The sequence below is a fragment of the Jaculus jaculus genome, chromosome 2 (assembly GCF_020740685.1).
Source record: "Jaculus jaculus isolate mJacJac1 chromosome 2, mJacJac1.mat.Y.cur, whole genome shotgun sequence".
NCBI lineage: Eukaryota > Metazoa > Chordata > Mammalia > Rodentia > Dipodidae > Jaculus > Jaculus jaculus.
The window spans coordinates 64,130,500-64,202,588 of record NC_059103.1 but is presented as its reverse complement, the minus strand read 5'-3'; positions in this window follow the sequence as shown (position 1 = coordinate 64,202,588).

Sequence of the window (72,089 nt, the reverse complement as noted above, 5' to 3'; positions counted from 1 at the left end):
TATCTGAAAAAGAGAAGCAGATTCTCCAATAGAGAGTAAGTTAGCACCAGGACAAATGAGATAATCCTTACTTTTTTTGTAGAGAATTTAATAGGTGTAGGCCTCTTATAACCCATGATTGAAGGTACCTTGATAATGGAGAGTGGGCTTATGTTTGGATATGGTTCTGACTTGTTTCCCAGATCCAGCTATGGGTCCCATACCACTGAGGGGATCAGTTAGCCAAATCCAGATCAGTTGGTTCACCACCATGGCTGTGTGCCACTATTTTACTTGTGTGAGCATCACAACAGGTCATTTGGAGCTAAGTAGGTTAGATCATGTGTTGCTTGGACAGATATTGGACATATTCACCCAGTTGCCCATGTAGCACTTTCTGGCACTTAGACACACTGACTGTCTGGGGACTGACTCTCTCCTAGCTTCCAGCCATACATTCCTTTTTACATGTTGACCACATAAGGTGTCTTCAGCAGTACAGTCTTACCACTAACCTTTAGTGGGTCATGAAGTACTCTGACAGAAATCTGTCTTTCGTTTAGGAAACCTTGTAGATCTCTCTGATCAAAAGCTCATTGGGGATGATAGACACATGCTGGTACTGGGAGTTACAGCTCAGTGCCCATTAAGAAATGAAGTAAAAGATAACTAATATAAAAGAGTTAGAGAGAAGAGAGAGAGAGAGAGGGAGGAAGAGAAACTAGAAAATTAAGATCAGTCTTCATCATACCCTATCCAGTGTCTTGTGGTTTAGGTGTTCCCTCTAAGGGCCTGATGAGGTTTCAGCCATTTTGTCTGCCTTTCAGGAAGTAGAATTTTATGGTACCATTGACATTTGAGTCTAGATTTTTGTTTCCCCCACCCTCCGTTGACCTCCCCTTCCTCCCCACCCATCCTATTGTCTAGTCCATGAGATGCTTCCTGGGTATGTAAGGCATCTTGGGTAGATTCAGGTTAGGTACTATAGATGAGTGAGACTACGTGGCAATTTTTTTTTCTGTGATTGGGTAAATTCACTGATAATGATCTGTTCCAGGTTCAACCATTTATTTTCTCAAATTTCATTGTGTCTTTTTTTTTTTTTTTACTGCTGTATAGAATTCCATTGTGCAGATATACCACATCTTCTTTATCCATTCTTCTAGTGATGGACATCTGGGTTGACTCCAGCTCTTAGCTATCACAAATTGAGCTGCTACAAACATGGTTGAACAAATATCCTTGGCCTGTGGTTTGAAGGTTTTAGGGTAGATGCCCAGTAAGAGAATAACAGGGTCTGTTGGTATCACTATGGTCAGATTTTTTAGGAGTCTCCATATTGCTTTCAAAGTGGTTGTACCATCTTACATTCCCACCAACAGTGGATGAGTGTTCCTACTTCTCCACATCCTCGCCAGCATTTATTGTCATTTGATTTTTTAATGTTTGCTATCCTTATTGGGGTAAGGTGGAATCTCATAGTTGTTTTAATTTGCATTTCCCTGATGATTAGGGATAATACACATTTTCTTTAGTGTGTGTTTGCCATTTGTATTTCTTCCTTTGTGAACCTGTTCAGCTCTTTGCCCCATTTTGTGAGTGGGTGTTTGACATTTTACTGTTTAGGTTTTTGAGTTCTTTGTAGATTCTAGATTGTAGATTCTGTGAGTAATCTACTGGCTTTGTTTATTGGATGCTTGTCTGTAAAGAAACTCCTCAGCTTCATATGGTCCCATTGGTTGAGTGACTGTTTAAGATAGTGAGCTTCTGGGGTTTTGTTCAGGAAGTCTTTTTCCATTCCTATATCATGGAAAGTACTTCCTAAATTTTCTCCCAGTAGTAATCGAGTTTCTGGTCTTATATTGAGGTCTTTGATCCATTTGGACTTGAGTATAGTGCATGGCAAAATCTGTGGATCAAGTTTCAGTTTCCTGCATATGGTTATCCAGTTTGTCCAGCACCATTTGCTGAAGATGCTCTCTTTTTTCCAACCTATGTTGTTAGGGCCTTTGTCAAATATCAAGTAGCTATTGTTTCTTGGCCCAAAGTCTAGGTCCTCAAGTCTATTCTATTGGTCTATACTCCTGTTTTTATGCCAGTACCATGCTGTTTGTATTACTATAGCTTTGTCATACAGCTTTAGATCAAGTATGGTGATGCAACCCGAGGTATTTCTTTTGCTGAGGATATCTTTGGACATGTGAGGCCTTCTGCCTTTCCATATTAAATTTGAGATCATTTTTTCTATCTCTGTGAAGAACACTTTGGGGATTTTAATTGGAATTACATTAAATCTATATATTGCCTTTGGTAGGATTGTCATCTTCACAATGTTAATTCTGCCTATCCAGGAGCATGGGAGGTCTTTCCATTTTCTCAAGGCCTTCTCAATTTCTGTTTTTAGTGTTTTTATGTTTTTGTTGTATAGATCTTTCACTTCCTTGGTTAACATTATTCCATGGTATTTTTTTTTTTGGGGTGCTATTAAAAATGGGACTATGTCCCTTATTTCTTTCTCTGTATCTTTGTCATTTGCATATAGAAAGGCTAATGATTTTTGTGCATTGATTATGTATCCTGCTACTTTTCTATAGGAGTTAATCACCTTCAAAAGTTTTGGGATGGAGTCTATCGGGTCTCTTACATATACAATCTTGTCACCAGAGAATAGAGATAACTTCTTCCATTCCAAATTTTATCCCTTTTATTTCCTTCTCCTATCATATTGCTTGAGCTAGGACTTCCAGTACTATATTGAAAAGCAGAGGTGAGAGTGGATAACCCTGTCTTGTCCCTGATCTCAATGGGAATTCCTCCAGTCTCTCTCCATTAAATATTATTTGGGCCTTAGGATCTTTGTATATTGCCTTTATTATGTTAAGATATGAACCAACCGTGCCAATTCTCTCCAATGTTTTGACCATGGAGTGATGTTGTATCCTGTCAAAGGCCTTTTCTGCATCTATCAAAATGTTCATGTGGTTGTATATTGCCTTTATTATGTTAAGATATGAACCAACCGTGCCAATTCTCTCCAATGTTTTGACCATGGAGTGATGTTGTATCCTGTCAAAGGCCTTTTCTGCATCTATCAAAATGTTCATGTGGTTTTTGTGTTTAACCTTGTTTATGTGGTGTATTACATTGACAGATTTCCATATGTTGTACCGCTCATGTGTTCCTGGGATGAATCCCACTTAGTGAAGGTGGATAATGCGATTGATGTGTTGTTATATTCAGTTTGTGAGGATTTTGTTCAGGATCTTTGCATCTATGTTCATCAGGGTAATATGCCAGTAGTTTTCTTTTGTTGTGGCATCTCTGCCTGGTTTTGGAATTAGGGTGATACTAGCTTCATAAAAGGAGTTCGGTAGCTTTCCCTGTTCTCCAATTGTGTGGCATAGTTTGAGGAAGATTGGTTTGAGTTCTTCCATGAAGGTTTGTTAGAATTCAGTTGAGGAGCCATCTGGTCCTGGACTCTTCTTTTGTGGGAGGTTTTTTTTTTATTACTTTTTTAATTTCCATGAGTGTTATGGGTTCATTGAAGTGATTAATCTGCTCCGAGTTTAGCTTTGATAGATGGCATGTGTCCAGGAATTTATCCATCTCCTCCACATTATCCAGTTTTGTGGAGTACAGGCTGTTGAAATAAGTCCTGATGATTCTCCCAATTCACTTATGTCTGTTTTTATGTCTCCTTTTTCATTTTGAATTTTGTTAATTTGAAGCTTCTCTCTTTTTTTTTTTTTTTTGCTTGATCAAATTAGCCAGGGGTTTGTCAATCTTGTTTATTTTTTCAAAGAACAAGCTCTTTGTTTTGTCAATTGTCTTAATTGTTTTCTTAGTTTCCAATTCATTAATTTCTGCTCTGATTTTAATTATTTCTTTCCTTCTGGAGCTCTTTGGGTTGTATTTTTCTTGCTTTTCCAGTGCCTTTAGGTGGATGGTTATTGATTTGGGATCTCTCTGTCTTTGTTATGAAGGCATTGAGTGCTATGAATTTTCCCCTGAGGACCATTTTCATTGTGTCCCATAAGTTTTGGTATGATGTGTTCTCATTGTCATTCAATTCTTGAAATTTTGCAATTTCAGTTTTTATTTCATCCAGTGTCCATTTATTGTTTAAAAGTATGCTGTTCAGTTTCCATGTGCCATTGGGAATCCTGGTGGGTCTTTTGTTTTTGATTTCTAGCAATATAGCATTGTGTTCTGATGTCATGCAGGGAATTATGTCAATCTATGTCATTGCCGAGGCCTGAGCAGTAAGTGAGCGAGTGGGCGAAGCAGTCTAAGCTTCCACATGCAGGGATCAATTGGCACAGCGGCACCATGAATACAATGGCTACTTGGGGGAGGGGTGATCTACCTGCCCTAGAAGGAATCAGTGATTCCCTGTTTTTCCCCCTTTGTGCCCTCCCACTGGCAATCTATTGGAGATTTCTCTCCCCTAAAAGACCCAGTGAACACTTAATGTCTTACCTTTCTTTCCCCGGGATCTGTGGTGCAGCTAGGCCATTGCCATCTTGGCTCAAAGTCTCATTTAGGAATCATTATGAGCCAGTCCAGGAATATTGTGGGACATAAAGTCCTAAGGAGAAGGAAGACCATAGCTACTTCTGTTCACATGACTCTGATATCTCATGCATTTCTCAGAGGTTGTATATTTTTAAATCTTTGGACTTCCTTTTTAAGGAATATTTAAGAAAGCAAATCCTATGTCATCATCCTGCCAGGATGTTCCATTCAGCTGCTGTAACCTGCTTATCTCTGTTATATAAAAGAAAACTATTCTCTTATGTAGCTGCCTCATTCCTTCCTTATTCACACCATCTTACAAAAGAGCAAAGGTGTTGAATTTAAATTTTAAAATGTAGGCATTTCAAAAAAACCTGCATTTATATGATCAAACTCAAGGAATTTATTTATATCATCTTTACTGTTTATTAGATAACGTTTAGCTTCCCTTCATTCTGGTTATTAATTTATTAAAATTCTGAGGATACTGACTATGTGCCAAGCAATAGGTGGTATGTTAAACAGTGGGTCAGAGAACTAAAATGTTATATTCCCTATTCCCAGGGATCTCAAGGTCAAGGTGGAATGTTTATCATATATCTTCCTCTCATGAAAACAAAAAAAGTCTAGTATGAGAAAAACAAATAAAAAAGTAATTTAATACCAGAGCACACAAAATCATTAACTTCCCCAACCTCAGAGTACTGATGAAAAGGGGCTCTGACAATATATCTGAACTTAAAGTAATCTACCACTTATTAGTTATGTATTTAGTTTCTTACAGCCCAGATTTTTCAGCAGTAATTGAACTACATTGCTTCATAGCCACAGAGTGTATGAAAGATGCCATGTATGGAATTCTATGTCAGGTTATTGATAAATGTTAGTGATCAAGTCATTTTTCTTGTTCTCTTTATAAGAACTGCAAGACTCTCTTTACACTGTAGGTTGGCTTGTCAGTATTATGACCTTAAAAGGCTACTATATAAATAACTATCTTCAAAATTTGAATGGTTACAGAACAGAATGGGAAAGTAAGCAACATTACATTGGAATAATTAACAATTCAACAGGATCAAAGCCACTGCCAATGTGTGCTTCTAAAAGAGAAAGAATGGCAAAATACCAGCTTCTTCCACAGTCAGCAACCTTCAATGTAGTGTGTGACAGAGTACATGGACAGGAAAAGTCTCCCCCCATTAAAATCTTTTCATTTACCCATTTGTCCATTCAACACACATACACAGATCTATTTAACAAGCATGTTAAATAACAATTTACTAGTTTAGGGCATGAGGGATGGCTTGACAGTTAAGGAGCTTGCATGATTTACATGAAAGGTACCCAGGTTCTATTCCCAAGGACCCATGTAAGACAGATGCACTTATGTCTAGAGCTTTTTGCAGTAGCTAGAGGCCTTGTATGCCCATTCTATCTCTCTCTTTCTCTCTCTCACTTTGTCTCTCAAAAATAAATAAATAAAAATTTAAAAATAGAGTTTACTAGTTTAGATATTTTAACCAATGCACAAAGACAAGCAAATTAGCCCTCTGCCCAACTTGGTGTCCTCTGGGTAAAATGGACATTGAACAAGGCAAAACTTTAGCAGTTTCAAAGAGACCAAGACAAAGAGAATGCCTAGTGTAGTGATGATGAGGGATGGACTACTTCATGTAGAGATTGATGATGGAAGGCAGGGCACAGAGGTCAGCTGAAGGACACACTTTATGTGTTTGGGAAGCCTACCTCTAAGGAAACACCCATAGCCAGACCTCTATTATTCAGGGTAGCTCCATGATTGTTATGTAGCAAAGTCAACCGAAAAAGACTTGTGCATCTTCTCAAGCTTTTTCTTGCCCTTCCCTGACATTATGGAGCTGTTATTAACAAGAGGAGGCAAGGGAAAGGCAGAACAGACCTCAGCCTCTTATGGACTAAGGCCCCAATGCAGCTCTCAGGTCTAAGTTGGGAATGAAGAAAGGCATTAGATCTAATGAAACTGTTTGGACTTTTTGCAACTTTAAAGTATTTAATTACCCAATGAGATGCTCATGATAAAGTAAACTGCAGTCAAACTGACAAGAGTGATGTTCTGAAACCTGGTGGAAAGCACTAATTTCAAAAGAGCTTTAATATATATATATAAATAATATATATATATATATATATATATATATATATATATATATATATATATATATATAAAATTGACAACTTCTCTACTTACAGACAACAAATCATGGCATTTCCTGCCCCTCCTCTGCTTTCCCCTCCATAACTCTGCTCTCCATCACATCCCCTCCCTATCTTCCTTAGTCTCGTTTTTAAAATTTGTTGTCATCATCTTTTTCTCCTTTTATGAGGGTCTTGTGTGGGTATTATTAGGCACTGAAAGTTCTTGCATATCATGGCCAATTTCTGTCTTCACAGTTGTATGTAAGGAGTGGTACCCTTCCTTTGACTCTTACATTCTTTCCACACCTCTACTCCAATGGACCCTGAGTCTTGGAAGGTGTGAGATGTTTCAGTGCTGGGCACTCCTCCATCCCCTCTTCTCAGCACTATGTTGCATTTTGGGTCATCCCACTGGTTATCACCATCTGAAAAAAGAAGCTTCTCTAACAAGAAGTGAGAGTAGCATTAATATATGAATATGAACATTAAGTGTAGCACATTCAGGGCAATCTGGTGAGAGAAATATATGAATTTATCCAGACAAGAGCTGGCTTTATTCCCCTAAGGCTCTTAACCTCCCCTGCCAAAGATTTTTTTTTCTTTTATTTTTCAAATTTTTTTGTTCATTTTTAATTTATTTATTTGAGAGTGACAGAAAGAGAGAGAGAGAAAGAGACAGAGAGATAGAGATTGAGAATGGGCGTGCCAGAGCTTCCAGCCACTGCAAATGAACTCCAGACGCATGTGCCCCCTTGTGCATCTGGCTAACGAACCGGGGTCCTTAGGCTTCACAGGCAAGCACTTAACCGCTAAGCCATCTCTCCAGCCCCAAAGGTTTTAATTATGTTTCCAGTACCAGACATGTATTCCCTCCCAAAGAGTGGGCCTTCAGTCCAACTAGAGAGCAGTTGGTTTCCCCCAGAGCAGACATGCAACTATTGCACTCAGTCTGTAATTTGGCCTGTCTGGCCAAACTTGAGGCTTCCAGTGTCCACTGTTTGCACCACGGATGACTTATGTCTCTCATAAGGCTGCATACAGTGCAGCTTCTTTCAGCTTTCAGTTGGCTGGGCTGCAGGGAAAAGGTTTTCTTCTCAGCACCAGCTTGATTTCTCAGTGGCTTTGCTGCTCAGGCATGTAAAATCTTCCACAATAGGGTCTTACTATCTTTTTCTCATGCGAAACCAAAGGCATTGGATATAGCCTATAGTGATTTGGAGACAATAGGGACCTCCCTGGCCAACAACTCACTGGAAGTTATCCCATCTCTGGCACTGAAATTTTTCTAGTAACAATCCATGGCTTCTGGATGTGCCGTTATTCAAGAAAGTAGATTTTCATATGTCTTTTTCAGAATTTCTTGAATTTTGATTACCCTCTGCCCACCATTCTTTTATACAAGCCCCTTCCCCTGACCTCACTTAGGCCTTTCCCCTCCCTATAATCTGTTCTTATACTTACATATATATAATATCATCCCTTAAAGTCCTTCCCTCTCCTTCCTCCCTTATACTACTGATTTTTGGTTCTAACTCACACACAAGTCTATACATTTGTAGCTAGGATCTACATATTACAGAGCACATGCAATTTTATACTTTCTGGCCTCTGTAGCCTCAGTTAGTAAAATCCTTTCCAGATCCATTCATTTCACTGCAGATTTCATAATTTTATTTTTCTTTGCTGCTGAATAGATCTCCATTTGTGTAGATGTACCACATAGTTATTATCCATTCATCTGTGGATGGACATCTAGGCTGGTTCCTTTTCCTAGCTATTGTGAATGGAGCTACAATAAACATGGTTGTGCAAGTGTCTCTAACATAGTGAGAAGAGTCATTAGGATATATGCCTAGGAGTGCTATAGCTGGATCATATGGAAAACCTATTTTTAGCTGTCTCAAGAACCTCCACACTGCTTTCACAATGGCTGTACCAGATTAAATTCTCATCAACAGTATAGAACAGTTCCCCTTTTACTGCATTCTCACCAACATTTATTGTTATTTGTTATCTTGATGGTAGCCATTCTGACATGAAAGAGATGGAATCTCAAGGTAGTTTACATCTGCATTTCCCTTATGGCTAAGGATGTAGAACACTTTTTTTTTTTTTTTTGCTTTAAAATACATACTTATTCTCTTCAAGTCTAAAAGTAGTATTAGAACACTTTTTTAGATGTTTATGTGCCATCTGTATTTCTTCTGATGAGAACTTTCTATGTAGTTCCATAGACCATTTTTAATGTTTGATTTCTTATTTTTCTGTTTTTGTGTTCTTTGTATATTCTGGATATTAATCCCCTGTCAGATGTATAGCTGGCAAAGATTTGCTCCCATTGTGTAGGTTGTCTCTTTGCTCTATTCACAGTGTCCTTTGCTGTACAAAAGCTTTGTAATTTCATGAGATCCCAGTGGTTGCTTAGTGGTTTTATTTTCTTAGCAATTGAAGTTATATTCAGAAAGTCATCCCCTATGCCAAGATGTTGAAGGGTTTCCTTCACCTTTTCTTCAAGCAATTTCAGAGTTTGAGGTCTGAAATTAAGGTACCTGATCCACTTGGATTTGATTCTTGTGCATGGAGAATGACAAGGATCTATTTTCATCTTTCTACAGATAGATACCCAGTTTTGCCAGCACCACTTGTTGAAGAGGCTGTCTTTTCTCCATCGAATTTTTTTTGCACATTTTTGCCAAAAATCACATGGCTGTAGCTGCCTGGAGTAACATCTGTGTCCTCTATTCTGTGCCACTGATCTACATGTCTGTCTTTTTGCCAAAACCATGCTCCACACTGTTTTGGTTCAGATGGCTTTGTGATATAGCTTAAAATTGGTTACTGTAATACCACCAGCCTTATTTGTGTTGCTCAAAATCATTTTGGCTATTTGAGGTATTTTTGTGCTTGCAAAGGAATTTTATGATTTTTTTTTATTTCTGTGAAGAATGCCATTGGAATTTTAATGGGTATTGCATTAAATGTGTAGATTGCTTATGGTAAGATTGACATTTTCACAATATTGATTCTTCCAATCCAAGAACATGAGATGTATTTCCATTTCTGTGTGTCTTATGCAATTTCCCACTTGAGTGTTTTAAAGTTCTCATTGTAGAGATGCTTCACTTCCTTAGCTAAGTTTATTCCAAGAAGATATATATATATATATTTGTGTGTGTGTGTATGTATGTGTATGTATATGTATATGTGTATATAATTGCCTCAAATATATATATATGTATGTATGTGTATGTATATGTATATGTATATGTGTATATGTATATGTATATAGGTATATGTATATGTATATATGTATGTGTATATGTGTATGTGTATATGTGTATGTGCATGTGTATATGTATATGTGTATATAATTGCCTCCAATATATATATATATATTGGAGGCAATTATGAACGGGAGATATTTCTTCATTTCATCCTCAGCATGTTTGTTGTTAGTATATAGGAAAGCTTCTGCTTTCTGTGTATTTCTTTTGTATCCTGCTATGTTGTTAAAAGTGTTTATAAGCTCTAACAGTTTGCTGTTAGTTAGTTAACAGTTTTTAGGGTCTTTTATGTATAGAATCATATAATCTGCAAAGTGATAGCTTAATCTCTTCCTTTACAATTTGTATCCCTTTTATGAGTGTCTCTGTCCTTATTGCTATAGCTAAAACTTCTAATACTATATTAAATGAAATTGGGTACAGTGGAAACCCTTGTTTTGTTCCTGAATTTAGTGGAAGAGCTTCAGGTTTTTCTCTACTTAGTATTATGTTGGCTGTAGTTCTGTCATAAATAGCTTTTATTATGTTGAAATATGTTCATCTATTCCCAGTTTCCATAATACTTTTACCATGAAAGGATGTTGGATTTTGTTGAATGCCTTATTGCATCTATTGAGATGTTCATGTGATTGTTGTCCTCCAGACCATGATGTATTACATTTATCAATTTTCCGATGTTAAAACATCCCTGCATCCCTGGGACAAAGCCAACTTGGTCAGGATGAATAATCTTTCTGATATATTCTTATATTCTTTTTGCTAATATTTTGTTCAGAAGTTTTGCATCTATGTTCATGAGGGAGATTGGTCTATAATTTTTTTGTTCTGTCTTTGTCTCATTTTGGTATGGGAGTGATGCTGGCTTCATAGAAGGAGTTTGGCAGAATTCCTTCCTTTTTTTATGGGAAATTTTGAGACGTAGTGTTGTCAGTTCTTCTATGAAGGTCTGGTAAAATTCACCAGTGAATCCATCTGAGACTGGGCTTTTATTTAGTTGGAAGAGTGTTTATAACTGTTATACTATAACTTGCTATACATGCACTTAAATGATTTATCTCATCTTGATTTAAACTTGATAGGTCACATGAATCAAGGAAATCATCCATTTCTTTCAGATTTTCAAACTTAGAGGCTTTATATTCTTAAAGTATGTCCTTATAATTTTCTGAATTTCTTAGGTATCTGTTGTAATGGTGCCTTTTTCATCTCTAATCCTATTAATTTTGTCTCTTCTTTCTTTCTTCTTGCAAAATTGGCTAAGGGTTTATCAATCATGTTTATAACTTTAAAGAACCAAGTCTTCATTTCATAGATTCTTTGGATTATTTTTTTGTTTCTATTTCATTAATTTCTGCCCCAATCTTTATGCTTTCTTCTCATGTACTGATTTTTGGTTTGCCTTGTTCTTCTTTTTCCAAGGCCTTTAGGTAAAGCATTAAATTGCTTATTTGTGAACTCTCTAATTTCTTAATATAGGCCCCTAGAGCTATAAATTTCTGTCTTAGGATGCCTTCATTGTGTCCCAAAAGATTTGGTACGTTGTACTATCATCATCATTTGATTCTGTGAATTTATTGATTTCCCTTTTGATTTCTTCAATGATGCATTGATCATTCAATAGTGTACTATTTAGTCTCCATGAATTTCTGTACACTCTGTAGATTTTCTTGTTGCTGATTTGCAGTTTAATCCCACTGTGGTCAGATAGGGTACAAGAAATTATTCCAATTTTCCTGTAATTGTTGAGATGTACTCTGTATCCTAATTTATGCAATGTTCCATGTGTTGCTGAGAAAAAAAAATGTATATTCTTCAGAATTTCTGCAGATATCTGTTAGGTCCATTTATTTCTATGACATCATTTAATTCAGATGTCTCTCCATTTATTTTATGCTGGGATGACCTGTCAATTCATGAAAGTGGGGTATTGAAGTCCCCCACTATAACTGTGTTTGATGCTATCTGTGAACTAAAGTCTAATAGTGTTTGTTTGATGAAACTAGGAGCCCCTGTGTTAGGAACATGTATGTTTAGGATTGTAATGTCCTCCTGTTGTATTGTTCCTTTAGTCAGTATAAAATGAACTTCTTTATCTTTCCTCACTAATGTTGGTTGAAATATATCCTGTCAGATATTTGGATAGCACCCCCTGATTGTTTCTTATGCCCATTTGCTTGAAATACTGTGTTCCATCCTTTACCCTAAGATAGTGTCTATCTTTTACTGAGAGATGAATTTCTTGGAGGCAACAACTGGCAGGATCCTGAGTTTTAATGCAGTCTGCTAGCCTGGGTCTTTTCATTGGGGCATTGAGACCATTGCTATTCACAGTTATTATTGAAAGGTATGCATTTATTCTTGGCATTTTTCTTATTTTGTAGTGTTTCCTGTTTTTCCTTTACTAATTTTTTTAACTCTTATTTCAGTGTGGTTTATCTTCCTATTTCTTTGTGTGTGTTTTGCTTTCTCTTCAACATCAATGATTCCTTCAAGTATTTTCTATAGCAGTATTTATTTGTCATAAATTCCTTTGCCCTGTTTTTGTTGTGCAATGTCCTTATTTCTCCATCAAATTGGATTGATATCTTTGCAGGATAAATAATCTTTGTTGACAGTTGTTATCTTTCAGAACTTAAAGTTTGTGTTGAGCAATCTGCAGTTATTGTGATAGGATTGCCTTTGTAGGTAACTTGCTTCTTCTCTCTAACTGCTTTCAACATATTTTCTTTGGTTTGTGTGTTTAGTAGTTTGATTATAATGTGGTGAGGAGAGGCTCTTGCCAGGTTTTGTCTGTTTCTTGTTCTAAAAGTTTCTTATATCTGTATTGGCATTTCTTTCAAAATTTGGGGAAATTTTTCTTCTATGATTTTGTTGAAAACACCTACTAAGCCTCTATATTGAAATTCTTCTCCTATTATGCCCTGAATTCTTATGTTTGATCTTTTCATAGTGTCCCAAATATTTTAAAATTCCCTTTCATATTTTTCTATCAGCTAATCTTTGTTAGACTGTATTAGCTCTGCCACCTGATCTTCTAGTTTAGGTATTCTCTTCTCTCCTTCTTCCATTCTACAGAGCTAGGATTTCAGCCTGTTTTTTTGTCAGTATTTCTATTTCCTTACTTGTGTCTTGTAATGACCTTATTTCATTAAGCTGGTTTCCTGTGTTCTCCTTCAGAAGTTTGTTTTCTTCTTTAATTCCCCTTATTTCTTTTCTGATTTCTTTAAGAATAGATAACATCATTTTCTTGAAATCTTTGTCAGGAATTTCATCTAAAACAGTCTCATTGGTGATCATTTCTGATTAATTCCATCATTTTTGATGGGACTGTATTGTCTTGACTCTTTGAATTTCTTATACTATTATGCAGAGCCTTTTGCATCCTGAATTGAATTAATGCTTGAGTTTTCTAGTTGCAGTGTTCACAGAGGTGGAAATCCACCTCTATATACCTAGGATGTGAGTTCAAGGTGTCAGTTGTAGCTCTTGTACCCCAGTTCTGCTGAAGAAGTAATTCAAGGTGTTGAGTTCACTTGCTAAGCAAGTATTCTAGTGGATTGGGTGGAGCAGTTTACCAGCAAATTCTAAACTTCAAAGGAGCAACATACACAATCAATGAAAACAGCACAAAGTATGTAATTGTGAGGATTAAAACAAACAGATAGTCTTATAAAACCAAATTCCCCAAGGGTGTGTGTTATTCTACACACTTAATCTTGTCAGCTGGGAGGTAGAGATTTCTTTTCTGAATTGGGTTCCAGATCAACCTGGATCAGGATCAGACCCTGCCCCCAATAATGACAGAAGGAAAAGACAAAGGTCATATAAATATGAAAGCATCAAAGGCAATAATATTCACCCCCAAATACAAGTTATTTGTAAATGTAAAGCCAACCAAAAACATATAACCCATAACCTACCCTTACAAGGGAAGAGAGATTAGCTCTTCCAATGCAGGCCTGTGTGGTTTTTTTTTTCTTTTCCTCTTTTTTTTTTTTTTTTTTTTGTCAATTGTCCGCATTACCTTTTGAGGTGGCTTCTAATGCCACCCATGCTGAGTGTCTGCCTTGATCCCTCCGTGTTGTGCTGTGGAGCTGGAGCTCCTTTCAACTGTGCTGGCTGTGCTGCCACTGGGGGCTGAATGCTTGAGGTTCCTGGTTCTGATGGTGTGGGATTCCGGAGTTCAGACTTCTGCAATTGCTCATGCAGTTCCACCCGTATCGCTTTCAATAGCTCCTTGGTTGATCTCAGCTGTCTTTACTTGTGTTTTCTTAACTTTGTAAGGAGGCTGATGAAATTGAAAAATTCCCTTGTTTAGTCTCTGATGCTGCCTCCACTTGGTGTGCCTGGCGGGGTGGTACTGGACTGGTCGTGGATTGCATTGATCAGGTCGTTTTCTTCCTTTCTGGTGGATCTTGGTCCTCTGGCTTCTCTGCTGTGTGTAAGAATAACCTATACTCTTTCACTTTTCAGAAGATGAGGGTATTTTTCTGGGGTTTTGCTTAAATCCCTCCCTAGGCTGGTTTGGCATGGCTCCTATATTGCCCTCTTACCCAGAAGCAAGTTCTTATTTATTTATTTATTTATTTTTTTTTTCTGTCTGCAGCCAGGTTCTAGCCATTACACATACTTGTGTTAGAAATTTTGTCATGGTACCAAATATCTGAGAAAAGCAGTTTTAAGAGGGGTAAGAGGGCGAAGGGTTTGGTTTATGCTTTCAGAGGTTTCATTCCATGTCCACTGGGCTCCATTGTTTCATGATCTGGGATGAAACAGAGCATCTGGAAGTCAGGCACCATTAGTCAGGCAGAATAGACAAAGCAAATACATTTTATAAAGGGGAGTAAAGATTCATCTAAGATCTAAGGTGCTTAGTATGACACAAGTACTGATATGTTTATTACAGGTATCCTTTACTGTGGCAACATATGCATAACAAAAAGTCAACCATTCAACCATCTTTACTTATACAGGTTATTGATACTGTAACTATGTGACCAGCCCCACCACCTACCTATCTTTAGAACCTTCTCATTTTCCCAAACTGAAATTTTGTTCTCACTAAATATCAGCTCCCAAAAAAAAAAAAAAAAATCAGCTCCCCTTTGTCCACTGTCAACCACTGTTTTACTCCCTGCCTTATTAACATTGCAGAGACCTTTCAAAGGTGGAATGCTGTAATATTTATCCTTTTGTGAGTGACTCCTAGATTCATCCATGTTGTAATACATATTGGGATTTCATTCCTCCTTATTACTGAATAAAATTTCATCAGATATATGAATACACCCTATTCTGTTTGTGCACTCACCTGTCAGAATTATTTCTTGTTCATGGCTATCATGGAGAATGCTGCCATGAACATGAGTGTTTGTATCTTTTTTTTTTTTTTCGAGGTAGGGCCTCACTCTAGCCCAGGCTGACCTGGAACTCACTATGTAGTCTCAGGGTGGCCTCAAACTCATGGTGATCCTCCTACCTCTGCCTCCCAAGTGCTTGGATTAAAGGCATGTGCCACCATGCCTGGCTAGTATTTGGGTATCTTTATGTCTCAATTTGACTTCCTTTGTTGAATTGACTTTATATATTAAAAATTAGTTTGCAGGCTGGAGAGATGGCTTAGTGGTTAAGCACTTGCCTGTCAAGCCTAAGGACCCTGGTTTGGGACTTGATTCCCCAGGAACCATGTTGGCCAGATGCACAAAGGGGTGCATGCATCTGGAGTTCATTTGCAGTGCCTGGAAACCCTGGTGCACCTATTCTTTCTCCCTCTCTCAGTCACTCTCTCTCTGCCTCTTTCTCTCTCTGTATGTAGCTCTCAAATAAAGAAATAAAATTTAAAAAATTTTAAAAAAACTACTTTGCCTACTTATTTCATTGCATGCAGAGGGAGACAGGGGGAGAGAGAGAGAGAGAATGAGCACATCAGGGACTTTAGCTACTGCAAATGAGCTCTAGATGCATGTGTCACTTTGTGCATCTTTCTTTACATGGGTACTGTTAAGCTTTGCAAGCAAGCACCTTAAGTTCTAAGTCATCTCCCAGCTCTGACTTCACATTTTGAGAAAACTTTTAGTGTTTTTCAAAGAAGTTTCTTTTAATGTTTTTCACACATGAGTTAGTAAGTGAAATAATTTATTTTATTTTCTAAGGGCTTGCACAATTTTGCATGCCATTCCTCCTTGATACTGTCCCACAGATTAAGTTATGGCCTCTACCTTATGAAGCCCTTTAGCAAGTGACAGGGTCAGTGGCAGAGGAACAAGTTTCAGTAGAAGGGCAGAAAATAGATCAGAATTCTTATAATGGTTGGAATGCTTTTCATGAATGTCATTTGAGCATACATAGTCCTTTCTGGACCTGAATCAGGTATCAGCATTGATACTGCATTTTAAAACTTTTTGTTTATTATTTTTACTTATTTATTTGAGAATGACAGGCAGAGAGAGAGAGAGAGAATGGGTGTGCCAGAGTCTCCAGCCACTACAAAGGAACTCCAGATGCGTATGCCCCCTTGTGCATCTGGCTAAGGTGGGTCCTGGGGAATCAAGGCTCAAACTGGGGTTCTTAGGCTTCACAGGCAAGTGCTTAACCACTAAGCAATCTCTCTAGCCCCCGATATTGCATTTTTAAAGGATAAGATATCCCTGTTCACATAATGATAATACAATGCAGGGAAAACAGGTGATCATAGCCTATTTCCTTTTGGCCTTCTGAAGGTCTTATGTTCCTTGTGTCATGATATATGAAGGGCCATGAGGACTTAGCTCACACAGACAAATGATTCAAATACAGACCAGTTATGTCCAAAGACTATTGTGTTAGTCAGGTTTTCATTGCTGTGATGAATGTCTGAAAGAAAAAGTTTCAAGAACGATAAATTTGCTTTGGTTTAGTTTCAGAGGTTTCAGTGTAAGGTTGGCTGACTCCTTCCCTTTGGTTCTGAGATGATGCAGAACATCATGGCTGTGGGAGTGTACAGCAGAGGAAGCAGAGAGGGATGGACTTCAGAAAGGGACAAGAGCAAGATATAGTTTGAAGGAAACACTCCAGTGACCTAATTTTTCCAGCTACACCTCACTTTCTAAAGTTTCTAGCACTTCCACAAATAACTCCAAGAGTTGGGAACCAAATTTTCAACACGTTTTACTGTCGGGACTTTTCTATTCACACCATAGCATCTGTCTTCCTTCCATCCTTCTCTAAAAACTTTGAGAAGTTGGGTCAGGCAAATATATTTTCCCAAACCTTGAAATTGGGACTAATACATTTGATAGACAGGAGACTGCTTCACAATCTTCTGGGCTCATCCCTTCTTCTGCTGTCTTTCTGGGGAGCAGTGGAGAGTGTCTGTCTCTGGTCCTCTCTATTTGTCCCTTCCTCTGCTCACTTACTGGAGAGCAGTGGAGAGCATCTATCTCTCAGCCTTCTTCTGCTCTTGTACTGGGGAGCAGGGAGTTGGGGAGATCACTAAGTGGTTCCTCTATCCAGGTACCTCACGTATAATGAAACCAACTCCCATAATGTGATAAGTTGCACTTTGATTTTATATTTCAAAGATATTTTTCTATCAATACTGCTCACAATTTAATTACAATAATTAACATAGTTTTTCAATATTATTTTTGCATTTGATTATATGCCTAAAATTGTAGCAGCTGTGTTTACCTATATGCCTTTTGTCTTGGGCTTCATTTAAAATGAGAAGTAAATATCATTTTTATATATAGCTTTCCACTTGCTTTGTGAACTATTTTCATAATACCCCAATTAAGCCTGAAACATCCTCTGGTGTGCTCAGCTCTTTCCAATTAGGGTGAGAGTGGGACAGGAATCAGGGGACAACATCAGTTCTCTGGCCCCAGCATGTGATGCTTCCAAGTACTAAGGAAATAAATATATTTTTCTTTATAAAAACAATGTAGATAATTTATAGTCATATTTGGCTACCCATAGATTTGCAGGCAAAATGGAACAAAGCAAAATTCTTTTGGCTACTCTACCTCAGATGAGGGAGAAAAAAAAAAAAACAAGTTGCTGACCAGAATCCAATTTCATCTTGACTGTTCAAAAATAAAGAAAAGAAAAGAAAAAGCCTTTGTAAAGACCACATGGCACAATTAAGCAGCAGATCAGCACATGGAGCTACTTCTCAATGGAGCACTTAGAGCGAGTGGAAGTCCTGTGCTTCTGGCCCTTCAGGGAGGAAATGATCTGACTCACAGGTCTGGACATGGGAGTTCATTCCTGCAATGATGGAAGGTCCTAGGTCCTAAATACCTAAGGTTCCAAGCACCAGTTTCAACATGCCTAAGGAACTTAGAATACACCAATTGCTAACTGTGAGCAGATTTGATGATTTGGGAGAGGTTAAAGTGGATATTGCAATATAAATACATGTAATAATATGTTTTCTTAGAAGTCTGGACATTGAATATTTTTGTTCTTAATTTAACTTAATATTTCAAAGATATCATATATTTGCCATGGTGGTGGACCACAGGATAGTTTAGGAAAAACTAAGATGAAAATGGAGCCAGCCAGGCAGGGCTGGCCATGGAGGACATTCTGGCTTGTGGAGTGTGTGCAGAATAGAAGCTAACTGGAGGAAGCAAGAGGCCTAGAAAGGAAGCCAGAATCAGAGAAGTCTCACGGGGTGTTACCTGCCTCCTGGATTCTGATGGTGGCCTATAACTAGTATATTTTTGTGCATGCATGTGTATATGCACTTGCACATACACACATATCAAGGTGTGGCAGTGGCACTTTGAATCAGCAGTGCCAGAGGTCCCCTAACCTGCTCATTTCAGGGGGTCTGTGCCTGAGTGTAGACCTTTCCATATGTCCATGCCCACTGGAGGGCTATCAGACTGTTTTAAGGACACAGGGAATAATTATGGCTTAATTCCACATAGAAATTAGGAGGACAGTCGTGAAATTCAACAATGTGAGATTCAATTTTTGAGTGATATGCTATACTTTCTATAGGTGGAAAATTATACCTCTGGAACCTCAAATTCTTAAGTATATGATGTAAAATATTGTGAAAATTCAGTGAGATAATGTGTGTAGAATGATTACTATGATGTCTTAGAGAACAAATTTTAATATATGTTTATCCAAAAATTATACCTGGACCCTGGGAGCGAGTCCTCTGTGAAAATCCACTTTAGCAAACAATCTAAAACATGCCTTTTGGTTAACCTGGTTATGAACCAGCATAAAAAAGCTGAAACCCCTTTTGAATAATATGACAAGGTGATGGGAAGACTCCCCATGGTATTTACAGGTATTTCTCCACGTCAGAAGCAGTGGACTCTGCTCTACTCTAGACCAGCCTTCTGGAATCATGCCACAAACCCATAAACAGACACATTTGGAAGAGCCATGCAGAGTAATTCAGAAGTCTTCCTGAAATAAAATTTTACTAGATGTACTGGGGATACAGCCTTTGGTAAATCGCTTGCCTAGCATGTATGCGCCCTATGTTGAATACCCACTACCAGAAATAAAAGTGTATTTGAAATTTAATTCTTATAAAATAACAGTTATTTCTCAGTATTAATGTCAAAGAAGACATTTTCCCTATTCAAACCACATGTGAGTAAGCAGTCATGGTGATTCTCTTAACCTGAAAATGTTAAATCATCTTGGTATAGACTCATCAAGTGTCTGGTTGCATATGTGCTCTACCTGACATGTCAGAAACAGCTATCTCTTTCTCTGTGAGAAACTTATCTTCACATACCTATTTTTTAATGTTTAGATTTGTTATGTTTGCATTTTATAATGTATTTTTGTTGAAAAAAATTCTTTTATATTGAATCATGTTTTATATTTAGCATCATATATATCTTTTATTCATGTAATCACAGAAACTTTTACAAAGGTATTTACTAGAAAAGTGAATTTCAAGCAAAAGTACCCTAAGCACATACATTCTTGCCTGATATCAAAAGCTAAAAAGGGGTCTGGAGAGATGACTTAATGGTGACAGTGCTTACCTGTAAAGCCTAAGGACTCATGTTTGATTTCCCATGACCCACATAAGCCAGAAGCAGTTTAGCACATGTGTCTGGATTTTGCATGGAGTGACTATTGGCCCTGGCACATTCTTTCTCTCTCTGTCTCTCCCTGTCAAAAACAAACAAGAAAATAAATAAATAAATGTTTTTAAAAACTTAAAATGGGTTGGGTCTGCTTAGTCCTTGGATAGGAGAATAAAAGCATGTCAAATTACAGAATATAATAAGTCAGTATGAACAGAGATTGCAATATTGGAGATATGCTACAGTAATAATAAACAGGAGCTTGGAAGCAGAAGTCAAGGGTAAGCTCATAGCATGTTTCATAGGAAGCTCTATATACTGTTTAACTAATAAAAACTCATTATAATAAACTCTACAAAAATGTTACATATAATTTAAATAGAACTTTTTACACTAAGATATCATGAAAGATAATTCATAGCCTTTGTTTTTATTCAATGAGTTCATTGTTTGCAACTTTTTCTATACCTGACATATTCTTCCCTGTCAGTAAATGTGGCTTATTGATATTTTAAATATCTATGTAAAAATCTTTAATAATAAATATAATTTATCTCATTACCCTATTTCTGATTGGAGTCAGTCTAGTGTAGTTCATATGACTATCACACATGATGTTACACTGAACAGTTTGAAAATATCTGTAGAAACAGTGACTATTTTTTTGAGGGAGGTTTATAATGGAGGGATTGTGGAGTCAAAATATTTTTTAATGGGTAGATATATTCAAAATGTCCTTCAAAAGCCTTGTCCAACCATAGCACTCAAGACTTCTTAACATGGTCTGATTTTTTACCTTCTGTCTTTATATGCTGTTATTATTTGAAAATCCCACCAATTTAAAGACTAATAATACTGTATTGATTTTCATTTTTCTGATTATGTGTTTGAATTTTGTCATTAGTAATGCATATCTTTGTGCATTTTATCCATTTTATTTTACATGTACTATTTCTGTATCTGTAGAATTTATTTTTGGATAGTTTGAGTAAGCTTTATTTGTATGTGTGCATGGGTATGTGACCAAGGTGTATCTACATTTAGAAATTTGGGTTTTAAAATTTGCTACGTATTTCTTCATAAGAGTTACCTATTTTTATATCTTTGTGTGTCTCATTCTTTTCCTCTAGTATTTGAGCTTGACACATATTATAAAAATCCTAGTCTTACTAAAATATTATTTAATCAATAAGGTTCTATGGTTTTAACTTCTTCTAATTCCATGAGGATTTGGTATATAACAAAAGAAGCATAGGTATTTTTCTCCAAAAAGAAAAACATGTTTTCAGCATTTAACTTGTTAGCATCTCCTACTTTCTGGAGATACAAGAGTAATTATTATTATGGCCACATGGCTAAACTTCTCAATGGTTGTACCAAACAGTAGTTCACTTCTCACTCTTACCAACACCCACTGAAGGCAGCCTGTGCTCAGTTCTGTGCATAGGTTCATAAGGCTTCTTTCTCCATTTCCTAGCTCCAGAAGGTACAGCAGATATCCTTCCTGGCACAGTGTTCCAAGCATGAGACCAAAGAGCCACAAGAAAGTTCTCAGCACTTAGCCTAACAATGACTGCCTTGTGTCAATTATGCACCTATTGCATTGAACACACATCTGAAGGGTTAGTTAAAGGTAGAAGAGACCTGAAAGATAACATAAAGAAGACATGATGAAATACTGGATAGTGGAAATTTCAACAGAGAGGTTAGAGCCTGAAGAACACCACGCTTTCCCAACCTAAATGTGCCCGAGATTTAAATAACACACAGAATGAGCTGTGGCAGCACAAGTCTTCTAAACTAAGAACAGCAAGCAAGGGATATCCATATTTTTAAGTGCTGTTTTGTTAAATTTTTTTGGCTGATGGTTGTAAATAAAATGAGTAGAAACAATGAAAAACAAATAAAATGAGTAAGCCCTCATTTTCATTTCAAAACTGTTATTACATTTTAAATATGTGATACTTTTGTGTGATACTGTTTGCAAGTATTACATTGTTTTTACTTAATATTCAATAATATTAATAATGAACATGAGGTATATAGGTCTTGCGAGTTACAAATCTTGTTTTCCTTATATGTAAGATGGGAAAAGAGCAATGGATTATATGTGAAGAGAGTCACATGCATTGAAGGAGTTAATGTGTAGAAGGAGCATAGTACATAGTGTTAGGTAAGTATTAATGATTCTAATAATCTCAGTTGATTACTTTGAAGCAATATTCCTTCAAAATTGTTATTATTATTTTGGTCCCTGACATTTTTGAAGTGCTGAGCTTCAGACTATATTCTTGGGCCATTGATTACCAGGGAAAGCATGTCCCAGGAGAAATTAGTACAGGAGATAGGGAAGCAAACAGATGGGGAAGCCAGTCAGCTGTGGTCTCACCTGTACCTTGGTCTGAGCCCACAGCACTTTGTGAAAAAAAAAAAAAATAGCATTGATTTGTATAGTTTTGAAGCAAGAGGGTGGCCTTCTTTACTACATTGCTGCACTAGTTATTGGCCATGGACATTCTATAGTGGTATGTACAGTCCTATACATTTCTGACCAAGTTGATTTCCTTCCACTCTGGACTGTCTTCAGACGGGGACAGCTACATTTTTCTGGACTCTATTATAACGTAGACATAGTTTCAGTGTCCTACCAGACTTTCTGTGTTGAAAATTGAGATCCTAATGTTATGCTGCTGAGAGGTGGTGGGACCTTTAAAAAGTAGGTCTAGTAGGAGGTTCTTAAGTCACTGCATTTGAGGGCATTAATGTAGCACTCAAGACACCCTTTGATATCTCATTAAAGTGGTTGTTGTAAGAGTGAGCAGTTACTAAACCACTCTCTGGCTCCCTGTGTGGCTACCTATATGACCTCTCACTTGTGCACACACTCCTTCCATGTTGTGAATGGGTCCTCAGCAAAGTGCAAACCAGTGGAAATATCTGAACTTGGACTTTCAGCATCCAAACCTGTGAACAGTGAATTCCTTTAAAATAGATGGTGCTTAGTATTCTTTTGCAGCATCAGAAACAAGCAGACTGGCACAGAAATCAAAATTCATAGTAAATGGGCCTCAGAGTACCTTGGTCCAATATGAAAAGTGTGAATAGGGCATAATCAATAATATAATATAATCAATAGCTTTGATTATAGGAAAGTCATGCTTCTGTGGTATGTTAAATGTGGAATGCTGCTTCCCACTCGAAGGAAGTCAGAAGGTGGTGTGTGGCCAATGAGCTATACTTCCAGTGAGCTGATGTTACTGGTCCAGGGACCACTCTTTGAGAATTACTCTACTGTGCTTTTCTGTGCTATCTAAAATTATTCTCTCATTTGTAATTTAAAAATATAGATCAATGCTGAGATTTTGTTGCTGTTGTTGTGATAGTGACAGTCATTTTCTTGTATCTGCCTCCAATAGGAACTGTTCAGCAACTCACCCCTCGTATAGTGTTGGCTATGAGAGTATCCTTTTATCAGGTTGAGAAATTTCTGTTTCCAATGGAAGGTGTTTAACAGAAGAAAATATGTGTTTTTTGTGTGTGTATGTGTGTGTGTGTGTGTGTGTATGTGTGTGTAGGATCTGCATATATGTGTATATGTATGGATATGAGTATTTCTGTATATATATATATTATATAGCATTTATCTTTCTGAATATGTATTACTTTTCTTAATATAATAATTTACACATCCATTCATTTCCTACAAATTTCACAAATTTACTTGTCTTTAAAACCGAATAAAATTCCATTCTGTGTGCACCACAGTTTAATTATGCATTTATTTGTTGCTGAGCATCTAGGCTGATTGCAAGTGCTTGCTAGAAAAAAAAATGCTGTTTAGCAAATGGTGCAGGTAAAATTGGATCTCCACCTGGAGAAAAAGGAATTAGATCCATATCTTTCATCCTGTACACAACTGAATTCAAAGTAGATCAAAAGCTTTAATTTAAACCCTGAAATGCCAATATTCCTAGAGGAAAACTTAGAAAAAACACATAAAAATATGTGCACAGGTAAGAACTTTCTGAACAGGGCTCTAATATCACAGACAACACCCCCCCCAAAAAAAACAAAAGAAATTAGCTCCTTGACAGCAAAAGAAACTATAAGCAGAGTGTGGTACTTTGAATGTGAATATATCACCCCCATAGCCGAAGGGATTTTGATTAAACTCACAACTTTAGTGTTCAGCAACCAAAGCCCTCCTGGAGGTGGTGTCATTCAGGGCAGATCTTATAGTCAAGCCATAACATATGTTAAGAGCAGTTTGAGCTCTAGCTGTTTGTGTTTGCTATTTGATTGTATCTCTGTGGTATGCATCAGTTTCTTTCACCATCATGGAACTTCCCCTGTATTCTGCCCTCCCATAAGCTACTTCTGGTCAGGTGTTTGCCAGCATAAAGAAAGTAATAACTGCAGCAGTCAAATTGGTACTGAGAAGTGAATCTGATCATGGGTGGTTTGGTATTTTATAACTTATGTGCAGAAGGAATGTGGAAAGATTTTGTACTTTGGATTAGAGAAGCCCAGTAGGCATGTCTCTTAATGTTCATACTCATATATTAATGCTACTCTCACTTTTGGTTAGAGAACCTTCTCCTTTCAGATGGCAGTGATCTTGGAATGACTCAGAAGGCAGCACAGTGCTGAGAAGAAGTGACAGAGGAGTGCTCAGCACTGCAATATCTCTATCACACCTTCCAAGTCTCAGGGTCCTTTGTGGAAGAGGTGGCAAAAAGAATGTAAGAGTCAAAGGAAGGGTAGGACTCTTTACAACACGGTCCTCCAGACACACAATGGCCCAGATATCCATGACCTCATAGTGCCTGATATTGCCTATACAAGACCATCATAATAGGAGGAAAGGATCATTATATCAAAATAAAAGGAAGACTGATTGAGAGGGAGAGGGTATATCATGGAGAGTGGAGTTTCGAAGGGGAATGTGAGGGTAGGGAGGGAATTACCATGTGATATTGTTTACAATCATGGACGTTATCAATAAAAAACAGTAAAATATGATAAGATAAAATAAGATAAAAAAAAAAAAAAGAGAAGCCTTACAGTACTGCAAGAAGGACTTGATGACTATTAAGGTGTGAGTTTGAAAATGCTAACTGCAGAGAAAATTGTGGATTGTGAAGGCTTGGCTTATGAACTTTCAAAGGGTAATGAGAGAACTTTGTTAGAACTGGGCTAATGGCAAAAAGGCTGATTGAATTTTTCCCATCCCTAAGAGTTTCGTCAATATTAAATTTAAAAGTAATAAACTGGTATGCTTGGTGGAAGGTATGGAAAAGAAAGATATGAAATATGTATGGCTTATTGGAGGAAAAAGTCAAGCAAGTTTAAAGTTATAGACACAGAGACTGGTTTTAGGTTACTAAAGCTGCAATTGTTAAATAGATTACCACCATCAAGGGCAGGTCAACTGTTTTGCATTGAAAGAATAAAAATAATGCCCTGAGGGTAAGTTGTGTATGGCTCAAATGAGTAAAAATATAAATTCTTTTGATAGGAGGTTGCTTAAGATGATGAAAGAGTATACTGCTCTTTAAGGTCATAATTTATTCCCCCCAGATGTGCAAATTTGGCTATGCCACTTACCTGGTATTGGTTTTGGAATGATGAACAATTCAAGGACGCAGGTCATGAAGTATAGGACAGTTTTATTTCTGGAAGTGCCCTGGGCAAAGTGAAACAGGGTTGAAATCCCTGCTGGGAGTCCCAGTAAGGCCATTGCACAAAAATTAACCAGTCTGAAAAGCTGCTGCTGAGATGTGACAGTGAGGTAGGGTTGAAACCCCTGTTTTGGAAGGCAAGTAAGGCTGTTGTATGGGGTTATGAAAATGAACTATGGTTTGCACTATAGACCTGAAGATATTTTGGATGCACCAGGACTGTGGAATGGTTGCAATGGAGAGCTGCTGGCTCAGAGCACAATTCTCTTATGTTTCCTCAGCCCAGCTGGAAGGGGTGGAATTGGAATTCAGACTTTGGTCACCAGTTACAGATGTTGGACTTTAACTGCAGTTATGTGATATTTACCTGCTGGTTGCTATTTGCATTGGGACCATCTCTTCTTGCCATGCCTTTTTTACAATGGAAATATTTTACTCTGTGCCATGATGTATTATAATGTATGCAACTTGTGTTTGATTTTACAAGGCTCACAGTTAAGAAAAAGTCTTAAATCTCAGGTGAAACTTGGGTTTTCTGAGGAATGTTAAAGTTAGTAAAGACTATGGGGCCTTTGAAGTTTGTCTGAGTGTCATTTGCACTGTGAGATGGCCATGAGGCTATGGGAGCCAGGGATAGAATATAGTAGTTTGGTTGTGAATGTATAACCCCACATAGGCTGAGGCATTTTTGATTAAACTTGCAACTTGAGTCTCCTTCAAACAAAGCCCTACTGGTGCAGGTGTCACTGGAGGGGGAATTTGTAGTCCAGCCATAATGTATGTTCAAACCAGTTTGAACTCTGGCTACTTGTATTTTGGGTCTATTTGGTGGCATCTCATGGCTATCCATCTATGGAGGTTAGCTAACTTCTTTAGCCATGATAGAACTCCCCCTGGTAGCTATAAGCATGAAATAAACATGGTTCTGAAATAAGCTGCTTCTGGTTGGGTATTTTCTCAACAACAAAACAAGGAACTGCAACATAGAGTTAACAGAAAGCCTATAGAATGGAAGAAAATCTTTTCTAGCTCTACTTTAGACTGGGCATTCATATCTAGAATATATCAATAATTTAAAACATTAAATATCTTGTAAGAATTAAAGTGGTACTGTGTTCAACAGTTTTACTACAGCCTCATAGGAAATCCTGAACAATGTGGCCCAGCTAAGCTACTTCTGAGTTTCTGACCATCAGAAACAAGGTGAGATAATAAGTATTTGCTATTCTAGACTGCTGTCTTTTAGGATCATTTGCTGTTCAAAAATATGTAATATAGATACGTGTGTGTGTGTGTGTGTGTGTGTGTGTGGCCTTTTTGTGTATGTTGACATTTCTGCCTCTGACTTGGGATTGTCTCACACTTTTCCTCTCTCTTCCTGCCTGCTTATCACTCCTATCCTTGAATACATTATAGTTCCATGTTTCCTCCTGCTCCACCATCACACAACTTCTCTCTGCAATGCTCCTTCCCCATCTTTAGGGAGGTAAGCATTTCATTTACTGGTTGGTTAACTTGTGAATCACAACATGCCATATCACTCACTTGGTTCTATACTTGAGTCACTATGTACACTTCCTGAGAGGGAAAAACTAATATATCCTATATACTTTTAGAATTACCAAAATATTTTAAAAAGCTGAGCATGATGGCAAAGGTAGGAGGATCACTGTGAATTCAAGGCCACTACTAAAAAAGGACTTCCAGGTAAGATGGCAGCATAGAAGCCATGCCAAACCAGCCTATAAGCACAAACCAAGCAAAATATACTCTTATCCTGAAAAGTGAAGGAGTATAGGTTATTCTTAGACACAGTAGACAAGTCAGAGAAACAAAAACCCACCAGAAAGCAGAAAAACAGCCAGAGTCCCACTGAGGCGATCACACCTGTGATCCATGTGCCCAGCCAGCTCAGTCCCGCCAGGTGGTGGCAGCAGCAGAGACCAAGTGACAGATGTTTCAACTCCATCAGCCTTCTTGCAAAGTTAAGAAATCTGAAGGAAAGACAGCTGAGATCAACTAAGGAGCTACTGTAAGTGCTTTCAACTCCAGAATTCTGAACTCTCTCAACCCCCACCATCAGAACTATGAACCTCCAACATTCAGCCCCCAGTGGCAGCTCAGCCAGCAGATCAGATCATAGGTACAGCAACACAGCACAAGACTGAGGGATCAAGGTGGGCACTCACTATTGGTGATTGGAAGCCACCCAAAACGTAACAAGACTGACTGACAGAAAAAACTACAACAACAAAAATAAATAAATAATGGGGAGGTAATATGATGGAGAATGGAATTTCAAATGGGAAAGTGCGGGGGTGGGGAGGGAGGGAATTACCATGGGATATATTTTGTAATCATGGAAAATGTTAAAAAAAATTTTTAAATAAAAATAAATAAATAAATAAAAACAGGTACACATCCTTCAAGAGCTAATCTCTCTTTCCTTGTCAGGGCAGGCTATGGGGTGTATATTTTCAATTGGCTTTACCAATGTCAAATAACCTGTATTTTGGGGTTGAATATTGTTGCCTTTGGTGCTTTCATATATATAGGGCCTTTGATTTTTGCTTCCATCATTATTGGGGGCAGGGGTCTGATCTAGATCCAGGTTGGCCTGGAACCCAATTCAGAACAGAAATCTCTATCTCCCAGCTAAAATGGTTAAAGGTGTAGAACAACATACACCCTTAGAGATTTTGGCTTTATATAAGTATCTATTTGTTTTAATCCCCACAATTGCATACATTGTGCTTTTTTTTTTTTTTTTTTGGATTGTGTATGTTACTTGGTTGAAGTTCAGGATTTGCCAGCAAATTATTCCACCCAGTCCACTAAAATATTTGCTTAGCAAGCAAACTCAAAACCTAGGATTACTTCTGTGGCTTGAATGGGGGACAAGAGCTACACCTGGCACCTCAACAAAATATCCTAAGGGTATGTAGATGTAGAGGTACATAGGTATATAGGTATAGGTAGATGTAGAGGTATGTAGATGTAGATAGCCACATCTGGGAACACTGCATATATGTACAAAACCCAAGCATGAAATCAATTCCAGATGCAAAACTTGCTGCAAAATAATACAAGAAACTCAAAGAATCAAGACAATACAGTCCCTCCAAATAGTATAAATCCATCAGAAATGACCACCAGTGAAATGTTTTGATGAAATGCCTAACAAATAATTCAATAAAATGATGGTATCTATGCTCAAAAAAATCAGAGAAGAAATGAAGGGAATCAAAGAAGAAAACAAAGGAATTAAAGGAGAAAACAAACTTCTGAAAGAGAATACAGGAAGCTATCTTGAGGAAATAAAGAGATCATTATAAGACATGAGCAAGTAAATAGAAATACTGAAGAAAAGCCAGGCTGAAATACTGGCTCTGAAGTAAACAGTCAATAAAATAAAAAATAAATAAATAAATAACAACTCAGTAGAAAGTCTCTCCAGTAGAATGGATGAAGGAGAGAAGAGATTATCTAAAATAGAAGACTAGGTGGCAGATCAAATAAAATCCAACAAAGAGAATGACAAGCTGATATCAAGGTATGAATGGGATAGTTCAAGATATTTGAGACACGATGAAAAGATCAAACATAAGAATTCAGGGTATAACCGAAGATGAAGAATTTCAATTTAGAGGCTTAGTAGGTGTTTTCAACAAAATCATAGAAGAAAATTTCCCCAAATTGGGAAAGAAATGCCAATGCAGATACACTAAGTTTTTAGAACAACAAACAGACTGAATCTGGAAAGAATCTCTCCTTATCATGTTATAATTATACTACTAAACACACACAAAGAAAATATATTGAAAGCAGTTAGAGAGAAAAAGCAAGACATGTGCAAAGGCAAACCCATCAGAATAACTGTAGATTACTTATTACAAACTTTAAAAGGCAGAAGGGCTTGGAATGATATATTTTAAGTTGTGAAAGATAACAACTGTCAACCAAGATTACTTTATCCTGCAAAGCTGCCTACCAAAATTGATGGAGAAATTAGGACATTCCACAATAAAAACAGGCTAAAGGAATTTATGACAACTAAACCTGACCCATGGAAAATACTTGAAGGAATTCTTAACACTGAAAAGAAAGCAAACCACATACAGGAAGAAATAGAAAAAAACAAACCACACTCAAGTGACAGTTAAAACAAATGAATAAAGGAAAAACAGGAAACAGTACAAAATAAGAAAAATGGCAAAAATAAATGCATACCTTTCAATAATAACTGGCCTCAATATACCCTCCAAAAGACACAGGCTTGCAGACTGGATTAAAAGACAGGATCCTGCCATTTGTTGCCTCCAGGAAACTCATCTGTCAATAAAAGATAGATACTGCCTTAAGGTGAAAGGATGGAAAACAGTATTTCAAGCAAATGGGCCTAGGAAACAAGCAGGGATTGCTATCCTAATATCTTACAGGATAGACTTCAAACCAACATTAGCGAGGAAAGATAAAGAAGTTCATTTTATACTGACTAAAGGAACAATCCAACAGGAGGACATTACAATCCTAAACATATATGCACCTAACATGGGGACTCTCAGTTGCATCAAACAAACACTATTAGACTTAAGGTCACAGATAATATCAAATGCAATTGTAGTTGGATACTTCAATACGCCACTCTCATCAATTGACAGGTTATCCTGGCAAAAAGTAGACAGAGAGACATCTGAATTAAATGATGTCATGGAACAAATGGACTTAACAGATATCTAGAGAACATTACATCCAAATGCTGTAGAATATGCTTGTTTTTCTCAGCAGCACATGGAATATTCTCTAAAATAGACCATATATTAGGACACAAAGCAAATCTCAAAGATAGGAAAACTGAAAAAATCCTTTGGAATCTATCTGACCACAGTGAGATTATACTTCAAATCAGCAACAATAAAAGTTACAGATCATACAGAAATCCATGGAGACTAAACAGTGCACTATTGAATGATCAATGGGTCATTGACAAATTAAAATGGAAATCAATAAATTCATATTATCAAATGATGATGATAGTACAACATATCAAAACCTGTGGGACACATTGAAGGCAGTCCTAAGAGGGAAATTTAAAGCTGTAAGTGCCTGTATTAAGATATTAGAGACTTCAGAAATAAATAATTTAATGCTCCACCTTAATGCCTTGGAAAAAGAAATTCAGGAACATAAAAAGGGTGCCCACTATCCCCACTTTTGTTTATTATAGTGATGGAAGTCTTAGCTATAAAAACAAGGCAAGAGACACTCATAAAAGGGATACAAATTAGAAAGGAAGAGATCAAATTATCACTATTACCAGATGATATGATTCTATATGTAAAAGACCCTTAAAATTCTACAAGGAAACTGTTAGAGGTGATAAACACGTTTAGTAATATACCAGGGTACAAAATAAATACACAGAAATCTATAATGTTCCTATATACTAATAACAAATTCATAATCACATCAAAAAAATAATAAGGGTCCTTAATAAACTTAACTAAGGAAATGAAGGAGCTCTACAATGAGAACTCTAAAACACTCAAGGGAGAAATTACAGAAGACACAAGGAAATGGAAAGATATCCCATGTTCTTGGATTGGAAGGATCAATGTTAAGAAAATTTCAATCTTACCAAAAGCAATCTACACATTTAATGCAATCCATGTTAAAGTTCCAATGGCATTCTCCACAGGAATAGAAAAAAAAATCCTACATTTCATTTGGAAGCACAGAAAGCCTCTAATAGCCAAAATGATTTTGAGCAATAAAAATAAGGCTGGTGGTATCACCATACCCAATTTTAAGCTATATCACAAAGCTATAATAACAAAAACAACATGGATTTAGCAAAAAGACAGAAATGTAGATCAATGGAACAGAATAGAGGACATAGATGTTAATCCAGGCAGCTACAGCCATCTGATTTTTGACAAAAATGCTAAAAATATTCATTAGAGAAAAGATAGCCTCTTCAACAAGTGGTGCTGGGAAAACTAGATATCCATATGTAGAAAGATAAAAATAGATCCTTGTCTTTCTCCATGCTCAAGAATCAAAACCAAGTGGATCAGGTACCTTAATATCAGACCTGAAACTGAAATTGCTAGTGAAATTGCTAGGTAATGACTTTCTGAATATAACCCTAACTGCTCAGAAAATAAAACCACTAATCAACTACTGGTATCTGATGAAATTACAAAGCTTTTGTATGCAAAGGGCACTGAATAGAGCAAAAAGACAACCTCCAGAATGGGAGAAAATCTGTGCCAGTTACACATCTGTCAGAAGATTAATATCCAGATTATACAAAGAACTCAAAAAACAAAACAATAAGAAATCAAATAACCCAATCAAAAAGTGGGCTAAGGACCTAAATAGAGAGTTGTCACTGAAAGTAAGACAAATGACATATAAACATCTAAAAAAGCGTTCTGTATCTTTAGCCATCAGGGAAACGCAAATTAAAATTACCTTGAGACTCTGTGTCTCTTTCATCAAGACAAAAAATGACAATAAATGTTGGCAAGGATGTGTGAAAAGGAGAACCCTTCTGCAGTGCTGGTGAGAATTTAATCTGGTACAGCCATTGTGGAAATCATTGTGGAGGTTCTTGAGACATTTAAAATAGATTCAGCGATAGTACTCCTAGGCATATATCCTAATAACTCTTCTCACTACCTTAGAGATACTTGCACAACCATGTGTATTGCTGCTCTATTTACAATAGCTAGGAAATGGAACCAGATTAGCTCTCCATCCACAGATGAATGGATAATAAAAATGTGGTATATCTACACAATGGAGTTCTATTCAGGGTTAAAGAAAAATGAAACTATGAAATTGGCAGGGAAATGTATGGATCTGGAAAGGATTATACTAAGTGATGTAACCCAGGCCTAGAAAGCCAAACTTCACATATTCTCTTTTATATGTGGATCCTAGCTACAAATGTATAGACTTCTGTGTGATCTAGAACCAAAAATCAGTAGCAGAGGCCCTTAAACTAGAAAAAAGCTATAAGGGATGGAGGAGAGTGAAGGTCTTAAGAGGATGGTATTGCATATATGTAAGTAGAAGACCAGATTATAGGGAGGGAAAGGTACAGGTGAGGTCAGGGGAAGAGATTGTATAAAAGAAAGGTGAGGGGAGGAGGGTCAGTCAAAATTCAAGATATTATGAATAAGACATATGAAAATCTACTTTCTTAAATAATGGGGCATACATAATCCATAGATTGTTACTACAAAATTTTCATTTTTAGGGATGGGATACCTTCCAGTGAGTCATTGGCCAGGGAGGTCCCTATTGCCTCCAAAACATTGCAGGCTATTGATAAGGCCCTGGTTTCCCATGAGAAAGAGATGGTAGGACCCTATTGCTAAAGACTCCACATGACTTAGCAGCAGAGTCATGGAGAAAACAAGTTTGTGCTGAGCAGAAAACCTTCTCCCTGTAGCCCATCCAACTGATAGCTGGGAAAAGATGCACTGTGTGCACTCTTATGGGAGGCATAAGTCATCAGCAGTGAAAACAGTGGACACTAAAAGCCTCAAGTTTGGCCAGACAAGCCAAATGACTGAACAAGTGCAATAGTTGCATGTCTGCTCTGGGGGAAACAAACTGCTCTCTAATGGACTGAAGGCCCATTCTATGGGAGGGAATACATGACTGGTATTGAGAACCTAATCAAAAGCCTATCGCAGGGGAAGTCATGAGCCTTAGCAATATAAAGCCTGCTCTTGTAGGGATAAATGCATATATTACTCTCACCAAATTGTCCTGAAAGCACTACACTTAATGTTAATATTCATATATTAATGCTATTCTCACTTCTTGTTAGAAAAGCTTCTCTTTTCAGATGGCGATGACCACTGTGATGACCCAAAAGGCAACATAGTGCTGAGAAGGGATGGAGGAGTGTCCAGCACTGAAACATCTCACAGCCTCTAAAGCTCAGGGCCCATTGTGAAAGACGTGGTGGAAAGAATGTAAGAGCCAAAGGAAGGGTACCACTCCTTGCGTACAACTGTCTGGACAGAATTTGGTCTCGATATCCAAGACCTTGCAGTGCCTAGCAATACCCAAACAAGACCCCCATAATAGGATAAAAAGATGATGACATAAAATTAAAAAAAAAGACTAGTGGAGAAAGGGAAGATATATGACAGAGAGCAGAGGTATGAAGGAGAAAGTGGGGGAGGGGAGGGAAATGCCATGGTTTGTTGTCTTTAAGCATAAAAGTTGTCAATGAAATATATATATATATATATATATACATACACATACATGTATATGTATACATACATATTATAAAATGAATTAAACATCTCATGGGTAATTTTGGAAAGTTAGCCACTTCTAAAAGAAAGTATAGAATGTTCCATTTGAACAGAGTTGGAGGCATTTCAACAGCTGTTGTTCTTTATGCAGGGTTGGAAAACCAGTGATGTTCTAAAAGAAGGAAGAAGTTGCTAAGGCTGTCATCAATTGAGTGGGAGCTGGGGCAATGATGTGGGTATTCCAGCTCCCCAAGAGTTGACTTCTAAGAATATAAGACATTGTATTCACACTAGAGCTGCTGCTCATAGTGAAGTCATTCTGGCCATCCCCAAAGTGAGTGATACTCACAGATTCATTTCTCACAAAACTGTCTTAGGTATGTGATATGGTGATTAGCATTTTACAAACAAGAAAGTGAAACAGAAGATTACCCTTACTGAGCTGAGGTTTGGATACATTCTGCTTCCTGTCTGCATGTTCTATCAAATTGTTAACTACATACTTTCAGAAATCCCTATCTCTTTTCCTCATTCATACCCAGTAGCATTTTATATATTTTGTGTTCTTAAACATTCCTAAGTAAGGATGTTCTTTGTGCAACTATAAATTTTTGCCTTAAACCTCCCAGTTTGAATGTGGGACAGGGAATGAATTTAACTGTAGGAAAAATAGTGAATGATATATTGCTACTATTAAGTTATACTGTAAAAAATATTTTTATTCTTCTTTTGTGTCAATGGCAATAGTTTATGTATTTGGTTCTCTTGAAGAGTAAGTCTGAGAGTGTGAAGAAGTGCTTGTGAGGTCAGGTTAAAGTCATCATAAATCACCTGTCATGGCTTTTTAAAGCCAAATTCTAGATGTGATTTCATTAATACACCTTCATCTCCACGGGTAGCAGGTAGCATTGTGCTGCCCATCAGAACACATGTTGGATGGTTACTGCTCATTATAATATAGTGCTAGTTGTCTTCCAAAGGCTGAAGTGACATAAGGAAATTTGCTTTTGTTTTAAATGCTAGTCCAGAAGGCTCTATGGCTAGTCTACAAGTTACCAGCCATCTGGCCAGGTGATTGTTTTGTTTTGTTTATGCCTTCATCTCTGCCATTCCCCATTTAGTAATGAGCTTGGAGGTTGCCTTTTTCCAAGAAGTATTTTATTAATTAATTAATTAATTTATTATTTATTTATTTATTTATTTGAGAGCAAGAAAGAGAGAAATACACACACATACACACACACACAGAGAGAATGAGAGAGAAAGAGAGAGACAGAAAGAGAAAATAAAGGATGCTTCAGGGCTTCCAGCCACTGCAAACAAACTTCTTGTGAATATGGCCTATGTAGGTACTGGGAAATTGAGCCTTAGGCTTCATAGGCAAGATCTTTAACCACTAAGCCATCTCTGTAGCCTGACAATTATTTATTTATTTATTTGGAGATTCCTTTTTAATAGTGATTGAAGATGCATCAAATGTATGTAGTCCAAGGTCAATACGAAATATTTCTGAATTGCTTGAAGAAAAGTTTATGGAAAGAGATGATGGTGTGAATTCTAAATATTCATGGAGGATTCAGCCCTTCTGGTACCAGAGGACTTAGTGTTGTTCGCTTGGCCAGCAGGCTTGGTTAGGTTCCCAAAGACTCATCAAACTGATACCCTGAAGGTAGCTTGGGAAAAAGCTCAAATTGGGGTTTTCTTTTGAACTACTATTCACTGGGTCTATATCTGGCCAGGCACTGAGCACAGTAACAGAGAAACAACCATGCCCATGGCTTAATTGCTGTGCCGTCGAAGAGCTCACAGTTAAATTCTTATAAATGGCCTGGATAACAGTCAAACTTTTCAAGACTTGTCCACAGAAATGAATCCCATCTACAATCTTACGTTGTTTTATTTTTTTCAGTGCTAGGATAGATCATAGGGTCCTCATATACCAGGCAATATGTCTACCTGTGAGCTATCCCCTGAACCTGTTCTGTTTTTATGTATATAATTGGAATGATAGTATTCTAAAATATCTCTGATTTATGTAATTGACTTGGATATGTGATGATGTGAGCCAACTTCCTTATCCTGTCATGCTTTCCCTAACATTATGAAACTTCTTGAAACTTTAAGCTGAAGTAAATGCTCTCCTTCCAGAACCAAAACACCGGGTCAGGTGTTTTGTCCCAGTAAAGAAAAGGTAACTGCCATAGGGAGGAATTGCAAGTGTGATCCAATACTTGAGCATGAGGTGGTTGTGAGTTTTATTTTTGAAAGAAGAGCTGCCTGAACTATTATTGCCTGGGGATGAACATTGAGGAGGCATGCAGAGCCTCTGGTGTGTGAAGTTATGGGCACAAAGAAATATTGATGAAGATAACATGGTACAAAATAGATAGGAGGTAGGAAGGGCCTTACAAAAAACTTCAGCATTGCTAACTGGGCACAGGATAGGGTCCCACCCAAAAGCATCATCTGCTACCTGAATATCAGTGGGGGGGCAGGGCATTTGGGGCAGGGTGTGGGCAGCTTGCACAGACACATGTCTGGGAGAATTGTTGAGAGAACCAGCTGGGCTAGGTAGCCTCATATACTAGGTCCATGAGATGCCCCATATTTTATTTTGTACTTTTTTTCCTTCTGTCTTTGTTACCATTTCTACATTAACAGGGCAGTTCAAGAAAACTATTTCTCTCATTTTTACCCAATCTTAACACTAAGTATTTTGTCTCCATGTAAACTTGTTAGTGATTCAGAAGGACTTCTTGAAGAGAAATACACTTTGTTCTTTATGGGCAAGATGGCAGAATAAATGAAAGAAACAACATATTCTCCACCAAATTGGAGAAGTGAGTATCAAGGGAAGAAAACATTTTTACCCAAATCCCTGTTATCAGCAGCCTCCTTATTAATGTAAATACAGCCTGGAATTTCAGAGGAGACAGAGTCTTCAGTGCAAACCCCATCACTGTCTCTCACTACAGCTCAGACCATCTACAAGTTGAGGATAATTACATTATTTCTCAGCGTTGTTGTAAAAAGCTGATGATCTAGCATGGAAATTTAGACAGCATATCTGCCATACCTGATGGCCTCTGGCTGGCCTCCTTTTCCACCTACCCTTGATATCAAGCCCACTTGTTCAAATCTCAAGAAATACATTTCTTCTTTCTTTTCTGTCCATGGAAATCATCTGATTTTTTTTGCACTCTGAGTAACAAAATATTTTTCCCATGAAAAGTCCATTGCCATTATAATTAACTTTGTTACAAGGTTCTATTTAACTGCAGTTAGTGAGGGAAATGTTCAGAGAATGGCAGAGAGCTGGATCTGTAGTTGAGGTTCTATACACTCTCTGTGAGGTGACAGCAGTAAGCAGTGTGATAAGAATTTGGGGAAACTGTAGTCTGACTATTATTTTATATGTGGAGGTGAGAATCAGAGCTTCTCTCATTGTTGCTATAACAGTCTATTAGTTGTTTCAGAGAATCAGACAATTCTCTTGATGTCACCCAAACCATCCATAGAGGAAAGATTGTGACTTTTCCCTATCAGGTTATAATTTATTCAATTGTAAAGTATTTCTGTATGAGATCACACATGATTCAAACACATGGACTCTAATGGCCTAGCAAAAAATCAAAATCGAAAAGGCTCTGATACAGGGACTGTGGAGAGTCTAAGAAAGTTCTTGAGTCCTTAACCCTAGGTTCGTGTTTGCATTTAGCCAAAGAATTGGGCAAACCAAACTGAGAAGGATAATTATTTTATTAATTATTATATTATCATATTTACTTAGGAAAATCTAAAGCCAACAGAAGGGAAATGAATACACCCATGTTGCCTGAGAAACCATATGGACCTAGAAGAATGTGTAAAGAGATTTAGAGAGAAAAAAGAGAAAGTACAGCCATGTGTGGTGGTGCATGCCTTTGATCCCAGCACTCAGGAGGCAGAGGAAGGATGATCACTGAGAGTTGGAGGCCACCATGAGACTGTATAGTGAATTTCAGGTTAGCCTGGGCTACAGCAGGACCCTACCTCAAAAACACAACAACTGAAACAAAAGAAAGAAGGAAAGAAAGAAAGAAAGAAAGAAAGAAAGAAAGAAAGAGAAAAAGAAAGGAAAGGAAAAGAAAAGAAAAAAGAAAACAAAAGAAAAGAAAAGAAAAGAAAAGAAAAGACAAGAAAAGAAAAGAAAAGAAAAGAAAAGAAAAGAAAAGAACCCAGAGCTCCTGTCATGTGGAGGGCAGGGGGGGTAGAGAAGGAGGATCAAAGGGGGTTTCCCCTCATCTCAGCTGAGCTGAGCTGAGACTAGACTATGGGGAGACCCACCAAAACCTGAACATTCAGCATCTAAGAGAACTTACCCTCTGCTCATAAAAGTATTTATAACCCCACTGTACTGAGCTTTCCTTCTGGCTCAGAGTGAGAGTTTACTGGTCAGGAAGAGGCCAGCCATGACACTGGACTGAGGTCTGAACTTGACCAACCAGCAAGTCAGGATTAGACTTAAATTGTAGGAAAGGGGACTTCCCTCCTAGGAGGGGCTCAGGTTGTCTATGGAAAAACAAATATAGGGACATCCTTTAGACTAGAGACAAGGAGAAGCCAGATTCTCTGATCTCTAGCAAAGCCCAAAGGGATTATTGCTTTTTACTTTCAGGGGTCCTAACAAAGCTACCTGACTCCCATGTAGTTCCATACAGAATTTAGAGTATTTTGAATTTTAGGATTAGGTATGCTAAACCTGTAAAGTCTTTATAATGATTTTTAAATCTGAATCTCTACCATTACCAGTCTTTGAAATAAAGGACATTAAACCTGTACGCTGTTTTGAGAAAGACCACCCTGTGTCTATAGTAATGTCCAGGAATAGGCCCAGTGTTTGTGTACTGTGCCCCACCCTTGGCCACTTACTTACCAATAAAACAGGTTGTGTTTCCTCTGGCTCTAAGAGCCTACAGTGAGAAAAGGATGTGCCCTTTGACCTTCAGGATTTCTTCCACACCAAGAAGCCATGAATCTAAGGCTTCAAGGTCTTATAAACCTCACTAGGGATATGATTTTCATTTCAATCCTGGGGAGGACTCCAGTTCTGACAGCAACAGATTTCACATTGTTTCATTATTTGCTTTTCATTGTGCAGCAAAGCATGTATCATTGGTTAATTAATGCTGCCACCAAGGAGGCCTGCTAAATGATTATTTAGCCAAGAGTGGAATAAAATGCTACAATGACTAGTACAGTATCATTAAACAGAAAATTAAAACTCTGATAATTTGATTGGAAATCTCAGGTGAGGATTTTGTATAAAAATGTTAACCTCAAGTAGCAATAAGCAGGTAAATGTTTTATTCATCCCACTGATACAAAATAAACACTTATGATATAAATTATGTATAATTAATACTCCTGGGATAAAAATGTATGCTAATAGGCTGTCAGTTAATTAAGAAAGGAATATGAGGTAAACAAAGGTGATTATAATTTATCTTGGGACCATAAACATAAATTGTGCCTTAAATAATCTCTTTAAAAATTACATTATTGGGCTGGAGAGATGGCTTAGTGGTTAAGCACTTGCCTGTGAAGCCTAAGGACCCCAGTTCGAGGCTCGATTCCCCAGGTCCTGAAAGGATAAAAGTTGCCCTGTTTTCTAGTTGCTCCGCTAACCTGCCTTTTTAAGCTTCTGTAATAAGGCTTGCTTGCTGCTGCATTGAACCGCAGAACTGCCATTTTACAACCGCCTCCATTTTGTAAAAAGCATACCATGAGGAACCTGACCTTTTGTGCGCCTTATACAATGCCTAAATTCCAGGGACTCGAGCTGAACAAACAACTCCTAGTTCCTCACTAAGATAACTCCCCACCTGGACACAACCAATCAACGGTCAACACATATCTGAAGCCCCCAGACTCAAGCCCGCCCCGTGGGCCCCACCCAATCAAAGGGACCCACGGCTGGAAAGCCCCTATGAATATGTATACCTATGGTTTTAGCCTTTATAAGCTGACCAAACCCGTTGCTAGGGGCTCTCCACCCCCTCCTGCGAGAGGAATCTGTGTTGAGCCCCGATGCATCGGATTCAATAAACCTCGTGCGGTTTGCATTGAGAGCGTCCTGCGTGAGTGTTCTTGGGGTCCCGTAGACCGCCCTGAGCGGGGATCCCTCCGGGGAACCCCACAGTCCCATGTTAGCCAGATGCACAAGGGGGCACACGCGTCTGGAGTTCATTTGCAGTGGCTGGAGGCCCTGGCTCACCCATTCTCTTTCTCTCTCTCTATCTGCCAAGATCTTTCTCTCCCTGTCTGTCACTCTCAAATAAATAAAAAAAAAATGAACAAAAAATAAAACATAAAAAAATTACAGTATAAAGCAAATTCTTCATTTCCATCTAGAACAGCCGCCTAATGGTACACAATAACTGTTCAGTGGACTTGTTAAATGAAGAAACAGCTTGTGAGAGCAGGCTGGGCTGGGGACCTCCCCCCCACCCCCACCAGCAATTGGGATTTGGCTGCAATATAGTCTTTATGGAGCAGCCCCAGTCTCCTCAGAAGAATCTTATAAAATATGGGGCTTTAGGAAATCAGGGGTTTCATTTAAAGTTGGGGGGCATAGCCAAATAACAAAACATTTGGAAATATCCTAAGAGATACTCTAAGGTTTCCTGGCACATTCAGACCTCTTGGAACCTGGCTGGCAGTTGCTCAACACCCCCCATGAGTAGTCAGGTAAAGTCACAGTGATGGAGGACGTGGACCTGGAAAAGTTATTACCAATTTTAGAGCTCTTTTAACTATGTCACTCACTCATTCACGCTCTAATTTTGTGGTTCATTTATTTGTTAAACAAGTCTTCATTGACATTCTTGGCTTAGTATGGAGGACACATGTTCTGGGTGTCACTCCCTTGCCCGTTTTCCTCCAAGATTGTAGTTTAAATCCCTATATTGGCACTGGATTTTCAGATGAAAATTTCCAGCACAGACCTGAATATAGAAGTGCAAAAGTTGGAGGAATAAATAATACAGGTTACCTAAGTGCTATGACAGAAATCTCTAGGGATGGTGATCATTTGGCCACACCAAGCAATAAAGTCCAACAGGGGAAAGAGCCCAGCCTATTTATGAAGAGGGTTAGCTAATGGGAAGGGAGATTCCAGAAAAACAGTGTCCTACGCTGGGTCACTGTGGCACAGAGAATTAAGCAGTAATGAATGAAAAATTTCTTAGGCATTATTTGAGTAGAAGAAACTATGGCAAATTGGAGGATGCAAGCTTGGTGCTTTACATCAAGAGTGGGGACCACGAACTGGAGACCTGTGTTAGGATCAGCTTGGGTAACAAGCAGGGAAAGGGGTTTCCAGTGCTGAAATAGATTTAGGAGGGGTCAGTTTAGTGAGCCATGCAGGTTCAGGAGTGCTACATGAGGGAGTGAGTACATGTGGGCAAATTTTAGAAACCTGATAGAGAGTGTTAATGAAGAAAGACTGGGGCACAGAGGGAGGCTTTTACTTGGAAGCACAAGGTTTACCTTCATTGCAGAGGAAAGAGAAATTAAGGTGATGGGGGTCTCTTTGTTGAAATAGGAGCAGGGACACTGGGTGGTTTATTGGCCTCATAGTGCTCAGTGCAGCATTTCAGGAAGGAGCACTGGAGTGAGGTGGAGGAATTCTAGCCAGAAACAGGATCACACTACATACTGACAGCTGAAATTGAAAGAAATAGAGGAGCAACTCTGCAGGTCAAGGAAAAATCCCATGTTGCCCTTAAACTGCAGTCTGCTTCTACTGCCACCCTTCCTCTCTGTTCCACTGCATAGGTACAGGACAATAGCTACATTTCCTTATCCTATATTCCACATTCACCTTGGGGTGGGTGTTTCAAATGTTTGTTTCAGGGGGTGAGGAGATGGGTCAGTGGTAAAAAGCACTTGCTGCACAAGCGTGACACTTGAGTTCATATTCACAGGAGCCAGTGGTGGCACAGGTGTCTGGTATTCCAAGCGCACCTCCAGCATGTGGGAGACAGAGCCAGAGGATTTCTGAAAACATCAAACCACAAGGGAGACCCTCTCTCAAACAAAGTGGAAGATAAGCACTGACACCCTTAGGTTGTTCCCTTTCCTCCACACTCTTGCCTGCACCCCCCCACACACACACACACAGTTATTCATTTTGTAGAATCTCTTCCTACAGATCTGAATGATAAGTATCAATACATTTTCTTTTCTTTTTTTTCCAAGTGTAAAAGCAGTGCTTCCTCTGGCACCAGAGATTCAGACTTTCCCTCAGGCGTGTGCTGAGGAGTTTTCTGTATCAGGAGAGACCCAGATAGTCATCAGCCCCACTGGCTACTCCTGACCCTGTTTAGTATAGGCATGTTTATGAGGGCTTCCTAAAGGGATGTCAGGAATTGGCTAAGATTTGCATATCTTTTATTTCCTGAGTTTTATATGTTAACAGGAATTGTTTCAAGAGTCACAGAAAAAATAGTAAATGGACCATTCATAGGAGGGCTGAAATCCTGTGAGTGCTGCTCTGAGAATGTCCAAAGACAAGGTTGGCAATGTGCATGTAATGCCTCTGGAGTGAGTCAGCATTGACAACCAAGTTTCTGAAAAAATGTGAGACAGTATCAGTACTTTATCAAAACAGCCTGGGGTGTGGATCCTGCAGAGTCTACAAAAGTTCTGTCTTTGACAAGAACAGGTGGATTGCCTTGTACAAATTGGCCATGCTCCATTTCTAGTCTGTGAAATGAGACAATAAATACTAACCCCCAGGGCATTGCAAAGTCTGTCACTTAAGGAGTAGTAAATTGTTATTATTATAATTGAAAGTATTTACCACTGCAATTCACACCATCACTTTTATAATTAAGATCTGAAACTTACTATATAAAATAATTTACTATTCAATCAGGAACCTGAAGCCACTCTCAGTGTCTCAAGTCAGAACATTTTTTCTATGTGTATGTGTGGGTTGTTTACATATGTGTGTGCAGATGTGTGCACCCTAATGTGAGCACCTTCAAGGCCAGAGGAAGATGTTAGATGACCTCATCAATTGTTCCATCTGATTACCTTGAAACAGAGTCCTTCATCAGACCTAGAGCTCCACATTTTTCTGTCAGACTAGCTGACCAGTGAGCCCCAGTGATCCTGCATACTCCACTCCCCATCAGCACTGGGATTACAGGTGTGTGTGGCCATACCTGGCTTTATACATGGGTGCTGGGAATCAAACTCAGATCCTTATGCTTACACAGAAAGTGCTGTTAGCTACTTAGCCATCTCTTCAGCCCCTGAACTTTTCAATGTACACATTTTTGAATCAAAGTATAAAATTTATAGAGAAATGATGCATAAATATTAACAGATAAGCTCAAGTAGATTCACCAACTAACCAATTTAACCATATTAACCAATTTCCTCTTATCTTCTTCTAATTACTGCCAGCTAAGAATATCAGTATTCTAACTTCTAAAAGTATAGACTTTCTTTTTTAAAACTTTACCTAAGTGAAATTATGTAGTATGTGTGCGTTTATCAGTTCTTATGTTTTAAGTTATCAAAGTCATGTTATTTCATTTTCACTGCTTTTTAGTGTTGCACTTATTTTTATCACTTAAAAATTATTTGTGTAGCTGGGCATGGTGGCGCACACCTTTCATCCCAGCACATGGGAGGCAGAGGTAGGTAGGAGGATTGCTGTGAGTTCAAGGCCACACTGAGATTACATAGTAAATTCCAGGTCAACCTGAACTAGAGTGAAACCCTACCTCGGAAAACCAAAATAAATAAATAAATAAATAAATTGTGTATATGTGTGTGTGTATGTACGTTTGTTAATGTGGGCCGTGTGTACCACATTTCTCATGTGGAAGTTAACAGTCAATCTTGTGGTCCTAGCTGTCTCCTTCCACTTCATTTGAGACATGGTCCCTTGATTTTGCTTCTGGGAAGGCCAATCTAGCTGGCACATGAACTTTAGGATTCTTCTTGCTTCTCTCATTGCCTTAAGAATGTTGGAATTAGAGATGCTTGTGCCACTTTGCACCTGGCTTTAGGTAGGTGCTGCAGATTGAACTTGAGTTGGAAAAAGTGCCTTTAAGTGCTAAGCCATCTTCCCAGCACCTGATATTGCATTTTGAAGTACATCAGTTTACTCATTGCACTCTTAATAGATTTGGTTATTTTTAACATAGAGCTATTCAAGTATTTTTTCTGTGGATACTCTTGGACAGATATTTTTGTGCATACATGCACATTTCCACTTTGCAGCCATATAGTACATGTATGAATACATATATATTTGTGTGTACAGATTATAAAATAAGGAATAAAATATAGTGCCTCAGTGATAGAGTACTTGTCTAGTATGTGGAGAGGGCAGGGTAAGAAGCATGTATGGTTTTATTTTAGCACATGTTAATTTTCCAATTTTTTCCAACTTTATTCAAGCATGGCTTAACATTTTCTCTTGAAAGTATGTAAGTTGTAATTGTATCAACCACAACTACTGGTTTTTTCTGTCTTTCAAATTATATACTTTCTCTTACAGTGGTTTGAAATTGCACTTATTTGATGATTGATAATGTTGAGCAACTTTAACCCATTTTTGGCTACTTATCCTTTTTTAAGATACCTACACAAATCTTTTTCCTACTTTGGGATGTCTGTCTTTATCTTACTGATTTGTCAAAGTTTGTCATCTATTGTTAGTACAATGTTCTCTAACACATGTCTGGAAGATAGCCTTTTCCTATTTTGTAGTTTATCTCCCACTTCTTTTTTGATGGTGTCCTTTGATATTTTGAAAGGCATATTAATGATTTTGTCTTTCAGGCTTATACTTTTTTGTTTTTTTATGCTTTTTGTGTTTTCTTGAAGTTTTGCCTATTTCAGTGTTATAAGAATGAATTTATAAATTTTGTTTTAAACTTTAAACTTTAACTTTTCATAGTTGTTTCTACAGTCCTTGTGGCTTTGATGTTGGGTATAGTTTGAGCTAGAGATCAAGATTCACCTTCATTGTATGAATGATTGAAGGACTTAACACCATTTATTAGAACAATAACTCCTTTCCCATAGGTTGACTTTAAACACACAATTAAAAAATCAATAAAGCTCTTGGATGAGTTGGAGGAGAAAAAGACAGGGAGGCAATTGTCAGATTCTCAGCTTGAAACACTGAAGTTTGAATTGTACAGGAGCTTGTGTGGAAAATGCTGTGAAAGTCACATCTACCTGTTTGTAACTGGGGGAGATGACCTCCTCCCACTTACTCTGATACACACCTAGAAACTGATGGACAGAGGAATCCTAGAAAATGGATTTCTTTGTGTCTTGGGTGAGAAAACTAATTTTGGAGATGTATTTGTTGCTGCCCAGGTACTTCTTTTTGTTTGTTTGTTTGTTTGTTTTGGTTCTTGTTTTTCTCAAAGTAGGGTCTCACTCTAGCTCAAACTGACCTGGAATTCACGATGGATTCTCAGGGTGGCCCCGAACTCACAGTGATCCTCCTACCTCTGCCTCCCAAGTGCTGGGATTAAAGGCATGTGCCACCATGCCCAGCCAGGGACTTCTTATTAATTAATTAATTAATTTAGTAATTCCTCAGATAGTAGAAAATCAAGTACAAGGTCAATAGTATAAAATAAGATTTGGGAAAGTAGTTGTTCAGTTATAGAGCACTTTTCTAGGGATCAATCCCTAAAATCACTCCAAAAAATGTGTAAATTAAAAACTAGGGAAGCTGTCTTATGAGAGAAACTTCAAGTATCATTGACAGGGGTGTGCAAATACATGATGGTCATTCGTGGGGCAGATCCAGCAGCATCCCTAGACACAGAGGAGCTCCCTGCAGGTCTTAGGTAACTGCTTTGTGTAAAAAACAAAAGCATTAGGCAGTATTTGTGTGGCTTTGGGCAAGTTACTTCCTCTGTGCTCGTCTTTTTCTATAGTGTTTCCCTTGCATTTCAGCTTTCTAGGATTCTCGAGTGTATTTTTCCTGTTCTTTGTGCACAGTTACAAAAATGCTGGCATTTCAGGTTTAGTAGGTGGCGATAAGGTGTTTGGATTGGTTTTAATTTCTTTGTTTCTTTCCAGAGTCCTTGGACAATGGGATAGAGTGGTGGTGAAGAGAATAATGGACTTAGGGAGGGGGTAGGCCAGTCTTAGCATATTTCAAAGATCTCATGTGGTTCCTAAGTGTCAGATCATGAGGAGGCTGGCATAAAGGCCTGATCCTCATGAGGTCTGGTTAATATTAGGAATTATTGCCTCAAACACTGCAGGTGTAGATCGACCTCTTTCAGTCCCACTAAATAGGGCTGCAACTGCCTTTGACAGCCTCAATGCTGCACAGTACTCACACTCAGGGCAGACAATGATGTGGGGGAGTTGCTCATTCTAGGACAGAAAATTACAATGCTTATCTAGTAAACAGCACCTGGAAGTTTACTAATGATTTTTACAATTAACAGCAGCAGTGTGGTCTGATTATTTATGCATGCTTTCTATGAAAGAAAAGAAAGGAAACAGATGTTGAAAAAAGTCACATGGCGTAGAGTTACTGGGGAGCTGGAGGATCTGGTGGTAAGAGAAGAAGGATGGATGGGCTGGAGTAGGAAGAAAGACTAGTGAGCTGGAGATGGCTTCTTGTGGTTTTTTTTTTTTAGTCTATAATATGTGAGTTACTTATCCCTTTCAGATCACAAAACTAACCTTCAGATGTTTAATATCATCTGATTCTTTTTTACATTCTGCATATTTGGAGTCCTGTGTATTTTTGCAGTGGCTGGGCAATTTAAAAGGTGCATTAAGTATTTAGTAGAAACATATGACTGGGCATTTTTCTGTTTCCATATTGAATATTATGTCTTTCTGATGAGCATGCAGGGTGCTGGCTGGATTCCTCTCAATCCAACCAGGTGGGCTTCTGGTTAATTTCAGAGGACTCTTTTTTCACAATCATGAAACCATCTGCATTGCATTTTAAAGCTTGATGATGGCTTCTACTTCTCTTCATCCTTCATTGATCTGCTTCTTAAATATCTTGCTCAGCCCAAGGTAAATTTTGTCTTTGCCTATTATTGAACTCACTTATTTTTATACTGGAAAGATGAGACAGCATTGTTACATAATGTTCAGAAGAATTATTTTTTCTCTTACTGCATCACACACATGCAACAGATAATTTCTGTTTTTTTAATATTTTCTTCTAGAAACTGATGGACAGAGGAATCCTAGCAAAAGAAGCTTGTAATATGGTTGAAATAATAAGAGAAATGCTATTTAATGTTAGCTCTTGTTTGAAAATTTAGTAACACAGAGAAAAACTTTACTATACCCATACAGTCCTCATATTTACCAAAATCTTTAGTGACTTAAAATGTGGTATTGTTTTGCACTTTTTTTAAAAAATTAAGAACATACTTTGCATGGATACTTCATGTGTTAGTACCATATTTTCCTTCCTGCGTGGCCCCATTCTGCAGGGGCCCCTCCTCAGTGGGGTTGCTGGCATTCCCCATGGGGTTGTGGGTTATGCATTGTGGGATCAGCAATCAGTTATTGAGGGAGGCAATGTCTCTAGGCATGGCATCCCAACCTGTGGCTCTTATAGTCTTTCTGATCCCACTTCTGCAAAATCCCCTGAGCTTTGATGGGTGTGTTTTAAGTCTGCTTCAGTGAAGAGCTCGCAGGAGCCTCTGGATTTCTGCTTTGATATGTATTGAGTTTCCTTAGCATCTGTCTCCTTCAACCTGGCACTGGTTGTTAGACTCACCATGGAAGCAGCACTCTTGCTCATCTCCCCAATTCCTCTGTGATTTCACCTGGGCCTTGACTGAGATGCAAGGGGCAGTTTATCTCTTCGGGTCTTGCTACCTTCTGAAAAAGAAAAGCAGATTCTCCAAAGGAGGGTGAAGTCAGCATAGGTGAAATTGGATACAAGTTATTAATTTAGGTAGATTTTGATGATGTAGCACCTCTTTTAGCCAAAGACTAATGGGAGCTTGACATTTGAGAGCATAATCTTTGTCACCATAGCATTAAGACTTGGTTCCTAGTTCCAGATTTGGGTTCCCTTCCATGGAGTGAATCTCTTAGCCGATCAGAAAGCCATTGGTTACTTACCATGGCTGTGTGCCATCATTGTGCTGTGTGCCACCATTCTTGTCAGGCTGATTGGTATTATTTTTATTTGTAATAATCAATTAGTGATAGGAAATGCTGTTGCATTTTAGGTAACACTAGTGAATGACTTTTAGTATGCTTTTGCTTCAGTTAAATTTTGTTTTAGGGAAGATTCCAAATGATGTTTTCACCTAGACATAGGGACAAAATGACCCTTAGAGGACTCTGATTCCTTTTCACTCTGTTGGACTGGAAAGTGCTGATTGGAGATGTCATATGCTAAACTCAACATAGCCCCTTTAGTTTTGGAGTACTGATTAGTCACAATGGCAAGGGGAGTATACACATATTTGTTCATTCATGAATGAAAATTTTCTCTGTATCACAAGGTGACTTTTAATATGTATTTCTGTGACTGTTGCCCAACATTTTTTCTAGTTTTTTAAATATTTTATTTATTTGAGAGAGAAAAAAACAGATACAGAAAGGGAAAATGGGTGTGCCAGGGCCTTTAGTCACTGCAAGCAAACTCCAGATGCATGTGCCACCTAGTGCATCTGGCATACATAGATACTAGGGAGTTAAACCAGAGTCCTTAGGTTTCTCAGGCAAGTGCCTTATCCACTAAGCCATTCTCTAGCCCTAATTATTTTTGGAGGAGTTTTTCAAGGTAGAGTTTCACTCTAGCCCAGACTGACCTGGAATCCACTATGTAGTCTCATGGTGGCCTTAAACTCACAGCAATCCTCCTACTTCTGCCTCTGGAGTGCTGGGATTAAATGCAGGCACTCCCATGCCCAGCTTCAGCCCTATTTACTTATTTTTAATTTAATTTATCTCCTATATGTACCCAGTAATATTTATATTTCCCCACTTATCCATTATTGTAATCATAGCATTTCATTGAAACATTTTATTACATAGTAAATTACACCAGGAAATAGACATATGCATGTGTTCTCACATTTTTTGTCTTCCTTGTGCTTATCTCACAAGTAAATTAAAGTACTTGATGGCTGAGCAGGTTATGATTGATTCCTATATAATATAATGGCTGTATTGTAAAACAAACCTTATGTTCTAAGCTTTGAGTTTGTCAAAACACTTAGTAATTCTTACATTTTGGACTATATTAGTTTTGATAATCTTCCAACTGTGTATGGTCATTCATGCCTGTAATTTCAATACTCAGAAGACAGAGGCAAGGGGATTGTCATGTGTTTGGGGTCACTCTGGGCTATGCAGTAAGTTCTATGGCAGCCAGAGCTAGAGTGCTAAGACCTTGTACCAAAAAATCAAAACTTTCACACACACACACACACACACACACATATATTTATATATATGCTAGCCCAGGATGACCTGAAATTTACTATGTAGTTTCAGGCTGGTCTCAAACTCACAGTGATCCTCCTACTTCTTCCTCCTGAGTTTTGGAATTAAATGCATGCACCATCAGACCCAGCTTAATGGTAAATATATTTTATAGTTTCCTTTATTATGTATAGTAATGTGTGCTTTCCAAATATGAAAAGAATTTTGATTTATTGACCCTCTAAGACTTTATTAATATACTTAGGAAGGATTCTCCCTCCCTTCTCTTTTTCTTTCCTCTCCCTTCTTTATTCAGTGCTACATAAGACCCCAGTAGACATATGACTAGAAGTGAGATTTCTAATTTCCCAAACCACATATTTTAACTTTGTTTGGATATGGCTTGTATGGTGCCCTTAGAAACAATGATAAATTGTTCTGTTTCTGATCTTTCATCTCTTTTAATCAGGAATGATATATCACATTGTATCCTTAGTAGGCCATTTGCTTTGTCCTGTCCCTATACAGACCTTAAAATACTCTGTATTTGTTCTTCTACCACATTTGTGGATTTACATTAAAGACAAAATATGCTGCAATAAATAAATCTATTTATCTCCTAGTTACTACACAGAATGTCAGCAAATATGGCAGGCAGCATGGTGACTTATGGTATGCCTGTATATACCTTTTAAACTTATTTTTAAAAGGTGAGATACATTAGGTCAGGGCTCGTTTAAATGATGCATTTTGGTCATATCATAAGGGAAAGTTATTGGAGATTGCACAGATAATAAAGGAAAAGTTAATCTCATGTATGTTTGGGGGCTTTGGCAATGGCTCAGTGGATAAAGTACTTGTTGTGTAAGCATGAGACCTGTGTTTGGATCCCCAACATCTGTGTAAAAATCTGAGCATGGTGATGTGCTCCTGTAATCCCAGTTTGGAGTAGGGGACAATAAGACAGCTCCAAGGACTTGTGGGTAATGAGTACATATGAATTGGTGAGTTCTGGGTTCATTCAGAGACTCTTGTCTGAAAAGTAGAGTGCAGAGGGTTAAAGGAAGACACATGATCTCTACATACATGTGCCCACATACTTATGAACACACACACACATGTGCACATAATCATACAAATAAAATAAGTAACAAATCAATATCCTGTATGTCTTTGGCAACATGTAGTCAGTGCATTTTAAAGAAATGTCTTTAACTTTGGGACAGTTAAATACCATTTGACAGCTTCCAGGCTTGACCAGTACATGCTAGATGGAGTTAAATGCCTTGAAAATTCTTGCCATTAACACTAACCAAAATGATTACAGCACAGAGATCTCAGAGATAATAGTTCTCTCCCTTTCTTAGGAGAGGAAGAGGGAAATCCTGATACAGAATGCAGACCCAAGTATAGGGTTTGGACCCTGCCCATTATAAAGTCAATAGAATACTTAAACCAACAGCCCTCCAAGTTCTCACCACAGCATAAGTCCTGGTGAATTATACATTGAACTTTCCTATGGGGCAGCCTCATAAACATGGGAAAACCTCTCACCTTTGGTAATTTGAAGGAGTTAACATTGATATGTTCACAGACACATACTTTTATCCCTCTCTAAATGTCAAACTTTATGCAAATGTAAAAACTAGAAATTGACTTCCTAAGCATGATAACTGGCTTCAGATATCATCCAGAAGGTGCGAAGGTCCTTTCTTTCTTTCTTTCTTTTTTTTTTAGTTTTTATTTATTTATTTGAGAGCGACAGACACAGAGAGAAAGACAGATAGAGGGGGAGAGAGAGAATGGGCGAGCCAGGGCTTCCAGCCTCTGCAAACGAACTCCAGATGCGTGTACCCCCTTGTGCATCTGGCTAACGTGGGACCTGGGGAACCGAGCCTCGAACAGGGGTCCTTAGGCTTCACAGGCAAGCGCTTAACCACTAAGCCATCTCTCCAGCCTCGAAGGTTCTTTCTGCTGGCATGAAATTACTTTATTATTTTCATCATTGTTTATCCCATAGATTACTTGCTGTAGAAAGATGGGTCAACTTCTTCTGGCAGTCTTCCAAGTAGCAAGCAGGTCCAATTCTTCCATCTGCAGTCAAGCCAAGAGATTTCATCATGTTTTCAGGAACTCAGGGGCAGGAGGGACAAGACAGAAGTCATGATGGGACATTTCCTATTTGGGACAATTGGCTAAATTACTTCTGCTTCAGTCTTAATCTGTTAATGGATCCAGATTTTACTAACAAAAAATGTTGTTCCCTAATGTTCCAAGATGAGGAGATCAAGGACATGAAGTGTGGACTATGGAGCTTGGATTGGGAAATGACAGAATGGGTCTGTTCCTCAAACATATTTCAAACACAGCGATCTATTCCGGAGATATCATAATGGGCAGATCAGGTTTTATTGCTGTCTGTGAATGATTGCTTTATCTAGCTTTCATACTGAAAACAAGTTGTTTTCACCTTAATAAAAGCCCAGGCATTGTGGCAGCATGTTATAAGAGGAAAAAGGCACAGTCTTGTTTTCTAGACACTATGTCTTCTTCTACAATGGCAAAAGAGAATCTTTGAATACCCTAATGACTGCCAGCTTAATGGCTCCTTCCAAACTAGCCCCCCTCCATCAGTACTTTGTTCCAAGCATCTATGCCCCAGACACATTTTCCCAGGCCTTGACACTGGCAGCTTGTATCCAGAATTCTTCTATCTGGAAAAAAGTGAGGGCATCACATAAATGTCTAAACTGTATTTCCAAGTGTCCATGTGTGTTATATTGGGACTATGTGCATAAAGACTCTGACAGAAAGCCTGAAACAAAACTTGAATAAAGGTCTCTAAAATGAGAAACTGTTCGGTATAAGTAGGAGAGTAAAGTAGCCTAAAACAGAGGAGAACCACTGCTCCCAGGCAAGGGACAGAAACAAAATTGAGCTGTGGTGCTTAGTTCATTTTACCTTCATCTCCTGTTTCTCTGTTGGGATGCCTACCAACCTCCTAGCTTCAACAGAGTCGTCAGGTGGGCCCTCTCTCATCCAGAGGTGTGAGGAAGCATTAACTCAGTTTTAGAGCAGAGCATGTATGGAGAGTACACAGCAGAAAGTGCAGCCTAGCAGAGCCTGTGGATGTTATTTCCTCTACTTAGGGTTATTGTGGCAAAATAAGAGTGACAACTGGGAGGAGATACCAGAAAGTTATATCATGGGGAGGGTGAGAGAGGAGAGCTAGAGCATATATACCATATACGGAGAAAGAGTGAGGAGAGCCTAGAGCATATATGCCATATGGGGAGGGTGAGTGAGGAGAACCTAGAGTGTACAAAACAAATGGGGAGGGTGAGTGAGAAGAGCCTAGAGTGTACATAAGAATATGTGGAGGGTGAGTGAGGAGAGGCTAGAATATATGAACCCTATGGGGAGGGTGAGTAAGGAGAGCCTAGAGCACACATACCATATGGGTATGGTGAGTGAGGAGAGCATAGAACATATGTACCATATGGGTAGGGTGAGTGAGGAGAGCCCAGAGCATACATACCATATGGGGAGGGTGAGTAAAGAGATCTTAGAGCATACATACCATATGGAGAGGGTGAGTGAGGAAAGCCTAAAGTATATATACCATATGGGGAGGGTGACTTAAGAGAGTCTAGAATGTACATACCATATGAGGAGCTTGAGTCAGGAGAGCATACAGTGTACATACCATATGAGGAGGGTGAGTAGGAGAGCCTATAGTGTACGTAACATATGGGGAGGGTGACTGAGGACAGTGTAGACAATATACTTTATAGGGACTGTGAGTGCGGAGAGTCTAGAGAGAACATACCATAAGGGAAGGGTGAGTGAGGAGAGCCTAGAGCATATATACAGTATGGGAAGGGTGAGTGAGGAGAGCCTAGAGTGTATATATGATATGGGGAGGGTGAGTGAGGAGAGAGTGTAAATACAATATGGGGAGGGTAGTGGGGAGGGCCTAGACCATTAAGTATGGGGAGGGAAAGTCAGGGGAGCCTAGAGTGTTCATACAATATGGGGAGGGTGAGTGAGGAGAGCCTTGAGCATTCATACCTTTGGGGAGGGTCAGTGAGTAGAGACTAGAGCTTATATACCATATGGGGAGGGTCATTGAGTAGAGGCTAGAGTGCACATACCATATGGGGAGGGTGAGTTAGGGATCCTAGATTATACATACAGTATGGGGACGGTGAGTGAGGAGAGCCTAAAGTGTACATAACATATGGCAAGGGTGAGGGAGGAGAGACTAGAGCATACATACCATATGGGGAGGGTGAATGAGGTGAGCCTAGAGCATACATACGATATGTGGAGGGTGAGTGATGAGAGCCTAGAATGTACATTCCATATGGACAGAGTGAGTTAGGAGAGCCTAAGTCATACATACCATATGGGGATGGTGAGTGATGGGAGTTCAGAGCATATATAAAATAAGGGGATGTTGAGTGAGGAGAAACTAGAATGTACATACCATAAGGGAGAGTGAGGGAGGGTAGCCTAGAGCGTACAAAATATATGGGGAGGGTGAATGAGGAGAGCATAGAGTGTACATACTAAATGGTGATGGTGAGTGAGGAGAGCCTAGAGCTTACTATGGTAGTGTGAGTGAGTAGATCATACAGTGTACATACCATATAGGAGTGTAAGAGAGGAGAGCCTAGAGTGTATATCCCTTGTGGAGGGTGAGTGAGGAGAGCCTAGAGCCTATATACAATATGGGAATGGTGAGTAAGGAGAGACTAGAATATACATACCATATGGGGAGAATGAGTGAGGAGAGCCTAAAGCATATATACCATATGGGGAGGGTGAGTTATGGGATTCTAGAGCATATATACAATATAGGGAGGATGACTGAGGAGAGCCTACAGCATAATTATCATATGGTGAGGGCACCTGAGGAGAGCCTAGAATGTACATACCATATGGGGAGGGTGAGTGAGGAGAGCCTTGAGTGTGCATACCATGTGGGAGGGTAAGTATTGCAGTCAGGTTCACCTTGCTGGTAGAAATCACCCAAGCAAGAGCAGCTTCTGGGAAAAAGATTTATTTTGGCTTACAGGCTCAAGGGGAAGCTCCACGATGGCACAGAAAAATGATAGCATGAACAGAGGGTGAACGTCGCCCCCTGGCCAACATAACATGGACAATAGCAACAGGAGAGTGTGCCAAACACTGGCATGGAAAACTTGCTATAAAGCCCATAAGCCCACCCCCAACAATACACTCCCTCCAGGAGGCATTAATTCCCAAATATCCACCAGCTGGGGAGCTAGCATTCACAACACCTAAGTTTATGGGGGACACCTGAATCAAACCACCACAGTAAGAGTAAATGCCACATGGCCAGAGTGAGTGAGGAGAGCCTAGAATGTACATAAGCATATAGGGAGGGTGTGTGAGGAGAGCCTAGAGCATATGTATCTATGGGGAGGGTGAATGAGGACAGCCTAGAGCGCACATTCCATATGGGTAGGGTGATTGAAGAGAGCACAAAGCACAAATACCATATGGGTAGGGTGAATGAGGAGAGTCTAGAGTGTACATACCATATGGGGATGGTGAGTGAGGAGATCCCAGAGCATACATACCAGGTGGGGAGGGTGAGTGAAGAGACCCTGGACCATACATACCATATGGTGAAGGTGAGGGTGGAGAACCTAGAGAATACATAAAATATGGGGAGGGTGAGTGAGGAGAGCCTAGAGTATACAGACCATATGGCGATTGTGAGGGAAGAGAGCCTAGAGCATACATACCATATGAGGAGGGTGAGTGAGGAGATCCTAGAGCATACATAAAATATGGGGAGGGTGTGTGAGGACAGCCTAGAACATATATACCATATGGGGATTGTGAGTGAGGAGAGCATAGAGCATATGGGGTGGCTGAGTGAAGAGAGCCTAGAGTATCCAAACCATAAGGGGATGGTGAGTGAGGAGAACCTATAGTGTAAATACCATATGGTAAGGGTGGGTGAGGAGAACCTAGAGCATGTATACAATATGGAGAGGGTGAATGAGGAGAGCCTAGAATTTATGTACCATATGGGGAGGGTGAGAGAGGAGAGTCTAGCGTGTACATACGATATGGGCAAGGAGATTGAGGAGAGCCTAGAGGATACATACCATATGGGGAAGTTGAATGAGGGCAACCTAGAGCATATATACCATACGGGGAAGGCGAATGAGGAGAACCTAGAGTATATATAACATGTGGGGTGGGTGAGTGAGGAGAGCCTAGAGTGTAAATACCATATAGGGAGGGTTAGTGGGGAGGGCCTAGGACATTAAGTATGGGGAGGGAAAGTGAGGAGTGCCTAGAGTGTACATATGATATGGGGAGGGTGAGTGAGGAGAGCCTAAAGTGTTCATACCTTTGGGAAGGGTCAGGGAGGGGTGCCTAGTGCTTATATACCATATGGGGAGGGTCACTGAGCAGAGGCTAGAGTGCACATACCATATGGGGAGGGTGAGTTAGGGAGCCTACAGTATACATAGAATAAGGGGACGGTGAGTGAAGAGAGCCTAAAGTGTACATAACATGTGGGAAAGGTGAGGGAGGAGAGCCTAGAATGTACATTCCATATGGGGAGAGTGAGTGAGGAGAGCCTAAGGCGTACATGCCATATAGAGAGTGTGAGTGATGGGAGTCTAGAGCATAGATAAAATAAGTGGAGGGTGAGTGAGGAGAGCAAAGAGCATATTTACCATATGCACCATATAGGTGAATGAGGAGAGCCTAGAGCATACATACAATATGTGGAGGGTGAGTGAGGAGAGCCTAGAATGTACATACCATATGGGGAGGGTGAGTGAGGAGAGCCTAAGGCATACATACCATATGGGGAGGGTGAGTGATGGGAGTCTAGAGCATATATAAAATAAGGGGAGGGTGAGTAAGGAGAGCATAGAGCATATTTACCATATGTACCATATAGGGAGGGTGAATTAGGAGAGCCTAGAGCATACATACAATATGTGGATGGTGAGTGAGGAGAGCCTAGAGTATACATACCATGTGGGGAGGGTGAGAGAGGGGAGCCAAGAGTGTACAAAATATATGGGGAGGGTGAGTGAGGAGAGCATAGAGTGTACATAACATATGGTGATGGTGAGTGAGTATAGCCTAGAGCTTACTATGGTAGTGTGAGTGAAGAGAGCATAGAGTGTACCTACTGTATGGCGAGGATGAGTGAGGAGAGCCTGGGCTGTACATACCATACGGGAGGGAGAGAGGAGCCTAGAGTGTATATTCCATATGTGGAGGGTGAGTGAGTTGAACCTAGAGAATACATACCATATGGGAAGTGTGAGTGAGGAGAGCCTAGACCATATATACAATATGGGAAGGGTGAGTGAGAAGAGACTAGAGTGTACATACCCTAAGGGGAAAGTAAGTGAGGAGAGCCTAAAGTGTATATACGATAAGGGGAGAGTGAGTGATGGGATGCTAGAGCATATATACAATATAGGGTGGATGAGTTAGGAGAGCCTAGAGCATAACTACCATACGGTAAGGATGCCTGAGGAGAGCCTAGAATGTGCATACCATATGGGGAGGGTGAGTGAGGAGAGCCTGGAGTGTACATACCATGTGGGAGGGTAAGAGGACATACCATATGGCCAGGTGAGTGAGGAGAGCATAGAGTGTACATAAGCATATAGGGAGGGTGAGTGAGGAGAGCCTAGAGCATATGTACCCTATGGGTAGGGTGAGTGAGGAGAGCCTAGAGTGCACATGCCATATGGGTAGGATGAGTGAAGAGAGCATAAAGCACATATACCATATGGGTAGGGTGAATGAGGAGAGCTGAGAGCATACATACCATATGGGGATGGTGAGTGAGCAGATCCCAGAGCATACATACCAGGTGGGGAGGGTGAGTGAAGAGAGCCTGGACCATACATACCATATGGTGAGGGTGAGGGTGGAGAACGTAGAGAATAAATAAAATATGGGGAGGGTGAGTGAGGAGAGCCTAGAGCATACATACCATATGGGGTGGGTGAGTGAGGACATCCTACAGCATACATACAATATGGGAAGTGTGTGTGAGGAGAGCATAGAGCATATGTATTATATGGGGAGGCTGAGTGAGGAGAGCCTAGAGTATACAAACCATATGGGGATGGTGAGAGAGGAGAACCTAGAGTGTACATACCATATGGTAAGGGTGGGTGAGGAGAGCCTAGAGCATGTATACAATATGGAGAGGGTGAATGAGGAGAGCCTAGAGTTTATGTACCATATGGGGATGGTGAGAGAGAAGAGCCTATTGTGTACATACGATATGGGCAAGGAGATTGAGGAGAGCCTAGAGGGTACATTCCATATTGAGAGGTTGAATGAGGGCAGCCTAGAGCATATATACCATATGGGGAAGGCGAATGAGGAGAACCGAGAGTATATATAACGTGTGGGGGAGTGAGTGAGGAGAGCCTAGAGTGTAAATACCATATGGGGAGGGTTAGTGGGGAGGGCCTAGGCCATTAAGTATGGGGAGGGAAAGTGAGGAGCGCCTAGAGTGTTCATACCTTTGGGAAGGGTCAGGGAGGGGAGCCTAGTGCTTATATACCATATGGAGAGGGTCATTGAGTGGAGGCTAGAGTGTACATACCATATGGGGAGGGTGAATTAGAGAGCCTAGAGTATACATACAACATGGGGACGGTGAGTGAGGAGAGCCTAAAGTGTACATAACATATGGGAAGGGTGAGGGAGGAGAGCCTAGAATGTACATACCATATGGGGAGGGTGAATGAGAAGAGCCTAGAGCATACATACAATATGTGGTGGGTGAGTGAGGAGAGCCTAGAATGTACATTCCATGAGGGGAGAGTGAGTGAGGAGAGCCGAAGGCATACATACCATATGGTGAGTGTGAGTGATGGGAGTCTAGAGCATATATAAAATAAGTGGAGGGTGAGTGAGGAAAGTATAGAGCATATCTACCATATGTACCATATAGGGAGGGTGAATGAGGAGAAACTAGAGCATATATACCATATGGATAGGGTGAGTGAGGAGAGCCTAGAACGTACATACCATATGTGGAGGGTGATTGAGGAGAACCTACAGCATACATACCATATGGGGACGGTGAGTGAAGAGATCCCAGAGCATACATACCAGGTGGGGAGGGTGAGTGAAGAGAGCCTGGACCTTACATACCATAACATGAGGGTGAGGTGGAGAACCTAGAGCATACATACAATATGGGGAGGGTGAGTGAGGAGAGCCTAGGGTGTACAGACCATATGGCGAGGGTGAGTTAGGAGAGCCTAGAGCATACATACCATATACAGAGAAAGAGTGAGAAGAGCCTAGAGCATATATGCCATATGGGGAGGGTGAGTAAGAAGAGCCTAGTGTGTACATACCATATGTGTAGGATGAGTGTGGAGAGTTTAGAGTGTACATACCATTTGGGTAGAGTGAGTGAGGAGAGTCTAGAGTATACATACCATATGTGGAGAGTGAGTGAGGAGAGCCCAGAATATATACACAATACTGGGAGGTTGAGTGAGGAGACCCTAGAGTGTACACACCATATGGTGAGGGTGAGTGAGGAGAGCCCAGATAACATATATCATATGAGGCGGGTGAGTGAGGAGAGCATAGAGTGTACATCTCATATGGGGTGGGTGAGTGAGGAAGACTAGAGTATATACACAATACTGAGAGGGTGAGTGAGGAGATCCTAGAATTTACATACCAAATGGCAAGTTAGAGTGAGGAGAGCCTCGAGTGTACATATGATATGGGGGTGGTGAGTGAAGAGAGTTTAGAGCATATATACCATAGGGAGAGAGTGAGAGAGGAGAGCCTAGAGCGTACATACCATAAGGGAAGTGTGAGTTAGGAGAGCCTAGAGCATATACACTGTATGGTGAGTGTGACTGTGGTGAGCATAGAGTGTACATACCATATGGGAGGTTTTTTGTGAGGAGATCCTAGAGTGTACATACCATATGGTGATGGTGAGTGAGCAGAACCTAGAGCATATATACCCTATGGAGAGGGTGAGTGATGAGAGCCTAGATTATATATACCATATGGGGAGGGTGAGTGAGGAGAGCCTAGAGCATACATACCATATGGGGTTGGTGAGTGAGAAGAGACTAGAGTATATACACAATATGGGAAGGGTGAGTGAGGAGAGCCTAGAGCATACATACCATATGGGGTGGGTGAGTGAGGAGAGCTAAGAGCATATATACCATAGGGAGAGGGTGAGAGAGGAGAGCCTAGAGCACATATAACATATGGGGAGGGTGAATGAGGAGAGCCTAGAGCTTATATACCATATGTGGAGGGTGAGTGATTAGAGCCTAAAGCATACACACCATATGGGGTGGGTAAGTGAGGAGAGCCTAGAGGATACATACCATATGGTAGGGAGAGTGTGAAGAGCCTAGAGTGTACATACTATATGGGGAGTGTGAGGGAGGATAGCCTAGAGTGTACATACCATATGGGAGGGTGAGTTAGGAGAATCTAGAGCATACGTAACATATGGTAGGGTGAGTGAGGACAGCATAGAGCGTACATACCATATGGGAGGGTGAGTAAGAATAGCCTAGAGTATATACACAATATGCGAAGGGTGAGTGAGGAGAGCCTAGAGCATATATACCATATGGGGATGGTAAATGAGGAAAACCTAGACTATACATCCTGTAAGAGGAGGGGGAGTGAGGAGAGCCTAGAGTGTACATACATTTGGGGAGGGTCAGTGAGGAGAGCCTACAGCTTATATACCATGTGGGAAGGGTCAGTGAGTAGAGGCTAGATTGTACATACCATATGGGGAGGGTGAGTTAGGGAGCCTAGGGTATACATAGCATATGGGGGACGGAGAGTGATGAGAGCCTAATGTGTACATAAAATATGGGAAGGGTCAGTCAGTAGAGCCTAGAGCATACATACCATATGGGGAGGATGATGTAGGAGAGCCTACAATGTACATACCATATGGGGAGGGTGAATGAGGAGAGCTTAGAGCATACATACAATATGTGGAGGGTGAATGACGAAAGCCTAGAATGTACATTCCATATGGAGAGAGTGAGTGAGGAGAGCCTAAGCCGTACATACCATATGGGGAGGGTGAGTGAGGAGAGCCTAAGGCATACATACCATATGGGGAGGGTGAGTGATGGGAGTCTACAGCATATATAAAATAAGGGGAGGGTGAGTGAGGAGAGCATAGAGCATAATTTCCATATGGTGAGGGTGCGTAAGGAGAGCCTAGAATGTACATACCATATAGGGAGGGTGAGTGAGTAGACCCTAGAGTGTACATATCATATGGGAGGGTTAGAGAGGATAGAATAGAGTGTATATTCCATATGTGGTGGGTGAGTGAGGAGAGCCTAGAGTGTACAAACCATATGAGTAGGCTGAGTGTGGAGAACCTAGGGCATACACACCATATGGGGAGGGTGAGTGAGGAGAGCCTACAGCGTACACACCATAAGGGGTGGGTGAGTGAGGAGAACCCAGAGCATGCATACCATGTGTGGCAGGGTGAGTGAGGAGAGGTTAGAACATACATACCATATGGGGAGGGGGAGTGAAGAGAGCCTACAGCATACATACCATATGGGATGGGTCAGTGAGGAGAACCCATAGCATGCATACCACATGGGGAGGGTGATGTAGGAGAGACTACAATGTACATACCATATAGGGAGGAGGAGTGAGGAGAGCCTAGAGCATACATACCATGTGGTGCAGGGTGAGTGAGAAGAGCTTTGAGTGTATGTACCATGTGTGGACGGTGAGTGAGGAGAGCATAGAGCATACATACCATGTGGTGCAGGGTGAGTGAGAAGAGCTTTGAGTATATGTACCATGTGTGGACGGTGAGTGAGGAGAGTCTAGAGTGTACATACCATTGGGGATGGTGAATGAAGAAAGCCTAGAGGGTACATACCATATGTGGAGGGTGAGTGAGGAGAGCCTAGAGTGTACATACCATATGGGGAGGGTGAGTGAGGAGAGCCTAGAGCATATATACAATATTGGGTGTGTGAGTGAGGAGAGCCTAGAGCATACAGACCATATTTGGAGGTTGAGTGAGAAGAGCCTAGCCTGTACATACCATATGGGGAGGGTGAGTGAGGAGAGCCTACAGCATATGTATTATATGGGGAATGTGAGTGAGGAGAGCCTAGAGAGTACATACCATATGGGGAGGGTGAGTGAAGAGAGCCTAGAGTGTACATACCATATGGACAGGCAGGGTGAGCAGAGCCTAAGGCATATATACCATATGGGGAGGATAAGTGGGGAGTGCCTAGAATATACATACCATAGCCTGGAGCATATGTACCATATGTGGGGGTGAGAAATGAGAGGCTAGAGCATATGTACCACATGGGGAGTGTAAGTGAGGAGAGCCTGGAATGTACATACCATATGGGAAGGGTGTGTTAGGAAAGCCTAGTGTGTACATACCACATGGGTAGGGTTAATGAGGAGAGCCAACAGCATATATACCATATGAGGAGGGTGAATGAGGAGAGCCTAGAGTGTACATACCATGTGGGGAGGGTGAGTGAGGAAACCTAGAGTATATACATGATATAGGGAAGGTTAGTGAGGAGAGCCTAGAGCATATATACCATAATGGTAACGTGAGTGAAGAGATCCTAGATTGTACATACAATATTGTGAGTGTGAATGAGGATAGCCTTTAGTGTACATACCATTTGGGGAAGGTGATTGAGGAAGCCTAGAGCATACATACCATATGGGGAGGGTGAGTGAGGAGAGCACAGAATGTACATACCATATGAGGATGGTAAGTGAGGAGAGTCTAGATCATATATACCATATCGAGATGGTGAGTAGGGACAACCTAGAGAATGTATACCATGTGGAGAGGGTGAGTTAGGAGAGCTCGGAATGTACATTCAATGTGGTAGGGTGAGTGAAGACACGATAGAGTGTACATACTATATGGGAGGGTGAGTAAGGAGAGCCTAGTACATATGTACCATATGGGTAGGGTGAGTGAGGAGAGCCCATAGCGTACAAACATATGGGAGGGTGAGTGAGAAGAGCATAGAGTGTACATAACATATGGGAGGGTGAGTGAGGAGAGCCTAGAGCATACATACCATATAGGGAGGGTAACTGATAAGAGCATAGAGAGTACATACCATATCGGGAGGGTGAGTGACGAGAGCCTAGAGCATATATACCATATGTGGATAGTGAGTGATTAGAGCCTAGAGTGTACATACCATACGGGTAGGGTGAGTGAGGAGAGCCTAGAGCATACATACCATATGGTATAGAGTGAGGAGAGCCAAAGCATATACACCATATGTGGAGGTTGAGTGAGGAGGACCTAGAAAATATGTACCGTATGGGGAGATTGAGTGAGGAGAGCCTAGAGCATAATTATCATATGGGGAGGGTGAGTGAGGAGAGCCTTGAGTGTACATAAAATATGTGGAGGGTGAGTGAGAAGAGCCTAGTGTGTACATACCATATGTGGATTATGAGTGTAGAGAACCTAGAGTGTACATACCATATGGGAAGGGTGAGGGAGGAGAGCCTAAAGTGTACAAACCATATGGGGATGGAAAGTGAGGAGAGCCTACATCATATATACGATATGGAGAAGGTGAGTGGGGAGATCCCAGAGAATGTATACCATGTGGGGAGAGTGAGTGAAGAGAGCCTAGAACGTAAATACCAAATGGAGAGCCTAGAGTGTACATACGATATGGTGGTGGTGGTGAATGAGAAGAGCCTAGAGCATATATACCATAGGGATGGGTGAATGAGGAGAGCCTACAGCATACATATTATATGGGGAGGGTGAGTGAGGAGGACCTAGAGAATATGTACCATATGGGGTGGTTACGTGAGGAGAGCCAAGAGCATATATACCATATGGAGAAGGTGAGTGAAGAGTGCCTAGAAAGTACATACCAAATGGCAAAGTTGAGTGAGGACAGACTAGAATTTACATACGATATAGTGGTGGTGAGTGAGGAGAGCCTAGAGCATATATATCATTGGGAGAAGGTGAGAGAGGAAAGCCTAGACCTTAAATACCATATGGGGTGAGTGAGTGAGGAGAGCCTAGAGCATATATATTATATGGGCAGGGTGAGTGAGGAAGACCTAGAGAATATGTACTATATGGGGTAGTTAAGTGAGGAGAGCAAAGAGCATATATACCATATGGGGTGGTGAGTGAGGAGAGCCTAGAGCATATATACCATAGGGAGAGGGTGAGAGAGGAGAGCCTAGAGCACATATACCATATGGGGAGGGTGAGTGAGGAGAGCCTAGAGCATATATACCATATGGGGAGTATGAGTGTGGAGAACCTCGAGTGTGCATACCATATGGGGAGGGTGAGGGAGGAAAGCCTAGAGCATATATAATATATGGGGAGGGTGAGTGTGAAAGCCTAGAGTATATGCACAATACTGGGAAGGTAAGTGAGAGACCGCAGAGCGTACATACCATATGGGAAATGTTAGTGAGGAGAGCCTAGAGTATACATACCATATGGGGATGGTAAGTGAGGAGAGCCTAGATCATATATACCATATGGAGGTGAGTGGGGAGATCCTAGAGAATGTATACCATATGTAGAGGGTGAGAGAAGAGAGCCTAGAATGTACATACCAAATGGCAAGGATGAGTGAGGAGAGCCTAGAGTGTACATAAGATATGGTGGTGGTGAGTGAGGAGAGCCTAGAGCATATATACCATAGGGAGAAGGTGAGAGAAGAGAGCCTAGAGTATACATGCCATATGGGACAGGTGAGTGAGGACAGCCTAGAGCATACATATTATATGGGGAGGGTGAGTGAGGAGGACCTAGAGAATATGTACCATATGGGGTGGTTAATGGAGGAGAGACAAGTGCATATATACCATATGGGGAGGGTGAGTAAGAAGAGCCTAGAGTATACATACGATATGGGGTGGTTAGTGAGGAGAGCCTAGAGCATATATACCATAGGGAGAGGGTGAGAGAGGAGAGCCTAGAGCATATATACCATATAGAGAGGGTCAGTGAGGAGAGCCTATTGCATATATACCAAATGGGGAGGGTGAGTGAGAAGAGCCTAGACCATACATACAATATGTGGAGGGTGAGTGAGGAGAGCCTATAACGTACATACCATATGGATAGGGTGAGTGAGGAGAGCCTAGAGCATACACACCATATGGGGAGGGTGAGTGAGGAAGACCTAGAGAATATGTACCATATGTGGTGGCTAAGTGAGGAGAGCCAAGAGCATATATACCATATGGGGAGTATGAGTGTGGAGAACCTCGAGTGTGCATACCATATGGGGAGGGTGAGGGAGGAAAGCCTAGAGCATATATAATATACATATATATATAATATATGCATATGTACCATATGGGGAGGATGAGTGAGAAAAGCCTAGAGTATATACACAATATAGGAAGGGTGAGTGACGAGAGCCAAGAGCATATATTCCATATGGGGAGGGTGAGTGAGGAGAGCCAAGGGCATATATAATATATGGGGAGGATGAGTGAGAGGCTAGATTGTAAAACCATATGGGGGGGATGAGTGTGGAGAGTCTAGAGTGTACATACTATATGGATAGGGTGAGTGAGGAGGACCTAGACAATATGTACTGTATGGGGAGATTGTGTGAGGAGAGCCTACAGCATACATACCATATGGGGGGGATGAATGAGGGGAGTCTACAGTATATACATGATATGGGGAAGGTGCGTGAGGAGAGCCTAGAGCGTATATACCATATGGGTAGGGTGAGTGATGATTGCATAGAGGGAACATACCATATATTGATGGTGAGTGAGAAGATCATATAGCATATGTACCATATGCAGAGTGTGAGTGAGGAGAGCCCAAGAATATATACCATATGGGGATAGTGAGTGAGGAGAGTCTCGAGTGTACATACCATATGAGGAGTGTGTGTGAGGAAAGCCTACAGTGTACATACTATATGGGGAGGGTGAGTGAGGAGAGCCTAGAGAGTCCATACTACAAGGGGAGGATGAGTTAGGAGAGCCCAGAGCATACATTCAATATAGAGTGGGTGCTTGAGGTGAGCCTAGTGCATGCATACCATATGGGGAGCTTAAGTGAGGAGATCTTAGAGTATATACACAATATGGTGACGGTGAGTGAGGAGAGCCAAGATCATACATACCATATGGGAATTGTGAGTGAGGAGACCCTAGAGTGGGGATACCATGCGGGGATGGTAAGTGAGGAGAGCCTAGATCATATATACCCCATGGAGAGGGTGAGTGAGGATAGCCTGGAGTATGTATACCATATGGGGAGGGTGAGTGAGGATACCCTAGAGCCTACATACCATATGGCAAGGGTGAGTGAGGAGAGCCTAGAGCATATATACCATATGGCAAGGGTGAGTGAGTACAGCCTAGAACATACTTACCATATGGGGAGGGTGAGTTAGAAGTGCCTAGAGTATATACACAATATGCGGATGGTTAGTGAGGAAAGCCTACAGCATATGAACCAATTGGGAGGTTGAGTGAGGAAAGCCTAAGCATATATACCATATGTGGAGGGTGAGTGAGGACAGCCAGGAGCATACATAGCATATGGGAAGGGTGAGTGTGAAGAGCCTAATGCATACATACAATATGGGGAGGGTGAGTGAGGAGAGCCTACAATATATACACAATATGGGGAGGGTGAGTGAAGAGAGACTAGAGAATATATACTATATGGAGAGGTTGAGGAAGGGAGCCTAGAGCGTGCATACCATATGTCATGGGTGAGTGTGGAGAAACTAGTGTATATATACCTTATGGGGTGGGTGAGGTAGGAGAGCCTAGAGCATATGTACCATATGGGGAGTGTGAGTGAGGAGAGCCTAGAGCATATATACCACATGGGGAGGGTGAGTGAGGAGAGCCTAGAGCATGCATACCATATGGGGAGCATCAGTGAGGAGAACTGAGAGAATATATACCATATATGGTGGGTTTGTAATGAGAGCCTAGAGCATAAGCACCATATGGTATGGGTGAGTGAGGAGAGCTTAGAGTGTATATACCATATGGGGAGGGGAGTGATTAGAGCCTAGATCATACATACCATATGGGGAGGGTGAGTGAGGGGAGCCTAGAGCATATATACCACATGGGGAAGGTGAGTGAGGAGAGCCTAGAGCGCACATACAAAATGGGAAGGGTGAGTGAGGAAAGCCTAGAGTATATATACTATATGTGGAGAGTTTGTGAGGAGAGCCTAGAGCGTACATAGAATATGGTGAGAGTGAGTGAGGAGAGACTAGACCATATATGTCATATGGGGAGGGTGAGTAGTAGAGACTAGAGTGTACATACCATATGGGAAGGGTGAGTGAAGAGAACCTAGAGAATATGTTCCATATGGGGAATGTGAGGGAGGAGAGCATAGAGTATACATGCCATATGGGGAGGGTGAGTGAGGAAAGCCAGAACATACATCCAATATGGGGAGGGTGAGTGAAGAGAGCCTGGAATGTACATACCATATGGGGAGGGTGATAGAGGACTGCCTAGTGTGTACATACCATATGGGGATGGTGATTCAGGAGAGCCTAGAGCATAGATACCATATAGGTAGAGTGATTAAGGAGAGCCTAGAGTATATACACAATATGGGGAGGGTGAGTGAGGAGAGCCTAGAGCTTATGTACCATATGGGGTGGGTGAGTGATGAGAGCCTTGACAATATATACCATATTTGAGTGTTTATGAGGAGAGCCTAGAGCATATGTACCATACTGGGAAGGTGAGTGAAGAGTGCCTAGAGTACACCTTCCATGTGGGGAGGATGAGTGAGGAGCATATATGCCATATGAGGAGTTTGAATGAGGAGAGCCAAGAGCATACATACCATATGTGGACGGTGAATGATGATAGCTTAGAGTATATATACCATAAGTGGAGGGTGAGAGTAGAGAGCCTAGAGTATACAAACAATATGGGGAGTGTGTGTGAGGAGAGCCTAGAGACTATACACCATATTTGGAGGGTTTGTGAGGAGAATCTAGAGCATATGTACCAAATGGGGTGGGTGAGTAAGGAGAACTTAGAGTGTATATACCATATGGGGAGGGTGAGTGAGGAGAGCATAGGTCATACATACTATATGGGGAGGTTATGTGAGGAGAGACTAGTGCATATATACCATATGGGAAGGATGAGTGAGAGAGCTAAGGGTGTACATACCATATGGGGATAGTGAGTGAGGAGAGCCAAGAGCATATATACCATATGGGGAGGGTGAGTGAGGAGAGCCTAGAGTGTACATACCATACTGGGGAGTATGAGTGAGTAGAGCCTAGATCGTACATACCATATGGGAAGGGTGATTGAGGAGAGCCTATAGTGTACATACAATATGGGGAGGGTGAATGAGGAGAAACTAGAGTGTACATATCATAAGGGCTGGGTCAGTGGGTAGAGTCTAGAGTATCTATACCATATGGGGAGTGTGTGTGAGGTGAGCATAGAGTGTACATATCATATTGTGAGGGTGAGTGAGGAGAGACTATAGCATATGTTCAATATGGAGAGTATGAGTGAGGATAGCCTAGAGCATATATGCCATATGGAGCGAGTTAGTGAGGAGAGACTAGAGTGTATATACCATAAGGGGAGGGTGAGTTAGGAGAACCTAGAGCATATGTACCATATGGGAAGGCTGAATGAGGAGAGACTAGAGCATATTTACCATATGGGGAGGGTGAATGAGGAGAGCTTAGAGTGTACATACCATATGAGGAGGGTGAGTGTGGAGAGATTCGAGCACACATACCATATGGGGTGGGGGAGTGAAGAGAATCTAGAGCATTTATACCATATGGGAAATGTGAATGAAGAGCTTAGAGCATATATACCATATGGGGATGGTGAGGAAGTAGATCATAAAGCGTACATATCATATGGTGAGGGTGAGTTAGGAGAGCCTAGAGCACATGTACCATATAGGTTCGTTGAGTAAGGAAAGCTGAGAGCATATATACCATATGGGGAAGGTGAGTGAGGAGATACTAGAGCGTACATACCATATGGGGATGGTGAGTGAGGAGAACCAAGAGCATATGTACCATATGGAGAGGGTGAGTGAAGAGAGCATAGAGCATACATACCATATGGGGAGGGAGAGGAGAGCCTAGGGCATATATAACAAAAGTGGAGGATGAGTGAGGAGAGACTAGAGTGTATGTGCCATATGGGGAGGTTGAGTTAGGAGAGCCCAGAGTGTACATACCATAAGGGGAGGGTGAGTGTGGAAAGCCTAGACTATACATAACATATGGGGTGGGTGAGTGAGGAGAGCCAAGATCGTACATACAGTAGGGAGAGAGTGAGGGAGGAGAAACTAGAGCATATATACCATATGGATAGGGTGAGTGAGGAGAGCCTAGAGTGTACATACCATATGGGGAGGGTGAGTGAGGAGAGCCTAGAGCATATGTGCCATATGGGGAGGTTGAGTGAGGAGAGCCTAGAGCATATGCACAATATGGGGAGGGTAAGTGAGGAGAGCCAAGAGCATACATACCATATGGGGAGGGTGAGTGAGGAGAGCCATGATCATACATACCATATGGAGAGGGTGAGGGAGGAGAAACTAGAGCATATATACCATATGGATAGGGTGAGTGAGGAGAGCCTAGAGTTTACATGCCATATGGGGAGGGTGAATGAGGAGAGCCTAGAGCATATGTACCATATGGGGATGGTGAGTGAGGAGAGCCAAAAGCTTACATACCATATGGGGAGGGTGAGTGAGGATAGCCGAGACCATATGTACCATATGGGGAGGGTGAGTGAGGAGAGCCAAAAGCATACATACCATATGGGGAGGGTGAGTGAGGATAGCCGAGACCATATGTACCATATGGGGAGGGTGAGTGAGGAGAGCCAAGAGCATACATACTATATGGGGAGAATGAGTAAGGAGAGTGTAGAGTATATACACAATATTAGGAGGGTGTGTGAGTTGAGCCTAGAGTGTACATATAATAGGGGGTGGGTGAGTGAGGAGAGCCTAGAGCATATATACCATATTGGGAGGGTGTGTGAGGAGAGCCTAGAGAGTATATACCATACTGTTAGGGTGAGTGAGGAGCGACTATTTCATATATAGCATATTGGGAGGGTGAGTGAGGAGAGCCTAGAACATATATACCAAATGGGGAGGGTGAGTGAGGAGAGACAAGAATGTACATACCATAAGTGGAGGGTGAGTTAGGAGAACCTAGAGCATATGTACCATAAGGGGAGCTTGAGTGATGAGAGCATAGAGTGTACAAACTTTATGGCGATGGTGTGTAAGGAAAGCCTAAAGCATACATCCTATATGGGGAGGGTTAGTGAGAAAGGCATAGTGTACAGACCATATGAAGAGCGTGAGTGAGGAGAGCCTAGAGAAAATATACCCTATTTGGAGGGTTTGTGAGGAGAGACTAGAGCATATGTAACATATGGGGTGAGTGAGTGAGGAGAGCCTAGAGTGTATATACCATATGGGGAGGGTGAGTGAGGAGAGCCTAGAGAATATATACCACATGGTGAAGGTGTGTGAGGAGAGCCTGGAGCGTACATACCATATTGGAAGGTTGAGTGAGAGAGCCTAGACTATACATACCATATGGGGATGGTGAGTGTTGAGAGCCTACAGCATATATACCATATGGGCGGTTGTTTGAGGAGAGCCTATAGCATACATACTATATGGTGAGCGTGTGTGAGGAGAGACTATAGCATATGTTCCATATCGGGAGGGTAAGTGAGGAGAGACTAGAGTGTACTTAACATAAGGGGATGGTGAGTGTGGAGGCCCTAGATTATACATACAATACACAGAGCATGAGTGAGTAGAGCTTAGAGACTATGTACCATATTTGGACAGTTTGTGAGAAGAGCCTATAGCGTATGTACATTATGGGGTGGGTGAGTGAGGAGAGCTTACAGTGTACATATCATATGAGGAAGGTAAGTGTTGAGAGCTTTGAGCATACATACCATATGTGGTGGGTGAGTGAGGACAGCCTAGAGTGTACATACCATATGGAGAGATTGAGGGAAGAGAGCCTAGAACATATATGCCACATGGGGAAGTTGAGTGACGAGAGTGTAGAGCATACATACCCTATGGGAAGGGTGAGTGAGAGAGACTAAACTGCACAAACCATATGGGTATGGTAACTGAGGACAGCTTAGAGCACATATACCATATGAGAGGGTGATTGATAGAGCCTAGAGTGTAAATACCATATGGGAAAGGTGAGTGAGGAGAGCCAGACTACATTCACAATATGCGGAGTTTGAGTGAGGAGAGCCTAGTGTATAAATATCATATGGGGGACTGGAGAGATGGCTTAGCGGTTAAGCGCTTGCCTGTGAAGCCTAAGGACCGGTTCGAGGCTCGATTCCCCAGGTCCCACATTAGCCAGATGCACAAGGGGGCGCATGCATCTGGAGTTCGTTTGCAAAGGCTGGATGCCCTGGCACGCCCATTCTCTCTCCCTCCCTCTATCTATCTTTCTCTCTGTGTCTGTCGCTCTCATATAAATAACATAAATAAAAATATATATATCATATGGGGAGGGGGTGTGAGGAGAGCCTAGAGCATATGTACCATAAGGGGAAGGTGAGTGAGGAGAGCCTAGAGCCTATGTATCACATAGGGAGGGTGAGTTAGGACAGCCTAGAGCATGTATACCACATGGACAGGGTGAATGAGTAGAGCCAAGGGCATATATACCTTATTGAGAGGGTGAGAGAGGAGAGCCTAGAGTGTACATACCATATTGGGAAGGTGAGTGTGGAGAGCCTCAAGTGTACATACCATATAGGGTGGTTGAGTGAGGAGAGCCTAGAATGTACAAATCATATAGGAAGTGTGAGTGAGGAGAGCCTAGGGTGTACATACCATATGGGGAGGGTGAGTGAGGAGAGCTTAGAGCATATATACCATATGGGGTAGGTGAGTGAGGAGAGCAAACAGTGAACATATCATATGAGGAAGGTGAGTGTTGAGAGCTTCGAGCATACATATCATATGGGGTGGGTGAGTGAGGAGAGCCTAGAGTGTACATACCATATGGGGAAAGTGAGTGAGGAGAGCCTAAAGCATTTACACCATATGGGAAATGTGAGTGAGGAGAGCTTAGAGGCTATATACCATATGGGGAAGGTGAGGGAGGAGAGCATAAAGCATACATATCATATGGTGAGGGTGAGTGAGGAGAGCCTAGAGCACATATACCATATAGGTTCATTGAGTAAGGAAAACTGAGAGCATATATACCATATGGGGAGGGTGAATGAGTAGAGCCAAGAGCATACATACCTTATGTGGAGGGAGAGCGAGGAGAGCCTAGAGTATATATACCATATGGGGAGGGTGAGTGTGGAGTGCCTAGAGTATACATACCATATGGGGAGCGTAAGTGAGGAGAGCCTAGAGAATATACACCATATTTTGAGGGTTTGTGTGGAGGACCTAGAGCATATGTACCATATGTGGAGGGTGAGTGAGGAGATCCTAGGGTATATACACAATAAGGGAGGGTGAGTGAGGGGAACATAGAGTGTACCTACCGTATGGGGAGTGTGAGTGAGGAG